At 38.3% G+C, this 72,089-nt stretch overlaps 1 protein-coding gene across 1 annotated transcript; it reads right to left on the reverse strand.

Moving 5' to 3' along the window:
• Positions 1-9,179: 9,179 nt before the first annotated feature.
• Positions 9,180-57,629, reverse strand: LOC131029734 (protein disulfide isomerase-like 5-2). The gene is made up of 5 exons (XM_057960364.2): positions 57,189-57,629; positions 55,667-55,770; positions 54,946-55,316; positions 54,446-54,753; positions 9,180-9,807 (listed from the first exon to the last, which is right to left on the reverse strand). Exons 1-5 carry the CDS (start codon positions 57,423-57,425, stop codon positions 9,460-9,462), a joined length of 1,368 nt encoding a protein of 455 aa, XP_057816347.2. The 5' UTR covers positions 57,426-57,629; the 3' UTR covers positions 9,180-9,459.
• Between the last annotated feature and the right edge of the window lie 14,460 nt (positions 57,630-72,089).

Here is a 72,089-nt window from a genome sequence, read left to right on the forward strand (position 1 = left end):
TAGTCCTCTTGACATGGGGTAGGAGTTTGGATATGCATGGGAGACTCTTGGAAGATTTCAATACTTTGGCCTGATGAGAAAGGATTTTGAATGGGACTCACTATAATAGGATTATACGGTGTGATTGGGTCTTGAATTTCAGAAGCATGGAAGGGACTAGCATCATGAATTGCATTAGCTTGGAAACTTATCGTGAATAGCCCTTGGGAGGTTGGGTTATTGGATAGAGATGGTGCAAACTGCTCTTGTGTGACTTTAGGGAATGAGGAAATGGTGGAAGATATGGAGGTTACTTGAGGTGCAAAGTCTTGAAGAGAAGAGCCATTGCTAGACATGGACAGATCACCTTGTTGCATGATAGGTGACACATTGACCATGTTCGATTGATGTCCAAAGGGTGATGTGTTTTTAAATACACTTGCATTCATTTGGGACACCCTTGGTGGTGTATTTGAAGACATAGGAGGATATTCACAGACATGTGATGTGACTGAAGGCCAAATTGATTGTGTAATTGTGTGTGATCTTGGTAGTGGTTGACTTGTTTGTGCAATTTGTGGTGTTGAGAGTTGTGTCATTTGTTGTATTGGTTGTTGGACTTGCATTGTTGGATGTGTTTGTTGTTGATATTGATTTGTAATGTTTATTTGTGTGAGAATAGCTGGCATGTTTGATTGCATAATAAGAGATCGCACATCAACTGGCTCTAAGTTTGTATTAGGACGTCCGAATTTTTGAAATAGTTTGAACATATGGGATCTACTCTCTTCACTTTATTTAACCTTTTGTTCCAAGATCTCTATTTCTCGAGTTACTTTCTCTTCAAGTGACAGAGAAATAGGTATGACACTTGTTTGTTCTTGATAAGTTTGATGCACGTTTTGGGACAAGTATATGTTGGATTGAGATGATTGAGTGTTTGGTTGCAATGACATTGTCCCACGAAATTTGGAAGTTTGATAAAGGTAATGTTGTTTCCTAGAAGTTTGAGAGCTTGTTTCAACCATTGCACTATATGCCATTTTTATTTTTTTTGAAGTTTAGGGATGAAATGCAATGCAACTAAAGGATGAAAGTGCAACCCTATTTTTTGGATTTTGAGAATTTTGAAAATGGACAAATGAAACTGAGGATGACAAATGCAACCTATGTTTTTGAAAAAATTTGACAAATTGGATTAAGGAACAACAAGATGAAACCCTAAAGAATGACAATGCAACCTATATTTTTTGTTGTTTTTGACAAATTTCATCAAGGAATGACAATATGAAATCCTAAAGAATGACAATGCAACTTTAGACTTGGACTAGGGAACAATCTAATTTTGAAGATAATGCAAAATGGAGAATGATTTGACCCTATGCCTAATGAGGATGAAGGCTATGCAAGGACTAAAACAAGGATTATGACAACTATGCAAGGAGTTATGTGAAGATTATGACAACTGTTCAAGGACTATATGCGAAGATTATGATGACTATGCAAGGAGTTATGTGAAGATTATCACGACTGTGCAAGGACTATATGCAAATATTATGAGGACAATAATGGGGACTATGTGCAAAGACTTATGTAAAGTAATGACGTAAATGAGGACTTACGCAAATGAGGACTATAATGAGGATGATAATGAGGACTATGTAAGGACGTAAATGAGGACTATAATGAGGATGATAATGAGAACTATAATGAGGATGATAATGAGGACTATGTAAGGACTTGTGCAAAGTAAGGACTATAATGAGGACTATAATGAGGACTATGCTGAGGACGATGCAAAATCTAAGGACTCTCGGAAAACCTATGGTCACAAGTATGTAAAATTTTGGACTTTGTTGGATTGTATAATGTTTCAAGATAGACTCTGTTTCAAGCATCTTTGTTTGTTGGACAAGTCTGTTTTTCAATTCTAAGAACATTGTCTGAAGAGAAGTATAGCTGGATGAACTGTGTTTTGATGAACTCTGAGAATTTAGAGCTACACAAGGTAGGGACTAAAATAGCTCAAATACTAACTCAATACTTGTTTAACACAACGGTACATACAAAAACATAGAAGACAGTCTTAGGCTGGATGGTGGAAATCGTTCAATGGGGCCCCTGCAACAAAATATCGAGACACGACGGATAGATAGAGTTTGGCAGCACTGGCTCCACTCCACGGCACACACTTCTCGGGCATGCCAGTCTCTCTTACCCCGAAGATCTGAAGATCTTATCACCCATGATTTTCTATCTCATCATGCAAGGTACATGGAGGGTACCTATGGGGTATGATCCGCACCCCCAGAAACAATGAACGTGGGATTTGGATTACTAAGTTGGTTCTTATTGTAGGTTTCGAGAGGTCCCGATCCAACAATGGATTCTCAGAGCAAGTCACTTAAGGCTTTAGTTAAGCTTATCAATGAGGGAAAGGCCCCCACATATGTCAAATTCACTCAACACTCTAGCCGCCTGACCAGTATATTTATATAGCGGCTCGAGAGTACGCTGAGAGAGATGATATCCCCAACACATCCCAATTTGAAGTACCTTTGTGGGGTGATGAAATCCCCAGTCAAAGATACCCCTCACTACTGAAAAGAAAAAGTGGGTGTCGTTATCACCTTTCCCTCTCTCCCAAGACCCTAAAGGCGAGTGGAAAGGTACTTAATGCAACAATAGGTCCACCCAAGACACAAAAAAAAAAAAAATCCTTATATATCGCAATGTGTGATTTATTCTATTCATAAGGCAGATTCATGTCAATTTTAAAGCCCAAACTGAGGTGTGAGATACGCATGTGCATGTCTATTTTAAACACCAAAATGAACTGTGAGATCATGCACGTCAATTTTAATCCAAGATTTATTTTAAGCACCAAGATGAAGTGTGAGAACATGCATGTCAATTTTAAACCCAAAATCCAAAAGTGAGTTAACCTGAAAGGATCTTGTAATCAAATTATCAGTAGTATCAAAATAGTCTGGCATTATCAAGTCTTCTTTGTACTTTCGTCACATGCTGCAAACAAACCATTAGTAGTAGAAATCAAAATGACAACATATATTAAAAAAAAAATCAACCCCAAAATAAAATTACAAAGAAGATACCCCTGATGAATTTATGAGAACTTTCCAAAAATATAAGAATTTTAGAAAAAAGACATTAATTTGCACCTTGGAGAGCAGATTTATGGAAAAACATGAATTTTTAAAGATCTAGCTTTACGTTAATTATTTGACATCAAAATCAAAAGTGTAAAGAAGATACCCCTGTGACATTTTAAGAGATTTCCAAAAATGTAAGAATTTTAGAAAAAAATTCTGATTTGTGCCCAGAATTTAGAATTTATTAAAAAAATTAAAATGATCATATCTCAGTCAAACCAGATGGTACAGATCCAATTTTTTTACTGTAGGCGTGTCTCGGGATCCTTAACCTGCTGTAAAAAAATCTCACGGAAATTTGTTTATTTGCTCCAAAAATCAAATATTTATGAAAATAATTGCAACTACCATATCTCACTCAAAAATGATAATCTAAGGCTGATGTTTTTACTGTAGAGTCATGAGATGGTCATTAACGTACAGTAAAAAAATCATGGAGAAATTCGCAATATTTTAGAAGATATTATAAAATCTTTGAATAGGCTGCAATCTTGCCTGGAACTTGATTTGCACAATGTTAGCCTTGAGATTTTTTAATAAAACACCAATTAATATCAGAAAACCTCTTAGAATATGAATTTAAAAGAGAGGTGTAGTTGCAAGATCCAATACCTATACCTCCAGGCATACACAAAATTTCAAATCAGAATGTTGTTGAATTCACGTCGGGTTCACCAAAATGTTATATGCTTAAAATCATCATTGCTTAACTAGAAATAATAAGGAAAATCACGAATCCCTATTCTAGCTAAAGAATTCAAACAACATCAATGGAATAACACAATCAAAGCAATAAGGATGTAAAATATCAATTAAGACTCCCTATCTCATGATCGCATATGGCTTCCATTGTTCTTCTCTTCTTCGTGGTATGATGGCTCTCAGATATTATTTTGGTAACCTACAGTTGACACAAAGATTCGAAGTTCGTGATTCGATTGAAAATGGAGAATTGATGCTGAATTTATAGATTTTTTGGTGAGATTGATTGAGAGGTGGAACAAAATGATTAAGAGGTGGAACTCAGGTGAGCTCACATATTAATTGATAGTTGATCTACTGATTTGGAGGTAGAACATCATAGATTGAATAGTTAATTGAGTTAACTGATTGAGAAAAAAGCTGATTGAAAGATGAAAAAGAATTATTGGAGGAGAATTAAAGAATGATGCAATAAATTAATTAATTGAAAAGATCGCCTATCAAAAATTTAATTGAAAAGATCAATTAAAATAGATGGAATAGTGAACTGGTTGATGACTGATTGAAAACTTTTTGGAAAAAAAAAAGTGGAAAATAGAAATAGAGATTGAAAAGATAATTGATTTAATTAATTAATTAATTGAATTATTTAATTTAGCATGTGCTTGAACTTTGACTTTGATTTTCAATTTAATCCTTGCATGAGATTTAATTCAAATATTGAACTTATTTTAAATTCAATTTGTTATTTGAATATATTTAGAACTTGACTTTGATTTTCAATTTGATTTTTAAAATCATGCACATGTATTTGAATTTGAAAGAAATTAGAAGAAATTAGTAGAACATGAATTTGACTTTCAAATTTGAGGAATTAATGAAATAAGATGAAATTAGAATTTGGTGATTTAGAATTGGAATTAGAAAAATTAATTAGTTAATTAAATAATTGAAAGAAATTATTTAATTATTTAGAAATTGAATTTAGTTAAATAATAAAGATTATTTAATTTAAAAGATTAAAATCACAATTAATTAAATAATTAATATTTAGAAAAGGGTTAATGATTAAATAGAAAAGGGTTAATGATTAAGTGATTAGGATAAAAGAGAAATTGAAATAGGATAATCAGTTATATGATGAAGAAATATGAATTTAGAAAAATAAGATTAATTATCTTAATTAAAAAATTAAAGAATTATTTAACTAATCAGAGGAATAATTAGTACATGATCAAAGAGACATTTTTAGGTGTCTACAAAGAACAATTTCAAGGCACGGGGAAAATTGGCTAAGTGAAAGGATTTCCTCTTTCGAAAACTTCGAACAAGATTAAATTTCTCAGATATGGAAAAATGGTCAGTTGATGGAAAAATCTCCTTCCGGGACGATATGCACGAGATCACAAAAATATTACTTCAAGACAAAAAATCTCTCCAGAAAAATTATCTCCTAGAATTCTACACATACAGGATTCCTTCAAAGATGGACAAAATTGATAAAATTCTTTCAAGGAAAATCTTTCGAAATATCTTTACACACCTAAAATGGAAAGATTCTCACAATAAATGAGTTGACAACATGCAAGAAGAATATTCCATATTTATGACACTCAACTCAAGAATTTATAGAAGTTTCCATTTTTTAACTCAAAAAGCAATGCCAAGTTGAAAGAAGTTTTTCTCCAAGTGTGAAGAGGACATCTCATTGCTAGAATTCAAACTAGAGATTGTGCCAAGTGTCTCCGTAGGAAAGTTGGAAGTCGTCATAGCCAGATTCGTTGCATTTGCCATTAATGAACGGGATAATGGTCATCAAATTTTGGACGAGAATCTATTAATTGCATAAGGGCATGATGGCGCATTTATTATTGGTGGACACTTTGATTGAGTGGTGGCTTATTCAATGCCTGACAACCGTCATATTTAAGAAGATAGTGGCTCATTAATGCATAATGAGCGATTTTGAATGTAGTGGTGCATTTATTGCATTATGGATGCCCTTTTTGGGAGTAAGGAACGATTAATAGGTAGTGGCGTGATTCTTCAATTAATGATTATTCCCACTACTTGGCACTATATTTGGGAGTCTTTGGTCAAACCCTAATTAGGGTTTTGCATTTTCAATCTCAATCATTGATTGATTTGTAATCTCGACCACCCGTTTTCCTCTTGATGACCTATAAAAAGGGTTCACCCCTTCATTTGTAAGAAAGGGAGAATTGTATGAGATTGTTGCTGTAAGTTTCTAAAGTGATAATAGTGAAACATTAGCTTTTGGTGTTCACTTGTGTTGTTTCAAAACTTGCAAGGTTTTATCTTCCTCACTTAGTTTAGATTTTTTTCAAGTATTTAGATAAATGAGATGGATTGCATTGCTTTGTGGTGAGATCTTATGCTCATACCTTTTGTTGGTAGATGATTTCTATCCGTAGTGCAAGGTTGGAGTGAGCTATTTAATGTGCGTTCTTAATTTAGATTGTTGGATGAACATTGTTCTTTGATGGTGTTCATTAATGGTTTAAAATCTTACAAACACAACCCCTAAAGATTGCACCTCCTTTATGTAGTTGTCTGATAGTGGCGAAGTAAAGTCTGGTCAATGTCGCTTGAGCTTTGTTATCTATTAAGTTCTTAGATTTAGTCTAGTCCTTCTAAACCCTTTCTCGTTTTACTTTCCATGTTATTCATCGAAAAGACCCAAAAAAGAGTTATCCATTGCCAAATCATCTGTAAGTCTCCTTGAATGTAATGTCCCCACTTCCTTGAATTGCCATCTAAATGCTAAGATTCACCTGTTAGCCATCTCCGCAAGTTAAGTTCAAAGGTTAGGAGATGTCGAAGGGCTTATACTCAGTCAAATTTGCAATTGGTGGAAGAAAAATCAAGAAAACTTTATATTAGAAGATTATAAGTTACTTTATTCTATAAATAGCAATTTTATTAAAAAGTAACTTTTAAAAGTTAAAACATAATATATACCCCATGGTTCGACTCCCTAGGCCAAGTTTATTTTAAAAAGTGGGGGCTTTTACCATGATGAGCTCACCCTCAAGTTTGGACGCCATATTGGAGGGAAAAAGATTCCTTGGAATCTTTAATTTATACCATGTTGAGGTTCGATATAGGGTTTAGAGGCATAAAGTGAAGGAGGCGATTTATTTTGGGGCATCTTGGATTCCTTTTTAACAATTATCTCTACTTTGCAAGGTCTGCAACAGTGTTTCCAGCTCTGGCAGCCATAGGAGGACGAAAACCATCCAATCTTTGAAGGTGTGGACGAAATCCCACACTTCCAGCAATACCACGGCAGCATTATATGTTTAGCATCTGGTCAATAAGGGCCGTAATCAACAGATATCCACCTTTCTCGGCTTTGGCAAGTCTGTTTCATCAATTCTGGGCGGTTTGCAAGCAATTTCCAGCAGGTAGAGCAATCTAGTTTGCAAATCGTACCTCCTCCAGGCAGGGCAGTACCATCATCTCATGCCTGGGGACCATTAAAAATAATTACAAGGGTTTTCGACCTGTTATTTAGCTCAGATTTCATTGTTGGTAAATAATAAAAGCAATCCACTAGTTTCTTCAGACAATTTGGCACGAGTGGGAGCAGTATGAACAATTCATTGGGGTAAAGGTGTCATTTTTGAAGAGTCTGTGACTGGATCCAGACAAGGATTGCATTTGAATCATTAATTCTTCTCCAGATTTGTGTGGTAATTTATTTCAAGCATAATAAAACTTGCTGGAGCTGTTAGTGCATTGTAGAAGCTCCTCTATCAGCATTCTTTCTATTTCAACCAAATAAAGGGGCTCAACAGGACAAGCCTTAGATGCCATTTCTGGCTTTGAATGTCACAAATTTTGATTTAAATTTGATTGCATTTGTTTTCCATTCTTTGTTATCAAAACTACAAGTACAAAACCTCAAAAAAGCATAAAACTCGAAACTTCTCCAAAAAGAAAAACCAAAACACCTATTCGTTGGTCAAAGAGTTAGATTGAAACAAACAAATCAGATTAGTGTCAATTCCTAATTGGCATCTTTCATTGAAATTTCAGAAATTTATTTATTTCTTCTTCAAGTGTGTGTAAGTCCCCTTAGATTACCAGCAACATCAACCAAACGAGTCTATATCCATCAAAAAGTCGCTAATACGCAGTTGGAACTTTGGAGTCAATGTATGATCTTCCTGCAATCTTAGCATACATATGATTTGGATCAAGAGAGGATAAAGTGACCGTTGGAACTTTATTCTGTGTTGGTGTGGTCATAAAACACCCGTCAACAGGTGGCACTAACGGTTTTAGTTGAGTTGGACATGGGTAGCATTTGACGGTCTTATGTTCTTGATATTATAAAAGGGATTGAAAGGGCCCAAACCCTTGCACAACAAAATAGCCAAAAGGCAAATGAAACATGGATCATGAGCAATGGGACAAACTAAACCACTTAACAAGAAAAAGAAGAGTGAGATGCAACTGTGGCCAAGCTGCCAAAAACAACAACAATCAAAAGATAAAGCTACGACCCTGGAGATCCAACTTAAACAATGCCAAACCGTACTCTAAATGGCCTCAACCCCCTCCCTCTAGTATGAATTTGGGAGAAATATTTAGGAAGACGTTTCTTCTTCCTCCTAACGACAGTCCAAGAGATACTGTCCTCCAAGTCCTCGGAACGGGGGGAAGCAAGGGAGTTCCCCCATTGAGAGCCCATCTATTGCTCCTATATAAGATTAGGGGTTTAAGTCAAGCAAATTTACAGTTTTATACACTTGTTTTTTCATGAATTCAATTCTCCCAAACAAGAATGCTGCTTGTTTCATAAAGAAGCAATCATCAGTGTAGAAAACAAGAGGAAAGCCAATTGAAATCTTATTTCATCCAGAATATGCAGGAGAATTTAAAAAGTCTAGAGGCAATATTCTACGTATGCAATGTTCCACATGCACGTTTGGATCAAAATATTCATATCAGGGCACACGTAAATGAAATTACGACTCCTGTTTAGGCATATCAATCAAACCACAAACAAACACACAGCAAAATTTTAATGATATGTTGACAGTCCTTCCATCAATGTAGCTTGTTTCCCTACTTATTTTATTTCATAGACACAGAATTTCATCAATTTGGGCTCAAGTCATAAATATTACCACCAATACACTACAATGTCTGTCTAATTGAGCAAGCATATAAGTGTTCCAGCTAATTGCGGTAAAAATAGAATTAAAATGATTCATACTGGTAAATATTATTACTCACTAACCACATCGTTGAAGTTGCTCCAAGTAATTCATTTCTCATCAAATAAGAGTAGACTGACAAATACAATTTCCTTAACAAAATTTTATTTTAAGGTGACACAGGTAGATGCATTAGTGTGTGCCTTCCTATATGAGTTCAAATATTCACAAATAATAAACAGCCCATATAAGATTTGCATCCTCTGCAATATAAATTACAATATTTCTATCACTTGTGAGGAATTCCTGTTCAAAAAATTTATGGACTTTAAGAATTCAAGTCATGGATAAAAGCATTCCCTATCATAAGTCTGCTTTCATTTTTGTACAATGCAGACACGACCAATTTAATACACTCAATCTTCTTTTAGTCTTCCTTTAGATTCACTATTTTCTGTGTTTTCTATGCTGCTCTCAGTAGCATCATTAAACTGCCTCCCTTCAGCCAACCTCTCCTGTCTTAAATTCTCCCTCTCCACTGTCTCCTCTTTCTCCGATATACTCATATTCCAGATAACCATGAGAATAACGATCACAAAAAGAAGAATATAAAGAGATCTAATGTTAAAAAATGACTTTAAGAAGTCAACAAAGGAAGGTTCCTTAATACTTTTTTTGACAGTTTTTCCTTGCCTGTAGCCTTCAAGAAAACTGTTTATCTCCAATCCCAAGTTTTCCACGTTTAAAGTTTCCAATCCAACAACCTTCACAATTTGAGCAAAACAGCAGTTAGGAAAATTCAAAACAAGGGAACATTCTACATGAATGCATAACTATATAGCACTTGCACTACTTAAGTAGCTTCTTCTACCATTAAATATCAATTCACAATAGACAAAAATCTATCAACGGGTGTATTGATCAACCCATACACTAATCAAACAAGTTAGAACTAATATTGTATAAAATTTAGCATCCTTCTGATCAATGTAGCTTACAGCTTCAAGTCACTATGAAATTACATATCTAACAAGTTGCAGCATTAAATTCAGGACTTCCTGACCCATTCAATCTTAAACAAGCAAAGTTGCATGGACACGGATACGGTATCCAATACGGATACGGCTATTTTTTAAGACCCCCAATATGGATACGGCTGGACACGTCATTCATAAAAACACACATACACATATATTTAACACAATTTTCTAAGTTATTCGAGGAGATTTTCATTACTTCAAAAGCAATATAGACACATAATTGCTACATAAATAATGATAAGTAGATTTAACATTTTACAATATGCAAAAATAGAAGAGTTGCAATGGAAGATAACCTAAAAAATGGGTCACTGAAATAGAAAAACATTTCATTTGTCTTTCTCATTTGTTGTAGGTTTTCTTAATACCATTTTTTTTTTTTAAAATGCGTTAATGAAGTTTTTTTAAATTAAATTTAGGAAGATTTACGTCAATTTTGTTTAAAAATCAAATCACATTAGTATTTAGCATGGTTGGAAATCAAGTATTTTTGGGCATGCGTGGGTACAATATTCGACGTGTATCTGGGCTGTATCGGATACGTATCCGTTTCAGAAACGGGAACGGATACGGGGAAACGTGTTCCCGGGGAGGGGCAAAGGAGTTTCTGGCAACTCTGTAAACAAGTGCTACACAAATGAAAGGAAACTTTCTTCACATAAACTGCTGTTACAAGTGACATCTGGTAGAAAGGAGTCCACACCAAAAAAGTAAAATAATTTATTGATCAAATGATGGAAAAGCTTGTTAACATTACAATATTAAGAGTGAATTGTCATAAGCCTACAGAAGTGCTCCAGTAAGATGGACCCCCGGCCCACTAAATTGGGAAGAACCCAATTTTGAAAGAGCCTCTAAGGGCAACTCTAGCAGAACTGGTGTAGTTGAGCTTCTTAAAAGTGAAGCTCACTCCTTTCCTAGGGCTTTCTCATCAAGAATCTCCCATGGTACAAACTACAAACTACAAACAACAAAAGTGAAACTACTAGTTTAGAAGAAAGATTGAAATTAGCAATCGACCTCAACATCCGTTGGCTAGTTGTTTTGAAACTCCTTGTTAATCATCACAGCTTTATGTGAAGACCCAACTCCAAGCTGAAAATTGAAATGCATTCTAGATGAAGCAACGCATCTTGCATCCAAACTCCCATTGGTTTCTTTTAGCACCATATAAGGGAAGTAAACAGGCTGGTGAACATGTGACCAATACAGGTTTGTCTCATTCCCATCTGCATTCAATGTATGGCCAATCGTTAAAGACATGGGTTGAATTGAGAGATTGATAAATCTTGATGTGGAGATTTCCTATGTCAGTTGTCCTTGTTTTATGCATATAAGAGACTATGATTCACTCCAAGATCATGGGTTTCTTTTGCCTCTTTTAATAGTTGATGTCTTTCTTTATTAGAGAACATGTATACATAACTCAGAAGCCCCTGCTCAATTTGTCTTCAAAAGTTTCATTATGCTATAAAATTTATATTAGCTTAAGGTGAACAGACATCTGATGTTCATGTCGATGCTGCTCATATTCTTATAGAAATACACGATGGAAAAGGAAAATCATGTTGTATGGTGAACCAACAGCTTCTGCAGCAGTAGCAGACTTAGACAATTAGTTCATGCAATGAGACAACAACATGGATGAATTTTACTGATGTAGATGATTTGTGAAACCTTTCATTTACCATGCCTGCAAACATGTTCCTGGATTTAAGGAAGGGAAAATGTCATCCAGATATGTTCAGGCTCTTCCTGTTTTACCTATAACCAAGGTAAAGCCAGACTAAGAAAACTTTTTCAGCACTCCAACACCTGCCAAATTGGGAGCCTTGGAACTTGGTCAGGGATCTTTCAGACATTAGCAAATGAAAAAAATTTATGTGTTGTAGTTGGTATTTTTTTCAAATTTATATGTAAATTGTACAGGCATTCAGAAGGCATGAGAATTGACATAACACTAAAATATTAAAATACTAAAGGTGGTCTTATGGGATGTGAATGTCTGCCAGTGTGCCTCAAATAGAATGGTTTCAGGGACTGCTTTCATTTCTAGGTAAGCACAAAGTAGGTCTGTTGATGTTTTCTAATTACACACTCAGCAACCTCATACCATGCACCACACTTTTCAAGCTATAGTTGTGAGATTTGTGAGTGCTATGTCAGATAGGCATGCAAGATGTGAATGTACGTGGAAGAATTACAAACTGTCTAGAAAAATAGCCTCATTATACATCGTCTCACGGACAGCAAAGGTTTAATATTTGCTCACTGGAGGTCTTCTGCAAAAGCCTTGGGGATTTTTAAGCAAATTCTATTGGTAGGTATTTAGACAATATCAGCAACCTTTGCTTTTTCTCCTAGTGTCTGCCAATGAGTGCTTTGGTAAAGGATACGGAGTTGTTCTAATAAACATAATTGAAAGAGGATTTTGTCAATTTTGTCAGAATTTATGACAGTAACTGCCCCGATATAAATGTGTATAAAATGTGGAAGCCTAAAGTAGGCACATGACATGTCTAACAATTTCCCTCAAGGCATGAGTCTCATGTATTTTGATAAATGTAGATTATGCTCAAAATCAAAATGGGCTTGTAGAATAAACCTTGGATATTTTTTAGCAGTTGCAACTGGCAAGTGTTAAACCAAATTTAACATCATTTTCCAGTGCAATCTAAATGTGTTAAATTGGTAGCTTCAGAAAAGGCTATGAAGCTCCATCAGAAATAATTAAAAGCAGACATTGTTATGGCTGCCTTGATAAACAGATATGCAAATTGTGGCTGCATGCAGTAAGTAGAATTTTTCTTAGAAATTGCCTCCACAAGCTGTTTTGCAGTCATCAATGCTATGGAGATTTTCAAGTATCATTTTTGCAGGTGTAATGCAACTCTGCCAGATGCTTTTCATATTTTGTTATGAAAGACACAAAATCAGTTTTTTCAACTATAGAGCTGTGTAAATTAGAAAAAAAAATAAATGTCATAAAAGTAGATGACATGAATTGAGAAAACTGGGTTGTGTAATTTTTAAACTGGGCCATGTAGCTGAAAAAACATGTGCAATGAGTAACTCATACTTCGAATGATCTCACAAACACACATACCTCGGGTCTGGCCGAGGTGCTGAAACATGCACCAGCCTCATCCAACCCCCCCTACACACACCCACACCCACCCACATGCACAGACAGCCATTAACATACTGCCTCATAATAGACAGTGAAAAAGTGTTGGAGACTCTTTGAATGCACATTCCATGGAAAACACAACGAAAATTATTTTGAATTTTTATGTAACTTGGAGATCAGAACAAAGGGCATATGCCTCTACAACATTCCTTCCAACATCATCAGCTACTTGGCATCCACCAATGCAACAGATCTTCAAGGCTAGATCAATATTGATGAGAATCACCCTTTCCCCAGGTCTTTCCTCTGATTTTGTATCCTATGCTTCATATGCATCAGTCTTTCCAATTGTCATTGGACCTACCTAAGCACCTCTGAAATCAGTCTCCAATCCACAGTTAACAGTCATTGAAAGTGGTTGACTGGAAGATAATGTAAATTAAGAACCTAGCAGATCCTTGCTCTTCTCTTATGGAGCACTTCATATCCAAGCCCAGAGAGTGATTTGTGTCATCCTAGAAAAGCATGTCTTCCGTCTCTACCACCTCTTCTAACACTATCTACTCATCATTGAAGAGTGGAAATTCTTGAAAGAGAAGCTCTACTAAGAGTTAAAATCTATCTAGCAACAGGAAGAAGTATTTTGTTATCGTAAGCACACTGAACAGTCTACTGAGAATGTCGGAATTTCAAATATTTTTGTTTATAATTAGAAATTCGAAATAGCTCTGCTCCAATGTGAAAATATGCAAATATTCAACAAAACAGTTTTCCGGCAACAAGGGCCTGCAACGTTTTCTCCAGCAACAGAAAGCTGGCAAATTGTTCGCTCTAGGAAAAACCGAAGACTGCAAAAGAATCGGGTAAATTCCCGGCTCTCTGCCCCAGGCATCCCAAGGGTAAGGCAAACGAGGCCCCAGAACAATAGAAGTAATCTGACACAGTATAAACCAAGATCGCTTCAAAGAAAATTTAGGGCAAGCAATCCATCACAAAAATCTAAGCAATGTCCGGCGACGGGGGCTAACAGTGTTCCATTAGGAAAGATAAGGCATTTCACCCCTGCCCAGCGATGTCAAGCGCCTGTTTCACAGCCTATCAGAATGCAGCAGGAAAATAAGTACTCTCTCAAGATAGTGGAAGATCTCATTCAACCCATCTGGGATCAATACACTAGACTGGGATTACTGGTGGTGTGGAGCGGCCAAAACCAGCCGATTCAAAGCATTATTGAATGGTGGAAAGATAAATTTCCCAACCAGGTAAGTATTTCTACCCTAGACAATAATTTCCTATTCTTAATCTGTAAAAATGAAGAAGTTAAGCAAGAAATCTTATATGGCAATATTAAATTCTTTAAAGGATATTGTTTCCATTTTATAGAATGGATACCGAACTTCAATCCTATAACATTTAGACCAAAACAGTTTCCAAAATGGATTAATTTGGGTTTCCTACCAGTAGAATATCAGTTCCCTGAAATTTTAGAAGCTATTGGCAATAAAATGGGTACATTTCTTGGATGCGAAGGCTTAACTAGGAAGCAATATTCAAAATCTGTTAAAATTCTCTTAAACCTAGACCCCCGGATTAAACAATTAGAACATATGGAAATAGCAAAAGAGAAAGGAAATCGGCTCATTAAACCTTCCTTTTATGATGGGTTTATAGACGAAAAGGATATCATCCTTAAAACTAGGCTTAAAAACCTAATACCAATATTGAGAAAAATAATCTCCCCACTCCAAGCCAGGATGTGATCATCAAATTCAATATGGAGATAGGAGGGTTTATGATAGAATCTCTGGGAGAGGAACAACAGAGGACATCAACAGAAAATTCCCCCTCGGATCAGATCCCAGAAAGGTCTGGATCAGATGTAAATTCCCTTCTTATAGCAAAGAATCCCTTAAGCAACTCTTGCAAGATGCAGAAGACATTAGGGCAGAGGTTGTAGAACAAATTGCTATTCTGGAACAATCAGAGGAAACTCCAAACCAAGATCATATGGAAAATGGCTCAAAGGAAACAGCTGTAAACATCTCTAAAGAAGAGATTAATGGTACAGATGAGCCTGAGGCAACTGGCGACCATGAGGTTCCCCCGGAATTGGAAGTAGTCTATAATCAAGAGGAGGTCGAAGATCAAGGGGATGTAGCTGCAGAAAAACAACAACTGATCCAAAAGATAATAGAGATTATGGATAATGAGGGTTTGGATATTGAGGAAGAAGATGAAAATAGGGATATGACAGCAGATGAAGTAAGAAATCCTGAGGGTGGTGCAATAACCTCGGTTCAATCCAATAGAAAGGAGTCTTTAAAATTAGGCATTGTGCAAGACTGCCAAAGTAAAGAGTGCCCTGATTGTGCAAAGAAGTCAAAAGGAGGGGCAGGAAATCATTAAATGAATTGAGAATGATAGATAGGCTGGCATAAGATCAAGTAAAACTGACCTCCTTTTTCAATGCAAGGAAGGGGAAGTTCCTTCCCAATGAGCAATGAAAGTAATCACTTGGTATGTTAGGGGCATGACAAACAACTTTTAATAAAGCGCAGTATAATCTCCTAGAAGTCGGAAGTAATATTACTTCAAGAGACTAAACTCAACACAGAAGAAGTGGAGCTATTCAAGAGAAAATTGGGATCTTGGAAGACGGAATCTGTAAGGGCGGAAGGAGCCTCAAGTGGCCTAGGTGTAATCTCGGATCTTGTTGTGACCTTTTTCACACATCGACCCATTGCAAATGGGGACCCTCTCCTTTCCTGCTTTCTAGGGTTTTTGTTAGTGCCCGTGGCCTTCCACTTCAGTTTTGCCAAGCCTTGCTCAGTTTTGAACGGTTCGAGTCCTAGAGATTGAAAGTTAGTTTCTGTAAGCCAAGTGGTAATAGAGTCCGCATGCCGTCGAAGTGCCTAGAAAGGCCAAAGGACGAAGATCGCAATTGATTTGGACGAATTTGAACAACTTTTTATTTTTAGAAAGTTTGCTTTTTTGCTTTTTCCTATTTTTTAGAAAGTTTTGTTTTTGGCATTTTTAGCCCAATCCCCGGTATTGGCTATTTTTAGAAAGTTTTCCCTATTTTTTAGGGATGCATTCTTTTTGCTTTTTCGGAGTGGGGACTTAGGGTTTGCACTGATACCACTAACCTGCTTCGATCACAATCGAAAATTTTCAAGTTTTGACCTAAAATGCTAAGTTCCTACATTTTAGGGGTCATGATGCTTCAGATGGTTTGCCTGAGTATGGATTTCAAATTTCAAGTTAATCTGGTTAAAATTGAAGAAATTGTGGAATTTTGAAAATTTTCCAAATATTTTTCTAAGTCTGGCTAACGAATGATGTTGAGTGTTATGGCGGGTGATAAAAACTCCACCCAAGGTGCTAATGATGGAGGTGTCTTCAAACCCCACCCTATGCAAGAGGTGGTCATCTGAAAGTCCACCCTCCTTATGTCTTCAAAGTCTGCCATGCTTGGTGGTGCTTCAAAAGTCCGCCTTGGTGAAGTCCTCAAAACTCTAGCATGATGGTAGAGGCACCTTCAAACTCCGCCCTACTTGGTGATCTCCCAAAGTCCGCCATGGTGATAGCTTAAAAAGTGAACATGATAAAGTCCGCCCTAGGGGTAGTCATAAAAGTCTGCTATAAAGTTGGAAGCCTACAAAGAAGTCTGCCCTCCATGAAGTGGCCAAGCCTTCAAAACTCCGCCCTACTTGGAGAAGCCTAAAACTCCGCCCAAGCATGATGAGGAGGTAATTCAAAACTCCACCCATGAAGATGTCCTCAAAAGTCCGCCTTAGGGTGAGGAGATAGCAAGTTTGATGATGAAGCCCTCCATGATGCCAAGTGGTGGTCTTCCAAAACTCCGCCCTAGTCTTGGAGGTAGAAGAAAAGTCCGCCATCCTTGGTAAAGCAAAAGTCCGCCCAAGCAACAAAGAAGATGCTACAAAAGTCCACCTAAGTCAAAGGTGAAGCCAATACTTGCTAAAGAATTGAGAATAAGGAATATTCTTTGGTGATGTCACCCAAATCTTCATGGAATTTGAATTGAATCCCAAATTAGAAAGTTTCTAGGAGGATATTTGAAAGATCAAGTTCGAATATATAGACTAAAATCCTACGTAACCCGGGGACGCGTCCCGGGGTTAAAATCCCCCATCCCCGTACCAGGGACGTTTCGGGGACTTGGGGACGGCTAGGGGACGTCCCCCCGCTGTCCCCAAAATTGCAAAATTTGTGGGAAATGTCCCGAAAACTTGGGGACGGCAGTGACTCTCAAAGGGGACGTCCCCCCGTCCCCTAACCGTCCCGGGGACGGCCAGCCGTCCCCCTTTTCCCAGCACATTTAAAAAACAAAAAAAGACTCAATGCTCAAAAAAACAATTTTTTATTTTATTATAGGTCTATAAAATTGGATTTTAATTAATATGATGGGTAAACATGTCTGAATCACTTCCAAAAGCACTTAGAAATAATGAGCAGCAGCCTGGTAATAAATTTCACAACAACTTAGAACGCGGTAGTGCGTAAAAAAGTGGTTGTAGGTCTGCAATATTGGACTTTTCACAATTATGAAAGGTAAACAGGTCTGAATCATAGCCAAAAGCACTCAGAAATATGAATAACAGCTTGGTATAGAATTTCACAAACATCCAAAACTTTGTAGTGCATAAAGAAGCAGTTGTAGGTCATAATAGAAATGGAAGACTATCAAAATATCCTTCAACCAGAAATAAACAATGAACTACATGCAAACAAGTGTTGGCATATTGACAATGTATTTTCAATTATGAATGCATATTGAGTATTGACAATGAATTCTGAACATAAATGTGGTATGTTAAGGTTCTATAATGTACATATACTTGCTTTATCCATGTTTTCATATGAATATAATGTATATGTACATGCTTTATCTATTTTTCATATGAACATTTAAAATTTCACTATATATTTTAAATTTTCCCTATATTTTATACAGCCGTCCCCTTTGCCGTCCCCAAAATTGGCAAAAAAAATTTGTTGTCCCGGAAACTCGTCCCGCCATTCCCTGCCGTCCCCGTCCCGGAAACTCGGGGTAACATAGCTAAAATCAAATTAGAAACTTGCGCAAGAAAAAGATCTTCGAACTTAAGGAGATGACAAGCCAACTGAAGTAAAATGGAAACTTTCTTTGTGGATACAATGGACTGAGAATGAATTAGAAACATGAATTGGAAAAGATCTGCGTGTTTCTAATTGCAGATTTGAACTTCATTACAAATACATTCTTCACTTCTTCATTCTCACACAAGAAGTTCGAACTTTCTGAGCAAGCTAAGGAAAACACTGAGAATTATTTCGCAGAGTGAAGGTCATTTGGAAGAAAATTTTGTAGATTGGAAGTATTGCAAGATTATCTCTTGCAGGTTGGGCGAACTTCTTGAGGAATTTTGATTTATCAACTTCATTCTTGTCAATGTATCTGCAGATTGTTGGAGTTGAACTAGCTGGTAGAAGGCAGATTCATCAATTTTTCTAAGTTTCTTAAGATTCCTTCTATCTTCTAGCTTTATTCTCATTCATTCGAAGGTGAAGTTGGTTTTAAAATGCAGTTCTATTGCATTTTCTGATTTTTCCAGATTCATTGGAAGTGATTTTTGTTAATGTATCCAAATTTTCAGTAAGAAGGATCATTTTTAGATTAAATGGGATGAGGGTTTTCAAAGTTATAAAACCTAGCTTTTTGGATTGCAATCATAAATGTCCTAAGGGTGGAGAGTTTACATGTGAAAATTCCATTTTCATGGCTAAGTATGAAAATGAAATAAAAGCTCCAAGCACTTAGCCATTCGCAACCTCGATTTTCTTTAATTTAAGATCTGATTTCTAACTTAAGCTTCATGTTTATTTGCAGATTTTAGGCACGATGAAGTTCCAAGTAGACAAAGATGCTCCTCCTGAATCGAGAATGACCTCAAAATGGAAGAATATCAGCGATACTAACCTCGGGCATATCAATCTGAGGGAGTTCAAGAAGCGGATGTTCGGTTTAGATAACCTTGTGCCTACCGTGACCGCACGAAAGATGATGAAGAGTGGTATCGTGCATGCTGCCTGTTTTCTCCCTACCATGCAGTTTACAGAGTTGGTAGTTGAGTGCGCTAGGCACTACAACCCTGTCAGTAGGGATATTGTCGCACCAGATGGAAGAGTGTTGACAAACATCAACGATGAGGCCATCAGGGAAGCCTTCAGAATTCCAGAATATCATAATGTTGTGTACGTAACCAAGGATGACGTTGATCGTATGTATCAGGATCATTTGGAGGAGTACGACACCATCGTCAATCATTCCTGGTTGGACAAGCCAAGGAAAGGTGCCTCCAAACTACAGAGGAAGAGCTTGGTGAGGGCATACTTCAAAGAGGATATTGGAGATATGATTGTCTTGTTAAACAGGATAATGGGTAATCCTCAAGGCGCTCCATTTGAGCCCTGGATGTATTATTTCATAAACAAAATAATAAACGGAGTCAAGATGATAGACTGGGCTTGAATGATAAGTGATAACTTGGACAACCAGTTGATGAATCTAGAAGCGAATAGGACCTTTTTCATGAGCTCATACTTGTTCTATTCCCTGGCTAAAACCTACAGATACAGAGGCCTCACCTGCAGAGGGGAAGTGGGAAACAAGGAAAATCAGTTTCCTGTCTATGATTGTTATTTCCAGCTTCACATGGAAGAAAAGTTCCATTTCAAGAGGGTGAATGATACATTTCTGATGCACATCACACGGACACTACAAGGTGGATTGCATCAGAGACTCTCTCAAGAGTCTATGGACTTCATAAGTAGATTCGGATATTGGTATATTCAATACCCGAAGTTCACCTACATCAGAATTCAGGGGTTTTCCGGATCTCCCTATAAGCTCCCAACTTACCCTACCAACCGAGTTGTGCTACTAGAGGTTGTGAGGCAATTAGAGGGCTATACGACAGTTCAAAGAGATAAGCAGAAGAAGGCAGGAACCTCCTCTCTCACGATTGGAAATGGACTAGAGACGTGCCCGTCATCACAAGCCGTTGCCACTACAGAGAAAGAGCTGGCTTGGTACCCTTTCTACCAGTACAAAGCAAGAAAGAACTTTGATCCATTCCATAAGATGAAAAGGGTCAAAGGGATGACATTTGAGCACAGAGCTGATTGGAAGATAATTGGGCTAACGCAGTCGATAGTTTCGAAATCGGGAGGAGATTTTGGTCAAGGATTCCCTTGAACATGGTAAGAGCAACGGAAGTATTCAGAGTTGTTGATCAAGTAGAAGATAGTCTTGAGCTTCAGCAGCCAGGCTTTGAGAAGATGAGGAATGAGCCACTAGCCTTGGTTGATTAGTCAGAAGGAGAGAAGTCAGATCTGGCAAACCTCATGAGGTCGGTGGTCGAATACTCCAAGTGGTGGACATCTAAGAGGACGAAACAATTGAAGTCTGAAGGTGTGGCCCTGACCTATGATTTACTGAGAGTAGATGACTCTCTGTCCTCCAACCCTTGTATCTCTACAGGGAATGCTCAGAATCCAGAGAGTGTTGGGTCCCGAAAAAGGAAGGAATTAGTTGGAAGCTTTGGAAAGGCCAGGGGAAAGAAAGCTGTCGAGAGAGACGTGAGTCCAACGAAGGTCATTCCATTTTGAGTGTCGCATCAGCTGTGTCTGACCAAAATGCAGTTGAAGAGCAAGAGATGGACACATATATGGTAAATAATGAAGTGAGAGTGCCTTCTCCTTCGATCGAGGAAATAATGAGAGAAGTTGTCCAAAGTCCGGACAGGGAACAAGTTTTAAATGCAGCCACGCAAGTTGAAGAGCCTGAGCCCCCAATAGTTTTCCTTGATGGTATACTTACTGGACCAAGAAGGACAGATGATGGATTTGATCAAAATACTGTGGAGCAGTCAACCATTCCTAATTGGTTGAGGGAAAGGATAAGGGCTAAGGTCCCTAAGGAAACCCATTCTGAAGAGAATACAACAACATTTCTAGCAAAGGTGAACGAACCAGTCATAGTTAAGCCACCTAAGCCAGCCAGAAAATTCTCTTTGATTCAAAGGGATAGTGCAGGGTTTAGGACAGTTCAGATAGCTGTGCCAAAGGAAGGAAAAACTCGAGACAATATTGCCCCGGAGGATTGTAAGATTACTACTATAGAGTTGGGTAAGCCTACTCAGGACCAAGAAGTCTAGTACTTTGACGACTCTTGCAACGCCCTCAAGGCAAGGCTAGCCCAAGAGAAGGAGAAAAGAAAGAAGGTCAAGGAAGAGAATCAACAGTGGAAGAAATATGTTCTCCATCTAACCAGGCCACTCAACCATGAGATACCAGTCACCCCTCCCCAACCTCTGCAGCAAGAGTCAATGAAAGATTACGAGGACATGAAGGGAACATTCACATAGGCTAAGGAATGGATTTCAGATGCTTCGGAACGTGCTGACATACTATTGTGACCATTTCACACATCGCCCCATTAAAGTGGGGACCCCCTCTTTTGTTTTTGGTTTTGCTTTCTCTTTGCTTGTTTTTCTCTCTACTTTTAGGATTTTGAGTGAGTGAGTGGTCTGTCTGAGCTAGCTGGATTAGGGCTAAACCTTGGAAGCTCATTTTTTTTGGATTTCATTCAAGCTAAGTCTAACCAAATTTTGGAAAAATTTTAGTCTGCCTGAAGGTTCAAGATTGTCAAAATGAAATATACCTTTTAGGAGAGTCAAATTGGTTAGGTCAAGGATAGGATAGGTCTCAGGTCAGGTCTAGATTGAAGGAAGGTTTTTCTGGGTAAGGTCCTGTTTGTTTCTGAGTCTGAGTCAGCTACACATGGTCAGTGAAGAAAGGGAGTCCAGTCGGCCAAGTTAAATAGAGAATGAGATGGATTAAGGGCCTAAAAACCTAAATTTCGCTCTTGACCCTTCCAGGGGGCCCAAAGCGAAAATCTTTAGTAGACTGGATTTCCTTCACAATTTTGGCTGAGTTTTGACGTGTTTGAGGATGGATTTATGTGTTCTTGCCTAAGGATGAATTTGACCGATTTTGGAGAGCTAGATGATGCCTAAAAGAGGAATTTCGCTGCTGACCCTTCCAAAGGGTCCAGAGCGAATTTCATTCTAAGAGCAATTTCTTGTTTTGAGTGGGCTTACAAACTGGTTCCTGGCCTTGAAAATGATCTAACCTTGCCCTGTGAAATGGTTTGAGAATTAAAAACTGAGCAATTTAGCCTGGAATGAGGGAATTCGCTCCTGACCCTTCCAGAGGGCCCAGGGCGAAAATTTTATTTGAGCTTATTTTTCGCTAATTTTGGCTAACTTTTTTGTGCAGGGTCTCTTGGAATGAAGATTGGACGTCACTTGATACATTTAAAGATTTGGAAGCATGCAGAATGATGAATTTTGGACCAGAAAGGCAAATTCGCTCCTAACCCTTCCAGAGGGTCCTGAGCGAATTTTTGAATATCTCTTATCTTGCAATAAAAAAGGTCAAGTTTTGGACATGAGTGAAACAAGGACAACTCCCTTTACCCTCCTGCGAAAGTTTCAACTTGAAAGGATGAAGGATTTCGCCTAAAACATAAATTTCGCTCCTGACCCTTCCAGAGGGCCCAAGGCGAAAATCTTAGTAGAGGACATTTCTTGCTCAGTTTGGGCGAATTCGAGTATCAAAGGTGTGATGAAAGGTGAAATGAACATGATGAAGCCCCTAGGCCTGTTTGGAGATGAAAGAATGAAGGAGTTTTGTCCAGGAAAGGCAAATTCGCTCCTGACCCTTCCAGAGGGTCCAGAGCGAAATTCCTTAAAAACACATTTTTTGGCCTTTCTTGGACCTGAAATCCTATTCTTAGCACAATGCAAGATGAAATCTTACTTAACAAAGAAGTTTCAAGGTGAAAAGTGAGAGATTTTGGTCAAAATTGCAAAATTCGTTCCTGACCCTCTGTTGACGTGTATTTTATACACAATCATACACAGAATAAAATACCCAAAGGCATCTTATCCTCTCTTGAATAAAGTCGCTAACTGCTGAAGATATCGCAAGAAGGATCAGTTAGGGTGACTCCAATGTTCTTTTTGGTAGGGTCTCTACGTGTAAAATGAAGTCCCTTGATCCCTCTTGGCCACTTGATACTTGATAAACCTTTGAAAATCTAAGCCTTTGTGAAGATTTCGCTCTGGTCCCTGGGAGAGGGACGGGAGCTATACTGAATTTCACCCTGGTCCTTGACTGAAGGACAGGAGCGAACTTGGGTTTTTAGTGCAAAAATCTTCATCATATTAACTTGCAATTGTCTTCAAAGTGCAAAACGATGTTCCTTACTCCCCTTCAAATATTCAAAATGTGGATAGCAATCCAAACTTGGCCTCATTTGAACACTTTCGCTCTGGTCCTTGCCTGAGGGACAGGAGGGAACTAGGATATTTGGTGCCATTCTTTCAATATTGGCGACCTTTGATACTTCGTTCTTCATTGAGATGCTTCAAAATGTCCTTGCCACCCTTCACCTTGACTTGGAGTGGTTTGAACTTGGAGGAAAGGCATCATAACTAACATATCGCCCTGGTCCCTGGCTGAGGGACAGGAGCGAATTTATACTTTCAAGCTCAACTACACTTTGCCAACTGCCAAATTTATCTTCAACGGTCTTGTAATGCATCCTTTCATTCATTCATGGCTTGGAATTCATTCAAACTTGGCAGGAAATTGACCTAAGGCAAAAATCGCTCTGGTCCCTGACTGAGGGACAGGAGCGCCTAGGTCAATTTGGAGTTCATTAGGTGTCTTGCAATCTTCAATATGTATTCAACGGGTTCATTTCACCTTCCTTTCTTGCCTCAAACCCAAAACTTGCTTGCCTTTTGCCCGAAACATGCCTCATGAGGAATTTCGCTCTGGTCCCTGGGAGAGGGACGGGAGCTACATTGAATTTCGCCCTGGTCCCTGACTGAGGGACAGGAGCGATTTTGGCATTTTGGTTCATTTTTCCTCTTGTTCGCGTTTCCAAATTATATTCAATTGATGAAATGTATCTCCTTTGACCTCTTCAAATCGTCAAGTTGTTCAAATCCTGCAAGGACAAGGTAATATTTGATTTTAAGCTTCGGTCCTTCACTGAGGGACAGGAGCGATTTTTACTCCTGGGGCATTTCTGTGCTCATGAAATTCTTCAAATTATATTCAACGGAAAGATCATGCCTCCCTTTACTACCTCCACTCGAAAAATCATCTTGATCCTGCAAAGACAGTAAGATCTTTGAAAACGAGCTCCGGTCCTTCACTGAGGGACAGGAGCGATTTTGCTCCTACAGGCCAAAATATCATGATTTCGGGATTTTAATCACTTCACAAAGCAAAAACAAGTCATTTCCAATGCCCAGGATCAAACATCAAAATTTTCAAAATTTGGTCAAAATCACTCAATTGGACAAAATTCGCAATTTCATCATTCACACTTAGACAAATTTAGACCCTTCATTCAAAAATCCAATTGAAAATAGACCAACTTACTTAGCCTCTGGCGAATTCACTTTATTCAAAATTGCATCCTGCGAAAGGAAGCTCAAAAAAAACTCTCAAGACTGACTGGACTCTGGCCTGAAAACGTCAAAACGGGAACCCTAAGGCTTGACCCTAAATCCAGACAACTGACAAACTACCAAAACCCCAAAAAGCAGAGCGAAAGGTGAGCAACAACGAGCAAAAAGAGGGGGTCCCCATTTAAATGGGGCGATGTGTGAAATGGTCACAACACCCTCCCAGGAGGTCCAGAGCGAAATTCTCAAAAACACCTTTTTCTTGCAAGATCAAAACGATTTTTGTGGTTGGAGTGGATGCGAGGAAGTATGTTTTGTCCTTTGAAGATAATTTGGATAGTCAAGAAGAAGCAACCAAGCCTAGAATGGGAAAATCTCTCCTGACCCTTCCAGAGGGTCCAGGGCGAAAATCAAAAAACCTATCTTTTCTTCCAAAGTTTGAGCGAAGCTAAGCCTAGGCATGGGTTTAGAACAATGTTTGGATTGCCTTGAAGTGAGGAGAGATTGTTGAAAGTGAAAGTTTTGAAGCCAAGAAAGAAATTCGCTCCTGACCCTTCCAGAGGGTCCAGAGCGAAATTTCCGAGTCCTCCCCTTTTTTTGCAAATTCAAGACAAAATCTTGCTATTCATGACTTAGATGGGAGAAGGACATGATGTTTTATGCCTTAGAAGTGATTTGAAGTTAAAAGAATGAAGGAATGTGCCTAAAAACTCAAAATTCGCTCCTGACCCTCCCAGAGGGCCCAGGGCGAAAATCATAAAATCAACCTATTCCTTTTGAGTTTTTGCTAAGGCAAGGATGCACTAAGGTAGAAATAACCTTTAAGACCATGATGAGTAATTGTTGGCTTCAAAAAACTTGATGATTCTAGGCCAAGGAAGAAAAATCGCTCCTGACCCTTCCAGAGGGTCCAGGGCGAAAAATTTGAAAAATCCCTATTTTACCTTGTAGAAACAAGACAAACTTGGGTGGAATGAATAAGGAAGAATATTGCCTAGCGATGAGTGAAGGATTCAACGAAAGATGATGAAGGAATTAGCCTAAGGAGGAAAAATCGCTCCTGACCCTTCCAAAGGGTCCAGGGCGAAATCATTAGGAAGTTTCATTAAGCATTGATCAAACCTTGATTTTCCCTAATTTCCACTAAATTACCTAAATCCAAGACATTTGGGAGGTTGAATTAAATTCGCATTAATTAAGGCATTGGCAATTTAATAAATTAATTTTTAGGCCTTAAAAAAAAAAAAATTCACCTTGGAGGCATTAAAATTAATTTTTTTAAATTAAAAAATACAAATGAGCGCTCAAAAATCATTATTATGCCTTTATAGGCAAGTCGGCCACCTTTTCAAGGAATTTTTATTTATTTTTACCCCTTATTTGCCAAGTCGGCCTTGAAGGGATTAGGGTGAGCGCCCTATATAAAGGGGGAGTGTTGTTTCAAATTTCGAATCATTCATTCATTCCTTCTAAGTGCGATTTTGAGGAGCAAATTGAGGAGCGAAATCCAGCAGATTGGAGGTTAAATTTCCAAAATTTGCTGAGTGTTGAAGGATAATTTCCAGATTTTGAAAAGCTAGTGGAGGGTGAAGCTCTTTTGAAGGTTAATTAAGACATAATTCATCCAACGAAGCCAGCAATTCAATCCTTATCCAGCAAAGTCTGATCTTCTTTCTTCATTTTTCCAAGGTTTTATAGTTAAGCACTCAGGGGAAGGTATGGGGAATCATTTTGATGTTCTTATTCAAGGCTTGTTTTAATTTCATAGCAATTGTTTAAAAAAGGGTCTAAGTCTTAAAAGTTTGATTCCATTCATAATTAATTGAGAAATGAGGAATTCTACATTTATCATTAATATCTTGAATCTTCCCTTTGAAGAGTCTTAATTTCTACACTTTAAGATATGATGCTTAAAGACTAATTTTGAAATTTTTGTGTAGGCATCAAATGGCGACCCCCAAAGCCGGAGGAGCTACTAGTTGGCAGGCTCTCATCAAGGAAGATCAGAGGAGCGACGAATTGGAGACCAGGATCGTGTCCAAGTGGAGTAATATCGGAGACACCAACTTAGGAAACTTCAATGTGAAGAAGTTTCGAGAGGTCCCCTACATTGGCAAGCCATCACCTGTTGCGAGGAGGATAATTGAAAGTGGCATCATCAAGGCTGCAAGTTTCCCTCCCGCCGTCAAGTGTCATAAGCTGATGATCGAGTGTGCCCGCCACTATGACTCACAATCAAGGACGATCGTAACCAAAGACGGGAACATCTTAGCTTACCTTTTAGAGGAAGCTATAAGCAAAGCTCTTCATCTTCCAGACCATAAAGATATGATTTACAAAAGCTTAGAAGGAGCGAGGTCGATCTATGAAGATGATCCTGAGACTTGTCTGAATCTCATCAATAAGAATTGGTTACTCAAGAGTCGGCCTCGCCTGAACAAGATTCCCAATACACCACATAGGATCGACTTCCAGGAGGAATACAGAGACTTGATAACTTTGCTCAATCAAGTTATAGGTGCTTCTCAAGCCTTCTTCTTCGAAAAGTGGATGTTCTTCTTCATACAAGTGATAGTTCAAGGAAAAGGAATGCTTCATTGGGCCAGAATCATTAGCAATTGTTTGGACGTGCAGTTGAGAAGGCTAAGACCCACCAAATCATTCCACATGAGCTCATATGTTATGTATGCCTTAATCAGGAGTTTCGAGTATGCAGGGCTACCTCACAGAGGAGTGATCGGAAGAGGACCCGGAGAAATAAGGGTTTGTGATTCTTATGTTCATCTGCATCATCCGCCTAGAAGTGACTACAAGTTAGTCAATGACACCTTCACGATGAGCATTACCAGGATATTGCAAGGTGGGGTTCACAATTGACTATCTCTGGATGCGCAAGAGCTTGTGAAGAAGTATGGTGCATGGTTCATCCAGTTTCAAAAATTCACATACATCAGAGTTCATGGGTGTCCTTCACCTCCCTACATGTTGCCAAGGTATCCAACAAACAAAATAATACTACTTGAGGTGACCAGACAGTTGGCAGCTTATGCGAAGGCATCCAGACACAAGCATGGAAATGGAATTCCCGTGCCCATCATATTAGGGAATTCAGTTGAGGTGTGTCCTAACACTCAAGCCTCGGAGGATGCAGAAAAGGAATTATCTTTATACTCGTTCTCATTCTTTGCCTCGCGGGAGAATTTTGATCCTCATGGTTATATGGAGGAGACAGTCGACAGGAAGTACAAGCATGAGTTTCAGGTGGAGGATTTTTGGATGAATCTCCCAGGTGATTTAGAGGTTAAAAGAAAGATGCATTCTAGGCTACCCTTAGATCTCATCAGGAAATGCAAAGTTTATAGAATAGCCGATCAAGCCCAAGATAATGGTAGATACCTCCAGTCATCTTATGAGAAAGAGGACAAGGAAGTGAAAATAGATTGGAATGAGCCCGAGGTTTTAGACTTGAGAGCCTTGATGGCCCCCGTTTTATCCTGCACTCGCAGATGGGTGGATGTACAGCATCAAAAGTTGAAAGAGCAGAATGTATCAATGACATTCACTTTGGAGGCAAGACCAGAGGAAGGAGAAGCAAGTGTGAGTAAAAATACTTCTCATTCCAAAGGCTCAAAGAGGAAAGAAAGACCTGAAAAAAAGGAACCTTCCAAGAAGAAGCAGAAAACCAATCCTGATCACCCACCAAGCACATCTTCTTGACATGAAAAGAAGGCAAATCAAGGAGAAGATCAGGGGAAGATGGTATATGAAATTGATGAATCTATGGAATCCATGGTACAAAATGACAAGCAAGAAAGGGGACAGACACCTCAGCAGTTGTCGAGTCAATCTCCCCAAGTTGATGCTAATGAGCTACAAGAAGAGAAGAATGATGATGAAGCGACATCTCCTTTCCGAGAGGATAGACCACTGCTTAAAGAAATACAAGTAAGGGAAACAAGATCCGCCAATCCGGATTGGTTAAAAGAGAGACTAACAAGGGTAGTTGTTGTTGAAGAGGAAGATGTATTTGATTTGGAAAGCCTTATAGGAAACTCTCAAGAGGTAATGGAAAAGAAGAAGGCCACAAAGATGTCCAAGGTAATTAGAGATGAGACAGGATCCAGGAAATTGCAAGTAGCTACACCAGTAGTGGACAAATATGAGGGTGAGATTCTTGCAGATGAGTATGACTTAGAAGCATTTGAGTTTGGTCCACTTACCTCCGAACAAGCAATGGAAGAAGCAATCGATTCATTTGAAGCACTTAAAGACAAACTTAAAGAAGAAATGGAAAAAAATAAGAAGCTTGAGAGAGAGGTCAGTGCTTGGAGAAGCTATTTTAGTCATCTCAATCAGTCCTTGAGACATCAGGATCCAGCAGTATCCCCTTTACAAGCACTCCCTCTTGAATCAGTGGGTGAGGCAGAAAGAGTCAAGAGCTTGGTTCAGCTTATGAGCTCTTGGATTGATAAATCCCACACGGTAGTCGTTGAATTTGCAACAAGAATGATGAAGACAGTTCATCGAGCTATCCAGGTCCTTGAGATTATCCATAATCTAATGATAACTGTAGCTGCATTCACTCGCACTAGAGATGTTATCATTCCTGTCTTACAAGTGATAAGACAAACACCAAGACGGATTCTGGCACAAGAAAAGATAATGGATGGAGGAACCCATAATCTCCTACAGTGGTCAGCTCTGCTCCAGATGAAAGAGGTCCTTTTTGAAGACATCAACACCAGATGCAGTCAAGTTGAAGGTATCATTCATCCAATTCAAGATAAGGTGTTTGAGGTGTTATGTACCATTATTGGCAGGCGGATCGAGATTGAGACAGATGTGGACATCCAAGAGTTGGAGGAGAGAGTCAAGGTTATCTTTTGCAAAAAAGAACTTGAACCTGGATGGGAGACGGCTCTTCTCACTGCTTTTGATCAAGTCCTTCACTTGGAAGAGCAAATGAAGAATCTTCCTGAGATTCCCATTGCTGAGCTCGAGAGAGCTGTGTCCAGATTCATTGAATATGCTAAGAAAGAGCATAGGAAAGGGAACAAAATTCTAGATGAAAAGTTGTTATAGGATGATGTGGCAGCTTAATTCCTATTGGTCTATGGTTCCTCGATATTTGTGCCAATTAATTATTGGCTATGCATTTAATGATGTTTATCTAAATGGGGACCTTTTTGTAACAAACCCTAATTAGGGTTTAGGTGTCAAAATCTCAGCCGTTGATCTTCTTTCGATCTGGGCCATTCATTGTATTTGAGGATGCTATATATACCCTCACTCATTTTCATTTTGATATATAGAAGTTAGAAAAAAGGAGAGAGAGCTTAGAGAGAAAAAAGTAATTGTGTAGCAAGCTTGAGTAGTGAAGAAAGAATTTTGAACAATTGTTGTCTATTTGGCTTTGAGATCAATAAAATATTGAAGTTATGGTGTTTTATTGCAATACTTGTGGCTATCTTCATGATTGTTTATTTTCTTGAATCACTCTCAGTTGAAGTAGTATCTAAGTTTAAGTTTGAAGGACTAAGTGTTGTGCTTGATCTTTGGTGAGATTCACGTTCCAAACCACTAGCTTCTTACTGATTGTAAGGACGCCTTGTGTGGTCAACTGGAAATATTGAGATTGCTTAAAATTCAATCATTTTTGGAAGTATTGATATGTATCTCTATGATAGTATCTATATCCTTGATGATTTGAAAGTTACTGAATCACCTTAGAAGATCGCATCAATTCCAGTAGAGTTGTAATTTCTTGGCGATACTGAAATTGGTAGAATCTTACCAAGTCTAGTCTTCATTTGAGTCATTCTTAGGATTAGTTTAAGTTTTCCTTCCTTGAAACCCTTATCTTTTGACATTTTTGAAAATCTATTAGTGTTAGGAAAATCTTGTTCCTACAGTTGAAAAGAGAGTAACACGGACAAGCTTTCTCTGAAAGTACGTAAGGCCCCTTGAAGAAACAGCATATACAACGACCACTGGTGCTTATCCACACGTAGAGATCCTACAACAAAGAACCTTGAAGTCATCCCGATTGATCCTTTTCGCGACATCTTCAGCATTCGGATGCTTTATTCAAGAGAGGATAAGGTACCTTTAGGTATTTTATTCTGTGTTTGGTCGTGTACAAAATACACATCAACACATACTTGCAGAAAATTTAGTATCAGCACAGGAGTTGGCCTCTTCATTGGTCAGTCGAATTCAGGACTTAGCTGCTGCAAATTGGGAAGATGTTGAAGAAATTCAAGATGAAATACTTCTGCAATTGAAGGTTATCTGAGGTCTGTCAAAACGAAGCTTGGTAGATGCAGGTGTCATACAGGCTGGGGATAGATATGACTTTAACACCTGGTATTATGCTTTGGTCACCAAGATTGAAGTCCTGAAGAAATCTGAGACTAAGTGCTTTGAGACAGAGGAAAGTGTCAGAGAAATTTTGAGTAAGGTGTTTCGTGTAGCATCAGAGATCTGGAAGAAAGAGAGTATATGAGAAAAACACTTGCAGGCAGAGAACCTAAGAGCCAGAATTCAGTCGAGCTTTTTCAAAGACTCGGGGGTGATTGATAAGGGCGATCTTTCAAGGATTGCAAGTTTTCTCTTCATTGACAAGAACTTTCTTGTCCAGGCAGTTGAGTGGGAAGGAATCCTCGCCACATGTACCGATGATGTGGACATCATCGACTTCCAGATTAGCAACTTGCCAAGTGTCACTATGGAAGAGGTTAGGCTCATCGTGTCCAAATTAATTGAATCTACAAAAGGGGAAACTGGACACTCACCTCAGTGACAATAGCAGTTGTGCCACTTGTCATGTTCTCATTCTTTCAAACTAATAAATTTTTGTGAAACCCTAATTAGGGTTTGTAACTTTCAATCTGGGCCCTTGATCACTGTTTGATCTCGGTCGTTCATTATTTTCCTGAAAAACTATATAAGGCTACCTCCTCTCATTTGGAGAGTGTGAGGTTTTTGATGTATTGTTGCGTAAAGGTCATTTTCAAATAATATATTGCATGTGCGCTTTCTCTAAGGCTTTGTAATCTCTGTTGTTTCAATAATTAGCATGGTTTCAATTTCCTCAACACTTTAGTTAAAGTTAATTTAGATTTGCTTTCATGTTGTTAGAATTCAATGAAGGATTTCATAAGTGTTAAGTGACGGTGTATCTCTGCTCTTACTTTTGGTGAATGAATGATTTCCATTTCACTGTGCAAAGTTAGTCTGAGCCTATCCTCTGTGCATGCCACTATTTCGATCATAAGCACAACCCGTTGAAGATTGCACCCGCTTTGTGTAGTTCTCCTCAATGTGGCGAAGCAAAGAGTGGTTTCCTAAGAACACCCATTTGTTACTGTCTCCAGAATTCGTAGGATTAGATCAGCTTTCTGAAACCCTATCCCTTTTTCCCTTTTTTGAAAGTCTAAATCCCGGAAAATCCAAAAAAAGAAAGAGCCTAAAATTGATAAATCTATCTAAAGTCCAGAAGCTTGAAAGACGCTTGAAAGAGGCTAATTTAGATAGATTTATCAATTTTGGTCGTGTACAAAAAACACGTCAACAGAATTGGCGCTAGAAGGAGGGCCTGATCGCGATGAATGCCTAAACAGCTAGACTTCAAATTCTATCAATTCATGTTTACAGGAGTAATCATAAAGACTTTTTTTTCACCCTCCTCCCACGCTCAACAGAATTGGCGCTAGAAGGAGGGCTGATCATTGTCAAGCCGCGATCAGTGGAACTTATCACATCATATTTAGAAAAGATATCCAGAGCTTTTTACCCTCCTCCGCGCTCAACAAAATTGGTGCTAGAAGGAGGGCATGATCGCGATAAACGCCTGAACAACTCAACAAAATTAGCAGTGCCTAACAGCGAATGCGAACTCTTGAATACAAGGAAGATCAGTGGAAAGCCGTCTTCAATGCTCAACGAAAGTGATACAGAGAAGGAAGGTGATCGCTGGGTCATCAGTTGAACTTGCGAAAAGAAGGAAGCAAGCTGGAACGAGTTGAGTGTTCAAGTTAAATCTGAGATATTCTAGATCTCTTTTATTCCAGAAAATCAAAAAAAAAAAAAAAAGGGAAAAACCAAAAAATCCAAACAAAGTGAAAAATAGAAAATCCCCAAAAAAAGTGAAAAAATAGAAAATTCCAAAAAAAAGTGAAAAAATAGAAAATCAAAAAAAAATCAAAAAAAATCAAAAAATCAAAAAAGATTTCTCAATGGAGCAGCAACAGTTTCACGAGGAGCAACAAGTTGATTTTCCTCAGCTTTGGTGGAGATTAGATACACAGTGTTATCCACGCAGATTGTCCGAGTTTGCAAGACCAGGGCAGTGTCAAGTCCATGAGACAGAAGAACATGATAAAAGGCATTGCTTGAAGTACTAATCAAGGATGGAATCGGCAGCACAGGGAAAAATCTTCTTTTGGGATGTCCCCAGGCCAGAAACAGAAGAAGGCAGCTTCAGTGTCCCAGAGAGCAAGGATCCTTTTCTAAGCTTCTTGTGGATGATTGAGAGTCAGCTCATTTTGAATGGTGAAATGCGTTTAGAGAACACATTACTACCATTGTGGTGTAGAATTCACAACTTACCTCACTCTGAATTTACTTGCTCAGTATGTGAAATGGCCATCAATCAAGTCAGAAACCAATTTGGGATGCCAACTTTGTTCGAGGAAGAATGTATTGTGAACAGATCTTGGGGTGCACATCTCGCAACTGAATTCAGGAGAACCTATGAAAAGGACATTGCTCCAGCACTTGATTGTGAGAAGGATCAGTTGTGCGTTGGCGATACAAATGCACCCGAGGAACAATGTATTACAGTGGATAGCTCGCCATGCCTTACACCTGAAAAGGAATACCATGAAACAAAAGTTGAAGAATCAGTTGAGAATACTCAAACAGTGATAAAGGAAGATCCAAGAGTTGAACAAGCAATCGAAGGAGAAGATGACTCATTCCTTGAAGAATTCTCATTTATACTACAAAACGAGATCCTTGAGAGTGAAATACAAGAGGTTTCAAGTAGCATCCTTCAAGAGGACAATCAAGTTGACATATTGAACAAAGAGCTACAAATCATCATAAGTGAGCTCAAATATGAAGGACAATTTGAGGAGGCACTCAAGGACGTCCTCATTCTCATGATGTTTGAAGGGGTGTTGAAAGATCTTGTAGAGGAAACACAAGTGGAATCACTGCCCAAATTTTTCCAAGATAGGCAAGTTACTATGAGTGATATGATCCATCATCAGCTCCGACCTCCTGAGACTATGCTTGAAGAAGAAATGCCACCAGAAATTATATTTGATCAACTAGAGGAGATCTTTGAAAATCAATCCCTCAAGGAGACTCTCATTTTTGAGGATATGCTCACAAAATTTCATGAAGATGCTTGGTTTATGCAAGATGTCTCAGTGAAAGCAAAGAATGTTGAGCTATTCGAAGGGGCGCTGAGCTTGTTTCAAGAGAAACTTCCTAATCAAGATCAACATGTTGTGGATGCTCGTGGAATAGTTCATCATCAATGGCGACCTCCTGAAGCAGCTGGTGACCTCGCTTCCGACAATACAGTTCCGTCTGAGCCAAAAATGTGTCAAGTTGTCTCTTTCCTTAATCCTAGCCTTGAAAGTTATTATGATTTTGATTATGGGGATTTTGGGAAAACAACTTGCATCTAGATTGATCATGGTCCTAACGAATTACCCCAGTTGATCATTTTGAGTGAAAATTTGCCCGAGTATGAGAGATGCATGGTGAGAGCTTGCTTTTCTGTGTTTAAGGATGAATTTGCCCGACTGAGAACCATCACGTTTGCCATGCTCCTGTTGCACAACCTGAGAAATCATGTGAAGTCATGTATATATTTTGCTTCTTTGAGTCGTGTTGAGTCTAGGAGTCTTGTATATAGGTTTAGAGTAGGTTTTCCTTTCGTGTGTTTTAGATTAGAGGTCTTTTGAGCCTTGTTCTTAATTTGCCTTGGGTCATTTGACTCATGATTCTTGAGTGGCTAAGGATTAGTTGTTTGCTTTCTTTTGTTGGCTTTTGGTTTGCTTTCATTTAGTTTGCTTTGAGTCGGTTTGTCGATCGGTTTGCTTTAGTTTAGGTGTCTTGAGTGGAACCTCCATCTTGTGAGAAAGGCATATGTGTTGTTGATAACACGCTAGCAATATCCCGGATCTTATGTTAGACTCATTTCTTAGATATCTATTCATGAAGTGCTCGGAATTCGAGGTTGTTCCTCTCCAGCTTTATCATCTGATCAGGACCTGTATTTGACTTGGAAGGGAATCATTTTCTATATCTTGATGTCGACATCTGTTGATTACTATATCTTCACACATTAATAGACTCCGAGTCATTATGGTTTTCAGGCAAAGCTGTGATTGGTGAAAAATCTAAAATCTGACTTCAGCGCCACCGCTATCCTCAAACCCTAGTAAGCTTCACTACTTACGAGCCAAAGGAATTGACGGAATGAAAAAGCAATATAAAAAGAAAAAAAATGAGAAAATGAAAGAGAAAAATCAAGAAAAAATGAAACGAAATACCAAAATTGGCTAACGGGAATATACGGATAACTCCATCGGGGCTATGGACGCCCGGCTAGCAATGGAGCAATGTTCGTGAGCTTGTGGCGATAACCTCGTCGGGACTATGGACGTCTGACTGGCAGCAAGGCTCTATCCAGGATGCTTTTGAGGTTCAGATATACTACGTAGCCGATCACAGGGGAACCTGAAGGTCATAATTGTCTTGTCGAGAGGAATGAATACACTTGCACACACCTTGGTAATCAAAGACTAAGTGTCTAGATCTGGTTAAAGATTTTCCTTCTACTTTGAGTGCATTTTCTAGTCTCTTGATAAGTTGGGTTGAATTTTCCGGAGGCTCTAAGTGTAAATTGAGTCTTTATCTCTGAAATGTTCCGGAACATTTATTCAAGGTGGCGCTAGATGTTGTGACGTATTCACACATCGCCCCATTGCAAATGGGGACCCCCACTTTTTTGCTTTCTGGGGTTTGCTTTCTAGGTGTTTAGGGTTTGTCTGTTAGCCTTTGCATTTTGAGTGTCGCCAAGGGATCAATAGGATGGTAGGTTTTGCTTGAGCTAGGGGAGTCAGCAGGTGCTCCAGGTTAGGGTTTCTTTGAGAGTCTTCCTTAGGGCCTGGTTTTGCCCTTGTTGCTAATTGTGTCTTGCTTGGTGAGTGGGTATCATTCTTGAAGGTCCGAGCTAGGTCAAGTTGGTGAGTGATGAAGTCTGGAATGTCATCCTGACCTTCAAATGCCCTGAAATTTGTCTAAGTCTGGAATGTCCTGATCCTGAAATTTGGCTAAGTCTGGAATGTCCTGATCTTGGAATTTGACTAAGTCTAGAAAACTGAAGAATCCTCCAAAAACTAGATTTTGCAATATAACTCCTAGAGGTCCGAAATCACTCTCAAACATCCTGGAAGTATATATGGAATATAACTTAAATTATAAGTGACATGAAATGTCACTTATACTTAAATGTTATATTCCATAAAATGCTCCTGACGGAGAGACCAAAATGTCAAATTTCGCTCTTGACCCTTCCAAAGGGTCCAAAGCGAATTTCGCTCCTGACCCTTCCAAAGGGTCCAGAGCAAAGTTCTCCATAAGACATTCTACTTTGACCAAAACCTAGAACTAACGCATTCCCAGGCTTGAATGAAGGTAAAAACGCTTGTTTGAATGAAGAAATGTGAAAATGAAGTCAGGATCTTGGCCAAGAATAGGGATTTCGCTCCTGACCCTTCCAAAGGGTCCAGAGCGAAAATCCTTGAAGACCTCAAATTCTCACTTATCAAGGCCAAATTTCTAGTTCCTAGGGCATGTTTGAAGGTATTTTTGAATGTTCTAGCCTTGTCAAGATTGAAAGATGAAGGATTTTAGCCCAAAAGATGAATTTCGCTCCTGACCCTTCCAGAGGGTCCAGAGCGAAATTCTTGAAAACACTCTTTTTTCCTTTAGCAAGAGTCAAGACCAAGGTGGAGATGCATGAGGAAGGATCTATGTTTGCCTCCCAAAGAGGATGAAAATAGGAAAAGTCAAGGATCCAACCCAAAACATGATTTTCGTTCCTGACCCTTCCAAAGGGTCCAGAGCGAAAATCTTGGTAGCTCTCATTTCCTTCCCAATTTTGGCTAAGTGTTGGTTTCTAGGGCATGTTGGGGGATGAATTGGTATGTTCTTGCCTTGAGATGGAGTTGATTGATTTTGAAGAGCAAGATTTTAGCCTAAAAGAGAATTTCGCTCCTGACCCTTCCAAAGGGTCCAGAGTGAAATTCATCATAAACTTCATTTGCTACCCTGTTTGAGTTTGAAACCTTGTCCCTTAGGTGGAAAATGATCTAAGTTTGATTCTTGAGATGGTTTGAAGTTTGAAAAGTGAGTAATCTAGCCTAGAATGAGATTTTCGCTCCTGACCCTTCCAAAGGGTCCAGAGCGAAAATCTTCCTAAAGCTCATTTCCTCCCTAGTTTGACCAAATTTTGATTTGCAGACCATCTTGAAAGGAAGGATGGACGTGTTTAGACTTTGGAAATGTGTGAGAGCTTTGAAAAAATGGAGGAGATAGCTCAAACCAAGGATTTCGCTCCTGACCCTTCCAAAGGGTCCAGAGCAAAATTCCTAGAAACACCTTTTTTTCCATTGGAGGAGGTCAGGTCCTTGATTTTTTATGGCGTGGATGGAAGTGGGATAGCATGTCTTTGCCTCTTGAGGTGATTTTGAGTTGGAGAAATGAAGAATCAAGCCCAAACCCTTCCAAAGGGTCCAGAGCGAAAATCCTCCTAGACCTCATTTCCTTCCCTATTTGACCAAATTGTGATGTCCAAAGCATGTTGAAAGGGGAAATGGACATGATCTTGCCTTTGAGAGTGTTTGATAGCATTGAGGAATGAGGGTTTTAGCCAAGAAAGGAAATTTCGCTCCTGACCCTTCCAAAGGGTCCAGGGCGAAATTCCTTACAAGCCTACTTTTTGACCTTTCTTAGGCTTAAAACCTTGTTCCTAGGGCGAAGAGAGATGAGATTTTACCTTGCAATGAAGTTTCAAGTTGAAAGAATGATAATTTTTGGTCAAGAATGACATTTTCCCTCCTAACCCTTCCAAAGGGTCCAGAGCGAATTTTCTCAAAACCTATCTTTTCCCTCAAATTTATGCCAAGTCTAGTGTGGGTCAAGATTAGAGGTGTCTTTAGGCATGTCCTTGAATGGTCAATAATTATTAAGTTTGAAGGAATTGAGCTAAATGATGAAAATCGCTCCTGACCCTTCCAAAGGGTCCAGGGCGAAAATTCTTCAACCACCTATTTCCCCTTGCAAAATCATGTCAAACTTGGGTTGGATGTGAGAGGAGAAGTGTTTTCTAGCCTTTTGAGGTGAATTCAACTTGAAATGATGGAGGAATAAGCCTAAATTAAGAAATTCGCTCCTGACCCTTCCAAAGGGTCCAGAGCGAATTTTCTCTAAATCACTTTTTTTTTCCCAAATTTTGTGCCAAGCCAAGTGCTGACTAGGGCGAGTTTTGATGGGAGAGGTCCTCAAGAATGACTTTGACTTAGCAATGATTATCAAACTTGAAGGAATTGAGCCAAAAAGTGATTTTCGCTCCTGACCCTTCCAAAGGGTCCAGAGCGAAAATCTTAAAACCACCTATTTTCCTTGCAAGTCTAGTCAAACGTTAGGTTTTCATGGCTTGGATGGGTGCGAGGAGACATGTTCTTTCCTTTTGAAGTTAATTGGTGTTGAAAAATGATGGAAATTAGCCCAAACCAAGGATTTCGCTCCTGACCCTTCCAAAGGGTCCAGAGCGAAAATCCTAGGATCACCTACTTTCTTTGCAAGACAAGTCAAGTTTTTGGTTTTTATGGCCTGGATAGGAGTGAGGCGATGTGTCCTTGATCTTGGAGGTGGATTGGAGTTGAAAAGATGAGGAAATAAGCCTAAAATAAGATTTTCGCTCCTGACCCTTCCAAAGGGTCTAGAGCGAAAATCCTAAAAACCATCTTATCCTCCAAATTTTGTGCTAAGTCAGGCCTAGACTAGGGTGAGAGAAGCTATTTGGAATGCCTTGGAAAGATGTTTGACCTTTAAAAGTGTGAATTTTGAGCTAAAAGGTGAATTTCGCTCCTGACCCTTCCAAAGGGTTCAGAGCGAAATTCTTCATCTACCTATTTCCTCCTTGTGTCAAGTCAAGACTAGGAGTCCTAAGGCGTAGTTGAGGTTGAAATGATGTTACTTTGCCCTGCAAGATGAATTGAAGTGAAGAAAATGAAGAGTTGTGACCTAAAAGGTGAATTTCGCTCCTGACCCTTCCAGAGGGTCGAGAGAGAAATTCCCAATTTCACTCAAATTGCTCATGATAGAGGTCAAGGCGTGGATCCCTGGGCTCTGGAGGAAGGAAAACTAGTGTGTGCTCGCCTTGGAAGGTATTTTGGAGAGGAAACATGATAGATTTTGTCCTAAAAAGTGAATTTTGCTCCTGACACTTCCAACGGGTCTAGAGCGAAATTCTTAAAACCTCCATTTTTGCCTCAAATTTACATCAAGCTTGGTGTTGGTTCTGAATGAGGACATCCTTGGGCATGTATCTAGCAAGTACGGTTGCAAAGTGAGAACAATTTGAGCCAAGAATGCAAAATTCGCTCCTGACCCTTCCAAAGGGTCCAGGGCGAAATTCCTATAGGGCCTATCCCTAGAAAGACTCTTGAACAACTTAATTTGATGTCTTCTTGTTGATGATTTAAGGTATAAAATGCTATGTTGAAATGAATTTATTGTGTGTCCTTAATCATCTTTTTGTTTGTCTTGCAGTTAAAAGGGGACCAGGGCAAGACAAGGACAACCTTCTCCAGTCTGGCATCAACAAGGACGACCTTCTCCAGCCCAGCATCATCAAGGACGGCCTTCTCCGGTCCAGCATCATCAGGGACGACCTCTTCCAGTCCAGCATTTGAAGGAAAGGTACGCCATCCATCCTGCACATCGAAGACAAAGGAAGTTAAAGCAAGGGTTCGTTGAAGAAGCAGACAGTTTCAGAAGAGTTAATTAAAGCTAGCTTCTCAGCAACATCAAATTGAATATCTACCAAGTTACAAGTGTCAGACAAGGTGGCATCCCAGTCATCACTCCTCCAGTTGGATTGGTCCACCTCAGCGTGTCCAGATTCAATGTACCCGGCTCATCAAAATGGCACAAACTTCGATGTACCTACCCTGGTTATCCATTGGTCAATTATTCTAAAGAAGACATGTGTCCAAATAATGCAATTATTTCATTGGTCAGAATTGAGTTTGTTATAACAAACCCTACTTAGGGTTTTCATTGTAAAATTTCGGCCATTGATCTCAAATTGATCTGAGCCATTGAATTGTATTGAGGGCGCTATATAAGCCCTGGCTCCTCATTTGTAAAGGCTAATAGTTAGCGAATGGTTAGCTAATAGACAATAATTGGTCAATAGTTGATAGTCGGTGAATAGGTAGTAGAATAGCAGATAGAATAGCAATTAGAGTAGACTAGGAAGAAAAGACAAGACATTGTTGCTTTAATTGTAAAGGCTTCTTTTTCATTGAAGATATGGTGAAATATGTCGTTTTGTTGCAATATACATGGTCTCTTGTTGAATCTTCATTTTAGATGACAGATAATTAAATCGAATGAAAGAAGTCGTTGAATGCACCTGTGTGGAATCCGTCTAATCCATACCACTAGCCTCTTACTGATTGTAAGTGCGCCCTGCATGGTCAACTGGCATAAAATGAGCTTAATCTCAAGTCGTTACACGTCTATTGCTCATGCATTAACTTGAATGATGATCAGTATCTGATGGTGTCCGATTTGAATATATTTGAAGCATCCCCCAGAAGATCGCACTGAGTTTGTGTTGAATTGTTCAACTTGATGGTGAGACCCAGCCCAGTAGGACTCCACCTAATCGTTCATCCATCTTCTCGCATTCTAGGTAGTAGAGTAGACTTCTTGAACCCTGCATCTTTTACCATTTGTTTGTCTTCCAGTTAGTTAATAGGACCTGTGATTCCAGCAAATCAGAAGTTTAGGTCATCAAGTGTAAGTCCCCTTGTGATTCCAACAAAATCACATCATACCACCAAGAGCTTATCCACGAGTAGAGAACCTACATACAAGAACCTTGGAGTTGCCTCGACTGATCCTTCGGCGAGATCTTCAGCAGTCGGGAAACTTTGCTCAAGAGAGGATAAGGTACCTTTAGGTATTTTATTTTGTGTTTGGTCGTGTACAAAAAACACGTCAACACATAGGTATACCATTTTGGCGCCCAATCACTCCCTTGGGCATAATTTTCACTGTGGAGGATTCATGAAATTTTTCCATCTATCCTTGCCTTCCTCAGTTTGGTGCCCAACTGCATCCTTGGGCGTTGTTTTCACTCTGCCATGGATTCATGGAATTTGTCCATCCATCCTTGCCTGACCCATTTTGGTGCCCAACTACATCCTTGGGCGTCGTTTTCACTCTGCCATGGATTCATGGAATTTGTCCATCCATCCTTGCCTAACCCATTTTGGCGCCCAACTGCATCCTTGGGCACTGTTTTCACTTTGCCATGGATTCATGGAATTTTTTCCGCTTTCCAATTTTGGAATGACTTCCTGAACCTTGGTGAATTTCTGAGCTTCCCATTTTAGGCATAGGCTTCCAGCACTTGATCAATTTCTGGCTTTCTCTGTCTGCTATCTGACTTTCCGGAACTAGAAATGTCTGCGAACATCTAATCCTTGTCGCCTTGTCTGACTAACCATGCCAGTACTAACCTTCCAAAAATAGAAACCTTCAAAGTGTCAGTGTTAGACCCCTAGACAGGGTGCAGGAATAACTTACTATAAATAGAAATTTACTACAAATAGAAATTACAAAAAATAGTAAGTTTGATTTTTGGCAAAATGATGACATTTCGGGACTCGGGAAAATCCCTAAAAAATAGGGACTTTCTAAAAATAGAAAGTCGCTCCGTTTGGGCTCAAATTTTACTGGGAGGTTCCTTGAAGGGTCCTGATTCCAGTTGTATGTTCAGTTTTCCCAAAACCCTAACAGAAACCCCCTAAAATCTAGGACAGAAGGCGGAAACCCTAAAAAGGGACAAAACAGGCCCTAGACTTCATAGAACTCGCTCGACAGAGAAGCAGACCAACTCTAACTGACCCTTGAACATCCGCAAAGCGAAGAGATTGACGAGACAGCTACCAAAACACACAAAAAACCATGACCAAATGATCGAAAGGGCCTAAAAGCTAGGGGGTCCCTATCTAGGATGGGGTAACGTGTGATTAGGTCACAACAGTAATGAAATGGTGGAATCCCTAGAAGCTGCCAAAAATTCGGGTAGACTCTTAAAGGAAATCAACAATACCTTTATAACCTTAATCCCTAAGAAAGAGTAGGCAGAGAACTTTGATGATTATAGGCCAATCTCACTCTACAACACTATCTACAAAATACTCACTAAAGCATTAGCTAATAGGCTTAAAACTATTTTACCACATATTATAGTTGATGAATAGACAGGCTTTGTACCAGGGCGATCCATCTTTGATGGAGTTATCATTGCTCATGAAGTAATACATTCCATTTAACAAAATTTAAATCCCAGAATGTTAATAAAATTGGATATCAAGAAAGCTTACGATAAAGTTGATTGGAGTTTTCTATATAAGTATCTAGAAGCTTTTGGTTTTTCAAAACAATGGATCAATCTAATCTATGAATGCATCTCCAGCCCATGAATTTCAATACTTGTCAATGGAACACCAGAAGGTTTCTTTGATATATCTAGGGGCATCAAACAAGGAGACCCTATATCTCCCTTGCTATTTATTATCATGGTAGAAGCCCTAGGGAGGTCTATCTACAAGGCCCATTACAATAATCAAATTAAAGGTATCAAAGTCACTAATGGCATCGAACCTATTACTCATCAACAATTTGCTGATGATACTATGCTCATGGGAGTAGCTAGTAAACAAGAAGCTTGAATGATCAAAGCAATACTATCAAATTATTCTAAAGCTTTAGGTCAATCAATTAACCAAAATAAATCAGAAATCTTCTTCTTTAATTCAAATCCCAGGATAGAATTAGAAATTTGCAATATCTTGGGGTATAGGAAAGGGAATCTTCCTAGTAAATACCTAGGATTACCCATAGATAAGGGATAGAAGAACAAAAATCTTTGGGATCATATTTTAACTAAGATTGACAAAAAACTTGAATCTTGGAAGAATAAGTGGCTCTCCTCATCAAGGAAAATAACACTGTTGAGAACAGTTCTTTCTGTTGTGCCTATTTATGAAATGTCTTGTCTTCCCCTACCAAAAGGAATCAATGACAAGCTTAACAAGAAACTGAGAAATTTCTATTGGAATGGAACCCAATCTAAAATGGGTAAGAATTTTGAAACAAAAATATTTAATTAGCAACGACTTGACAAGTATTTTCAGGACTGCATCTCCCCCTAAAGGTTCAACGGTCTGGAATTTCCTTCTAGAATGCAGAGACATTATTCTGGATAAGTTAACCTAGGACATAGCTAAAGGTGACGAAGCCTTATTCTGGGAGGACTCTTGAGGAGGCTATCCAGCTTTAGATGGCTTAATGGACTATAATCTAATTAAGGAAAGATTAACTGCTCAATTGGGGAAACATGTCAAAACATAGCTAAAGGTGACGAAGCCTTATTCTGGGAGGACTCTTGAGAAGGCTATCCAACTTTAGACGGCTTAATGGACTATAATCTAATTAAGGAAAGATTAACTGCTCAATTGGGGAAACATGTCAAGGATTATGTGGAATTCCCAAAGGGTGACCCCACCCTGGGTTGGAAGTGGAAGCCTCTGGATAACCTTAACCTCCCTAGTCATGACATAGAGTTGCTCAGTAAACTATTAGAGGATAGGAAGTTCTCATTCAGGAAAGGAAACGACAGACTTGTTTGGGCAAGGTTTAAATCCGGATCTTATAGTGTCAATGAAGGGTACAACTTATTAAATAAGGAATTACAACACCCTGTAACGAATTTACCGATTAAACTCTGTTGGAGTAACAAATGTCTGCCCAAAGCAGGTACATTCACCTGGGCAGCACTCCAAAAGAGGATCCTAACAGCAGACTGGTTCACCAAACTAGGTTTTGAGGGCCCCACAAGGTGCCCTTTAGGCGAAAATGAGGAATCAATAAACCACTTGCAACAAACTAGGATGGTCAACAGCCATCCATAATGATCTTTTGAGCTAGTTTCAAAGCTGGCCAACTCCAAACAACAAAGGTATATACAGTATGCTATAGACAATAGCACTATCCATCTTAATATGGGAAATTTGGAAGGAGAGGGACGGGAGAATCTTCAAAGAGAAATATATCAATGAGCAACAATTAATTAATAAATTAGAGGCAGCCATAGTGGAAGTAACAAATAGTAGATTGCTTTCCCAGCAAAAGAAGAAAGTAGTTCTGACAAGATGGGATGAAAAAATTAGGAATAAATGGTAGGGTTTAAAAATCCCACCTTTTATTGAAAATGGTAATATGAAAATCCCTAATAAGAGGGATCAAGTCAAATGGTCAAACCCTAGGAATAGATGGTATAAGCTAAACTTTGATGGAACCTCGAGGGGAAATCTAGGTGTGGCAAGTATAGGATGTATAATTCACAATTGGAGTGGAGATGAAATAGCTAGTTTAAATAAGCCCATAGGGGTTGACACAAACAATATGGCAGAAAATTCAGGCCCTTGCAAAAGGCTTAATATTAACCAAGAAATTAAATATAAGGAAATTAGAAATAGAAGGAGACTTGGCCATTATAATAAATGCTCTAAGAACGGGAGCTACCCCTAATTGGAAACTGAATGGACAACTAGAAAGAAGACTAGATTTACTCAAATCTTTTGAAGAATACATAGTAAATCACATTTATAGAGAAGGTAATGTAAAAGCAGACAGGTTGGCAAATCAAGGAGCGGATGGTGTATTGGCCGAAAAAGTACCAATAATTTTTTAGGGGAATGCAAAACAATCAAATTAGAATTTTAGGCAAGAAGCTATGTCTTTTTATAAGGCTATATGATCTTAGGAATTTAAACCTTGGCAAGCACTTGGTCATTTGAGTAGGCTCCACCAAGCTCAGTAGAGGATGTGGTAAGCTCTCAATGAGCTAGCACTCATCCCGGCCTACACGAATCTCCTAAGGGAAGATGAATCATTAGCATCAAATGGGCCAATTGGTAGTTAATAAAGACTAGTTATGTGCAGGCTCCTTACTCCCAATGATAGCCCTTCCACACATGCCGAAGTACTTGAGGATGATCGAGAAGGGAGTAGGTTTATTCGCAATCATTCCAAGATATCGATTGCTATTAATAAAAGAATAATGTAGAAACTTAACCATCCTTCTTTTTCGTTTTTCGGGGCTGCTTGTGAATAGGCTTTGCTAGAGTAGTGTAATGGAGTCGTATATTTGTCTACTCCCAGATCAGGATAATAGGATGATGGCCTTCAGGGGAAGGGTTAAGCATGAAAGTGAAGGAACACAATAGGTCACTGAGAGGGGGGGTGAATCGTTGAATCTTTTAAAACTTTTAATCTAAGTGTGCAAATACTAAAGATGCAAATCAAGTAAGAACACACACACAAAGTCAAATCAAAAGACACAAGATTTACGATGAAAACCCAATGTGGGAAAAACCTTGGTGACAAGAGTTGCTGGAGTCTACTACTCCAATCCAGCCTCACAATAAAATAACTGATTACAATATGTTTAGGGCACCAACCCCTAATGATTTTGAGGACCAACTCAAGGAGCACCAACCCCCTAACAATTTAGAGCATCTACTCGAGGAGCACCTAGCCCTGCTGTGAGCACCAACTCAGAGATTTACAATGAATGAAAAGATTACAAAGTATATTGCCTTGTTACAAATGTAATTTTGTAACTCACAGTTTGTTTGCCTTCTCTGTATTACTCAAACCTTTGCACCCTACTCTTCTTCTCTTCAACTCTATCTTCTATATCCTCTGGTCTCTATCTTTTCTCTGTTCTCGGCGCACTACTCTACTGCTGTTCTCTCTCTCAACTGCTTACATCTATTTTTTTCTCTTTCATCTCTATTCACTCAACAACATTGCAACAACAGCCATACAAAAAAAATATTCCCTTCTCTGCTTGTAATCACTAACAATTTGTCCACCTCTACCAACTTAGCTACCACATCTCCTATTGTTGAACCTCATAAACCTACACTTCATTCAGTCATTTCTGCAGGCATAAGAGTTTGCCTCCAAGAATGAATTTTAAATATTTTAATTTGTTTGTCACATTGGAGATTTTCTCTGCAGAAGATTTTATTCTCTATCCTCAAAAAGGTTCTAAGATTGGCTGCCTGAATTAAATGCATCCTTTCTGTCTTCAAATCATTCTCTATACTTAAATTACTAATTTTAGTAATCTTCATCTGCCCAATGAGATCAAGTATTCTTCCTCGAGCCACACAAACAGTCTGCAATGCAGTTGCCATTAATGCATTCTCCATCCTCTTGCACTGATTGGGTCGACAACTACCTCATTTGAATGCAAAAACACCACCAACACCGACTTCAGCATTTCAGCATTCATATTCGACCACCTGGAATCCACATGTCATCATAATCATCGTCCACTCGGTCAAGTTTGGTCAACCGCCACGAGGACCACTGAGTCTATAAGCTTTTAAACATGGCTGCAAAATAGGTCAAAATCTTTAAATCTATCAGCAAAATAACAGTTCATCTTTTCAACAAGTGGCCTCTGATTCGCTTCATACATGCCACGCCGTTGGGTCAAACTCGGTCAACACCCATGTGGACTATCGAGCTGCTCAGAACCGTTGAACTCTGCACTGCGACTAACCTTCGTGTTATACACATCACCAAACATCATCCAACATCGTTTATCTTTCTGGCCTTTTTACCTGTGCGAGCTGGCGGGATACATCATTCTTCACCTTGACTTTTGAGCGCCTGCTGGATCACTTTTCCTACATCCTTGCAAGCTACGGAATGGCGGGGTGCCTCCATTTACTTACACCGCGCGCCCACTGGATTACCTTTTGTCCAACCTTGCAAGCTGCGAAACAACGGCCAATTACTATCTTTACCCCGCATGCCCGCAATGACACTTCTTTTTCATCCAATCCTTCTGCGGAATAGCGGGCAATGTAATGTCTTTTCCGCGCGCCCACAAGGTCACCCATTCTTCACTCAATCCTATTGCAGAATAGCGGGGGCACCTTTATAACCTTATCCCGCACGCCAGCACGATTACTTTTGCTTCACTTGTTCCTGTCGTGGGATGGTGGGGGCCCGAGCGCCCGTAGGCACCTCTATACTCTTATCCCACACGCCCGCAGGATTACTTGTTCTTCACCTGTTCAAGCCGCAGAATGGTGGGGGGGCCACATGACCATCGTGTTATTGACTTCTTATCGCAGTTTGCAATTGTGTAGATAGCGATAACCTGCGTGTTATGCACGCCTATCACCAATTGCGGTGGCCTTTTCTGATTCAGTTCAGCTCGCTACAATCACCACACTTTGACTTGTGTCTTCTTTGTCCAAATACACATACTTCATGCTTTCCTTTTGTATCCCCTTGTGTGACTAACACGACGTGTTATACACAACTGCACTTGCTTTCTATGTTGCTCTCTGTGGCACTCGTCATCTCTGCATCTTTTTCCTCTGAATGTTGACATCAATGACAATCTAATGCCAATAGAAAGATGGTGTAGAATTTTGAATGAATTGGGTGACTTGGCTTTATGTGCTGTGAAAGAGATTATGGGGGAAGAAACAATCAATTACAACTATAGGTTTAGGGTAAACTGTGACATCCCTGCAACCTTTGTTTCTATCCTTCTGGTAATGAAGCTCCCGAAGAGGGAGGCAATCCAGCTTTGTCAAGAAGTCTTTAAAGATGAATTGTTGAAGGGCTTAGAAACGACGGTTGAGAATGTAGACGAAAACCTAATGATTCCTATCCAGAAGACTATGAGATTATCAATCATGTGGAGGTTGGCGCTCTAGAGAAGGTGGTTGTCAAGCGCCCAATTCTAGTGATAAAGGAGATGGCCTTTGAAGAAAGAAAGCCTGGTATTGCCCAAAACATTGATTTTCTTCAAAAATGGTTGAGCCTGAAGATAGCCTCGGGCACTAAATGGTGGAAGTACTACATGGAAGCGGAAGATTTTGAACCTCCCCAGAAATTTCTGGGCATTGAGATGGAAAGGTTCCAAGTTTTACCACCTGTGATAATTAGCGCTTCCCATCTCCTCCGAGGGACCGAGAGAACCGAAAAAGCCTCAAAGAGAATGCCGGCAGCAACCATGGATAGAGCAAAAACATCCAATGCAGCTGCTAGAAGGAACCCTCCTCATGGTGATTGCGTATACCTAGACCGGAGCCTGATGAAATAGATTAGCCCTATATTAGTATGATTATGTCTTAGGTCCTATTTTGTATAGTTCGATAGGGAAATATGTTGTTTAATCTAGATGTTAGTCGCCCTCCTGTGGAATTTTCAGTATATCCACAGTACACAGCAAGGGCTTATATGTTTTACAAGTTAGCTTCTCAAATGGACTAAGCTCGTTCGGATAAAGGCATAGTAGCCCTGCTAATGTATGGAACAGGTAACTTCTATTTTGGCTTAGGCCCTTTATCAATCAATAAAAAAAATAAAAATAAAACAATCTACTGAGAATGTCATGTCCGAAAATCCAAGAAGGCAAAAATCCTTTTAGCTTAGTAGAAGCCACAACCTGAAGGGATTAGAAAATTTAAATATCCAATCTCATCACTTCAAATCCTCAGCTCAATTCTTTTTTTTTTGCGCCAGTGGTATCCTCGCGACCCAACCCAGCGCCCAACCCACCTTACCTTGGACTTACATATTGCCAAGTTGTGGTTCAGGGAGGGGTGAGCTAAGGTGAGACTAGTCCACTGGGGATGTACCAAGTCGCTCGCAAGCCAGGTGCATTGGGTGAATCCTCAGCTCATTCTTATTATCAATGACTCAACTAGCAACAGGAGAGCTCTTTTCCCTCATGATTGTCAAGTCAAAGACATGCATGGATCATATCCCTATTAATGGTAGCAATAAGACAGTAGCATTACACTCAAAAAAACCTGCAATTAACCCCAAGTAATCATTTTTCGTATCGGGCTAGGGTATTTTATACTTCATTTAAGTTATATTTTGAATAGTTCTCTATTAGAAGTTCAATTTAAGCTGCAATGAGGCTTATTCTTTTAAATTAAACAATTATGTGGATTTAAGTAAAAAAGACAGGGCTGCCCCTAAAATAGCAGGTCCTGTTTTTGTAACAGAACGGCCTTACTATTTTAGGGTGATCTGTATGACTTTTTAGAAACCCTCTTAGGTGAAACTAAAATAAATAAATAAAAAATTATATGGAATTTCTTAGAGCCAGCATTTTTATAATGAATAATGTTTATTGTTATCTATATGAACTTTATTTGACATGAACTAACAATATTATTTTTTTCGTCTATTTTTACAATTAGTACATTGTTATTCAGTTCCCATTTTTTTGTCTTTTTTGTCCCGTATTACACTCGGGTAATTGAATTCCATTTATACTTTTACAATATCATGTCAATAGACTCAATACCCTAGAAATGAAATTTACTATGGCAATAAGCAATTTATCTCTTAGAAGATGGTGAGCCTTTAGTGGCCAACTACAACACCATCATACTCATGCCACATATGATTAGGTCAAGGAGAGAGAAACATTCATGCCTTGCAAGCATTTGGTCACATTTGGCATTGAACCATTCTAGGACAGTTGATTGTGACATCACTCCAATTAACTATTGTATGCAAATACTTAGAGCATGTAATCAATACATGTATTTTGTCACCCCTTTGCTCTTTGAAAAATAAAGAAATTATATTGATGTCCACAAATGATCAAAAGTAGGTCATGGGACTCAAGCACAGCAATTTAGAATAGAAAGGTCTAGGAAGAGAAACCTGGAAAGGTCCCACAACGGGGAAGAACAAAAGTAAAGAAATACGAAACAAGGGACCACCCACATAAGCAGTTGACAAACTAGTACATATAGGCTTATAGCTGAGAAGCGGGAACAAGAACCCAAAGAGCAAACACTAAGGAAAACAAGAGATTGCTGTGAAGGGAACACAATACAAGATTCGATAATGCTCATTGGGGAGTGTCAAGGATCAAGCAAGGCACTCCCTCTAGGATCACATCTAACATCCAAGGCCGGAGAAACCCTTGTATTCGTGAAAAATCTTGTAATGTACATCTGCCCCTATGGTTGGGGGGCTGGTCAATGAGGAGTACATCTATGCCAATGATAAGAAACTGAGCCATGCCATCAGGAAGATACAAAACCACAATGTTGAAGATAGAAAATGTCAAGGCAAAAGTTGTCTGAAATGTAGCCTCACAAGTCTATTTGCATCTATAAGAGAAGTAATGATATCCAACGGCTGTTTATGGTTGCTAGTCTCCTAGATGTGCTGGAATAAGAAGGTGATCAAACTAGAGCCTATAGAATCCTAAAAGACCATGTAAGGATATGCACCAAAGGGTGATAGCTTCCCAAAGATAAAGGGCCAAACATCATTGGTTTGGATGTCTATAGAAAGTAGAGAGATTGCTACCTAATTTCCAAAATCTCATAGTAAATGGGGCATCTAAAGATGAAATGCTCCTTGATCTCTACCTAATGGAGGGGGCAAACATGGTAGATTAGATCATCACAAGGAATATAGTGGTTTGTCTCGACCAAGGGGAAACCTCAAGCCATGTGACTAATGACACTAGAGATGGCCTTGACAACATAAAATACCATCCCCCACATGCTAGGAGACAAAATATTGCAACCCCTACCTTTAATAGTGGGTCAATTAATGCCAGCTTTCGGATCCAAATCCAGTGAACAAAATTCCTTTTCCCAACTCCACTCCTCCCATATTGGCTTTTTTGGGATTCTCAACCAAATAGTGAGAGCTTACCTTAAAAGCTATGAGAACAATAGTTAAAAAGGTCAACTTGCATAATTTCTTTGACTCTTTGTATCATTGGAGAAGCTAAGACAAATAATGTCGCCAAGCTTCCCCACTCAAAACAATCAGACCTGCTGCTGATGCATAGTTTAATGGTTTTGAGGAGCCAAAAACCCGTACTCCACAAGGCTCATTTAAAATTCTCTCAAGCTTATGCTAGGTTCTCTCAAATGCTCAATCGGTCATCTAATCACACTAAATAAATTAGAGTGTTACGCTAGAGCGCCAAATCAAGCAAATGTTTGTGGGGGGGAAGATACATCTTAACACCTCTACTTGTGAATCTCTTGCACTAGCAATTTCAAAGGAGCAAATATGTGTGGTGTTTAGTCAGACTCAATAAAATCAGTTTGAAGAACCAAAACTAATTTCCCATGATCCACAATCTTTTGGACCAGCTTTAATTCAACGTGAATTTTGTTATCACCTAATTTACATGGAGCCTCACAATGTCTAGAAGGCAGCATTTAATACCGTAGGCTCTACAAGTTGTTGATCACGCCTTTTGGCAGCACCAATGCACTTCCCACATTCATGTGCAACATCAATGTTGTTTTCGGGCCTCACCTTGGAAGATTTGCTGTCATCTAAGACAGTAACACCTTGATTTATACAGCAATAATTGTGACAACCTGCTTCCTAGCACATGTGCTGACATTTTTGGATCTTCTTTGTCAATCTTGATCCCAAGGAAAGAGCAAGAAATCCTTGGGGAATATCACTATCAAATACTTAGGCATTCTCATTCGGAGCACTAATTACATGTAGATGCATTTGGAGATGACAAAGTGCATCAAGGAAGCTCATTCATCCTCCTCTGCTGGCATTTTGGCATACAACCAACCTCTTGCATCATCTTCAATGCCAATTTTGTTATCCTTTTGTGTAAGTATGCTGACTGTTACATTCATCAGTGCTCTCTTCAACCATTCTAGCCCTTCCAACTAGAAGCCTGGATTAAAGCAGCATTACCAATACCTTCTCAACCATAGGAATCCATTTCCATGCACTTCGTTAGTGGTCTACCCAACACTCAGCAACAACATAACATTTGTTTTGGCATGTCAGTTTTCAAAAATGGCAATCATTATACCATGCACAAAGAAGATAGTTCATGTGTGTTGATTGTAATTAGGGAATGGTGGATTCCAATTGCCTTGGGCAACATTGGAATCCGCCCAAAGGGCTGGCCCCTTTCTCCAATGTGTAGGGCTGGGCCCCAAACCCCACACTACATGCATAATAACGTGCTTGCTCAAATAGGGCCGACCCTATCCATTCAAGGTATTTCGGATTAAAGAGATTCAAATTAAATTAAAAGTAATTTAATTTATATTAGGCCGACATAAAAAGGATTTTGCATCACATATATATAAGACATATCCACCTCATTCAAAAAGAAATCAACACACATCCTTCAAGCGAAATACATATCTGCTAATGATGCGAAGTTCACACATGCCTAAGGATGCGAAGTATACATCTGAGTTCACACATGCCTAATGATGCGAAGGATACAATCTGATTAATGCGAAGGTTGGTGAAGGAACTTATGCGAATCATCCCTGCCAATTGAAGAAGCAAACATCAAGTTCTTGCTGAGCTGTTCCAGAATTAAAGTGCCAGGGTTACTGAATCAGTGCAGACCTAAGACACATCAAGAGTGCAGATCTAGGGCTTGAGTCTGAGTGCTGATTGGTGTGATTAAGGAGCAGACCTGATATACATGAAATTGCAGACCTGTGGTTGATTCCATCAGCCCTAAGAGCAAACACTTCAGACATCTTCAAGGATCTAAGATAAGTGTTGTAACTGTTATATGAATATAATCCATAATCAGATCTGAGGATCCTTTCTGGCTGGGTTTTTCCTCCTAGGAGGTTTTCCCAGGGCAATCGTGTCTTGTTCTTATTTTGTTCACTTCTATGTGATGCCTAAACCTAGAAAACTCTAAATCTTACATCTAATCAATTTAGTTAGAAACTAAAATCTGTTTTCTGAGTTTATATTAATCTGAAAGTGCTAAAAGTTAACAATGTGCTGTAGACTAATTTTTCGAGCGTGTTTTTAGTAATATTGAGCTAACATTTACCATCATTTTGTACCATCAATTCACTCTTCTTGAGTCACATTTGAGGAGCTGTATGCAAGCTTCTTGGTTATCAGTCTTGCTTCTCTAGTACATTTCATCTGTAAGCTCAGCCAAACTCAAGCTGCAAATCAAGCCTTAGTCCATGCCCTTTACATTTATCATCAGCATAGGAAGCAATGGACAACTGCTTGCCGCTATACCAATACAGAACACAAAGTACTAGACCAGAATATGAATAGCATACCATTGATTGCAGAAAACATAAAATTGCATAGCCAACAACAATTGCAACTTTTTTAAACATGCAGTATTATAGTGAAAATCCAACAATCTGGTATAGTAGAAATATGGTAATGTATGAGAGTTTGATTCCCTAAACAATATCTTCCTACACATAGCATGGACAACCACCAAGTGCACCAAGTGTGCTGGTTAGACCACAACTGTCTCAATACCTAATCATATTAACCAAGCCATGATTAAGTATGCTACTTTTTTGGCATGTGTATTAACACAAAATCATTGTGGACTCTTCACATAGCATAGCAAATTATTACAAAAATACTAACTATGGTATAAAAATTGTCAAGCACTCACAAGCTGAAAGAAGGGCTGAGAAAAATCAAACTATTACAAGCAAATCAGATTCTCATCCAAGGTTTCACGTATTACCAAATAGTATTGCAAAAACATATGTCCCTATTTATACTTCACAATATATCGTTTCTGAGATGCGGAGACTTAGGGGAAACGTCCCCCTGCTGCACCACCACCTTCGCCTCCTTTTTTATGGTTTTGCGGCTTGCCTATAAGAAACCATGCTAAACTGAATATGTTTCATGTTTTAATAAGGGGTGTGAATCACTTATGATTGTGCCAGCTGAGAAGCATGTGGCAGAATACTTGCATGGTCATACCAACAAAAATGTGCACTTACGTTTCACCCCACCCCCAGCGCCGCCGCTGTCCCCAAATTTAGGCCCTTGGTCCCCCTGTCCCCAAAACCCAACCCCATGCCCCCCCATCAAGAAACTCCATGAAACTATATATATAATATTAAAGATATATATTGTATCAAACTATTACAGGCACATCAGATTCTCATCCAAGGTTTCATGTCAACTTACAAATACATGCAGGGTTGAATCAGGGAGGTAAGGTATGTACACCTAGATTGAACAGTATTTAATATAAACAGAAAAAACAATCCTTTTGTGGGCTTCTACAATGGGGTTCTCATACACCAATCTGGTGTCTTGGTAGGCAGTGACCTTAAATAATACCTTTACTTTTTCATAATATACAGAAAAATATAGAACAAAATAAGTATTGCAAGTTTGTTAGTTGCCTCAGGCCCTCCAGAGATAAAGAACTAACAAAGAAAAAATATTAAAAATACTGAAGGTAACTTACAGAGTGATATTCTGAGTCTCCATTCCACACAATGATTATTGGTAATTTTGTACCTTCCCCAACATTGAAGGTGTCCACAAATTCTTCCCACTGTGCAAGTCCTACAAATGCAAATATCAAATCCCGATTACCAGATGCAGCAGCTTTTAACATCTTGATTATCTGCAATGACTCATCTTCTCTCTCATCTTTCATAATTGTCAAGGCTATCGGCCTTGCATCTTCCTGTATCAACTTCAGCGTATCATATCTTATAGGGACACACAAAGGCAGCAAGCTTTGCTGAATAAACTCGTTCAAAAACCCTCCTGATTAGTGATTACAATTCAAATCATGTTAATATAATCATAAATGGTAAAGGAACAATTAATCATACATTAATAAGTTCTTGATATCATAAACTCAATTCAAGAAAACATAATATACCATTGAAATTTTATGAAGAAGACAGTTTTATAAAAATAAAAATAAAATAAAAGATCTTATGTGCAAGGGTTAACCTTCAAAGGGGCCATAAAATGTATCTTGTTCTCTGTACTCAGGACGAAGGGCCAACAAAGCTGGCTTTTTGTCAAAATCATATTCCATCATAACTTCATCTGTGAAGTCCTCTGCTACTGCAAACCAAGCTCTTTTCTTGTATTGCTTAGCAAGACCTGCTAGTAGTGATTCATTGATGTCGAAGCCAATAAACATGGGAAAGATTTTATTGGATCCTTCGATAAATTCCTGAATTTCACGATTCGATTTAAGGATTGAAACATCAGGTGCAGCCATTTTCTTCAAATAAGGAATAAGCAATTCTGCTTTTCGTGGACCTGTATAGTCTGTAGGGAAGCCTTTGATGAAAAACTTCAGCGTTGGATATGCACTGAACCACAGAATAAAATTCAAGCACATTAGCTAAAAATATTTGATCAAAAACTGTGATGTTAACACTAAGAAAATGAGAAATCCAATCCTGTTCATGCCTATTTACCCCAAAATTTTACATAAGTTTTAATTAGACAAGAATATTCCTAAAGTTATTTGGACTAGAATGCACATATACCATGTGGCATAAGCATAGTTAACCATACATTCAAGATCTCGCTTGAAAGCAGTAACAAAAATATTATGATCTCTTAGCTGAAGCAATCCATATTTCAGCATAATGAACCCTAAATTCTCTCTACAGACTTCACATCTATACAGAACAGAAAGGAGCCAAATACAACGTACCTCACTTCATATTTCGATGCAATCCCAGTGAACTTATCTGCATTGATTTTTGCAAGCACAATCGGTTTATCACCGTCAGCAAGCACTGAAGCAGCAGAATCTAACTGCAGAAAACTACAAAAGTTCAAACAACTGACATAAAATTCCAGACAATTTATATATTCAAGAGTTGTTTCTATTCACACCTCTCAACTTCAGTAAATTTATGTTCCAAATGGAATAAATATAAAAAATTTGCAATTATCAATCATGTACAACTTATACAAGATTGCGTATGTACTTATCTCCACCCTTGATTATTTTGGTCTATTGTAATTCTGTAATTATTCTCAAACTCAGCAGCCGGATTTATTATGGCATTGTGGAGTGACTTGCTTCTATCCAACTGTTCTCAATTCCAAAACATTTTTCTCATCCTTTTACGGCTTCATATCGCTGACGCATTCTTGACCTTCGACAGAATTCCTTTGTCTTTTGCTCGGTATTTGCAGTCCTATTAGATTTAATTATTCCTACAATCCATATTCTTTGCTTTGGCACAATTGAACTTCAATAATTCGTGTCTTCATTATTTCCACATGGACTTAGTAGCCTCTCATGCTCATTCAAACTTATCCAAATAATTGACTGCCACTACGCCACAAATCTCAATCAAATTGTACATCAAGCGATTTTGAAATGTCTAAAATCCATAATTACCACATTTGGTCAATTATATTGTACAGATTCAAAATTCCACAATTATAAATAGATTTGTTGAATTTTATTGTTCATTGAAAATTAATAACATCTCTTGAAATTCATCATAAAATTCTGAAATCAATTTAAAATTCACTATTTCTATACATGTTTTTAATTCAGACATTTTTCTTTGTTAAGGATAAGCGGAGACATCACCAAGCCTAGACCAGTTCTAGAAATGAATAGGCCTTGGTCGTGGACATTATTACATGCATGTCCGCCAATTTGTGTGTAACCTTATTGCAATGTAGACAATGGTTATTTATCTTGATATTCATTGGTACATTGATCTCCCCCTTGGCCTACGGTAACCACATCATTATAGAGTTGTTCGTTGTCGCTCAACCCTAAAGACCCTCTCTGAATTTAATCATTCTATTAATAATGAAAAACATGCTATTTTATCCTGTGTATTCTTTATACAATCTTGAATACAAATTTTGGAGAAGGTTCATAAAGATTAAAAATAACGCTCATCTTCAAAGATCAGAGGCAAATTTATCTGCTACAGAGGAGACGACGCGACAATAAAGGTTTTTGATGTGCCTTCTCCCTGTGTCTTAAAGTTCAGTCTATTGTGTAGCAGATCTAGTTATAGAGTTATGAGCCCTTGTCAGCTTAAACACTCATTTGGGTCTGATAGAGGATAAACATAGTGATCAAATGGTGAATGAAGTCCATTCAACATACGGCTACGAATTTCTTATGGCCCAGTTGTATCTTACAAAGACAGTTAGTAATGGATCTAGTCTCCGACTATACAGCATAGTTGATTACGGACCTGAGGCGAGAGACGTTGGCAATGACCGCACCATGGGGCATAGAAATCGACCAGAATATAATCAAAGGTGGAAATGGCGGAATCGAAATTGGAGTCGTCCAGCTCGATCACTCTTCCCTTCTCTCCAAACCGCTCTTCGTTACCCCCGACGTCCTGGAAGCTTGTCATCACCATCCATGCCACCAGAAGCGCCACTCTTCCGCGTCTTCGCAAGGCCAGAACCCCCCTCTCCATCATGTTTGACTAGAACTTAGAAAATAATCTCTTGCAAGCTTTATAAGAATCGATACGCAGACTAAAAGGCCACCCAACCGGAACTTGTAACCGGATTAGAAATAAGTTCACAATCACTATTTTATTGTTCCAAAACACATCAAGCGAAGAGCACGAAGAATTCTTTGACCTTTAATTGGAGGAGCTGTACAATTTTATTGGTATCTATTCGGGAAATGTATTACTAGGCGAAATGTATTAGGGGAAGAGCATCACTAGCCGTCAAAGCTAACTTCGCACACTCACAGATCTTAAATGGTACATTGGATTTTGATTTTATTTTTTTAGTTGTCTTCGTATGCAACTTAACTGTTTATAGCTATTGATCTGGCTTTTGGGTAGTAACGATGCATGTTGTGGAATCAGTTATGCGCACAAAGGTCAAAAAGTACACATTTGAAAGTGTCGCCTGATACCTAACTACAAATGTTCCAGTAACCGTCGACTCAAAATCGCTAGTACTTATTGACAAATGCCCCAATAGTGGTGCACATATGTTCCAATAGTGGTACACAAATGGGACAAATGTTCCAATAGTTGTGCACAAATGGGCTAATTAATTACAAAAAATGATCGGCTATTGGTACAAAACAAATTTATTAATGGTGTTTTCACTATGACGGCTATTAGGGGTCAACATGACAATAAGGTGACGGTTATTGGAACTATGTTATCTATTAGTGCTCTTCCCATAGTAGGCGTCGCACACCCACAGATTCTAAATGGTACATTAGATATTGAGGATTTTTTTGGTTGTCTCTACATGCGACTTAATTGCTTATAGCTAGTGTTTTGCCTTTTGTGTAGTAACAATGCACATTGTGGGATCTGTTATACGACACACCCACATATTCTAAATGGTACGTTAGATATTGAGGATTTTTTTGGTTGTCTCTGCATGCGACTTAATTGCTTAGAGCTATTGTTTTGGCTTTTGTGTAGTAACAATGCACGTTGTGGGATCTGTTATATGTGCAAGTGTCATAAAGTACACATTTCAAAGTGTCGTTCGATACCTTCTTAAAGATGCCTCAATAATCATGCACTTAAAATTGTCAATACTTATGCACAAATGCCCTAATAGTTGTGCGCTATGGGTACCAATAAAGGTGCATAAATAGGTCAGTTATTGTCCAAAAATGCTAAAAAACGAGCATCTTTGATACATGTGAAATTTACTAATGGACTTTTAGTTATTTGTTTTTTGGTTTTTTTTAAGTTAATAATTGGGGGGTTGGGTGTGCAAGGAGCAAACAATTATTGGAACATGAACGGTAATTGGTGCTCTTCCCCTAGCACATGGGACATTTGTGCATAAGTATTTTTGAGGTGGTTGTAGGACACAATTATTGGGGCATGTTTAAGTAGGTATTAGGTGACACTTTGAAATGACCATTTTTTTAACCTTACGCGTTGAACGGATCCCACAATGTGCGTTGTTACTACCCAGATTCCAAAACAATAACTATAAGCCATTAAGTTGCATAAGAAGACAACCAAAAAAATATCATTGAAAATCTGATATACCCCTTAGAATATTTGGGTACACAAAGATAGATATAACAACTATCGATACACTTCCCCTATAGAGATACATGAGGTAGCAAAGTGAAAGTGAAGTAACAATAGATAGAGAGAATGTAACGAAGAACAAATGAGAAAAGGTAAGTAATCTTCAGCCCTCTATTCCAAGTTAAATAGCAAGTAGGGCCTCTCACGACCTCTTAAGTTGGTGTGTGGAATTTTAGAAGTTATCCAAGGTCCTTAAGGTTATTAGTAGAGAATGGACCCTCGATTAGGGCACATCATTGATGGAAGAGACATAATATGTCTCCTGGAAATTCATGAGCACCATGGGTGCAAGACATCTATTTTTGAAAGATATCTGAAATTTACAATTTTGAATAACACAACTAGAAATTGCAAAGGTTATGATGGCATAATGGTCTTTACTAAGGGGTAGAAATGTTCAATTGAAAAAGAAAAAAAGACTCAAATAAACAACGCATTTAATTTAAAATTGATAAAAATGAGAAGCACATAAGAATTTCAATGTGCTATGTTGCCTCTCTAATGAAATAACTCTTATTCCGGACAAACAACTAAGAGGGGGGGTGAATCAATTGTCTCACAAACTCACACAAATTAAACTTATTCTCAGATCTAGTTATTGAACATGAAAGTATGAATCAACAACACAACAAGAACATAAATAACACTAGAATTTTTGAAGTAGAAAACCCGGTCAAGGGAAAAACCATGATGGGAACCTACCCACAATATGATGATACTTTGTTAGAATTATATGATATATTAATATGGGAATGCACATGCATTTAGGCACACTGCCTAAAGCTCACTGCTCAAAAACAACAAAGGTCTACAACCCAGGGAAGGCTCACTGGACATCTTACACACACATTCGGATTACATCTGGAAGATCATGAACTGAAGAAATAGCATCTCTTGATGCTTGGTTACAGTTCTGGTTAAGCACATAAACAACTTCTCTTCACTCTTCTCTTCTACCTTTGAAATATGTATACATTATTCGCTCATACACTTTCGATTCTCATCCATACACACACACAATTACAAAGATATTACACTTATTTATACATAACATCAACCTCATCAAGGTCGGCTCAACACACTTACCTAATTACAAAAATATAATCATAGACGATACAAAATCATATGTGGACCAAGCAATGTTGACTAAGACATAGCACGAACCAATATCACATGCCTTAAATATGAAACACCTCCAAGAAAAACATATGCAACACGCTACAAGCATCTGGACGGCCAAAACAATGAAGAACACCAACACATCGAAGAAAATCATTGATTATGTGCACAACGATCAATACGAACCACCAACACAAAAGGCACACAATCCAAAAACATCCACAAGCATCATGAATTACCACCGCAACATCTGCAACAACTCCAATTACTAGAATCATAACACCATTATGTCAAACTTCAAGAACACTAACTACAATGACTGACAACTTGGAAAAATCACTTGTGGAGCTCTAAACTATGAACCATCTAAATTGAAGACACACATCAACATCCCAAACATTCCTCCAAATCTGCAAATCAAGATATTACAATGTGGAGAAATGCAAATCAAAATACTGAAAATCTGACATCACTAAACAACAGAAAAATCGGCTAGAACACCGATAACCATAACTCACTCAAAGTTTCATGCGGACCTCTGAAAAATTGCATTGAAACATCTAAACACAATCCTCTACAAACCCTTTAATCCACAATCATTGATCATCAACATGTTGAACAAACCAACTAACTGACCACCACTGCAACACTGCACAGACAGACAAATATGTTGACATCAATGACAACACATCTCTCAGATATCATTAAAGCATATATTTGCAGGAATCATCTCAAACATTCAACAATCTCCCCCTCTGGCATTGATGGCAACATATGATGTGAAAAACAATCAATGACAAATAAATCAACAACTCTCTCAAATCACCCTTTCTCTCTTACATATATTCTCTCCCCCTGAAATCATTGCATAATTTTTCACATGAATCTCTTCCCCTTTGACATCAATGATAAAGACACATATTTGCACCACAAAACTAAAAAACTAACTCACTAACTACTCCCCCTGAGTAGAAGCCTCCACTCATCAATCTGGATCACAACATATGACTGTGAAATGCACCGGACTGATGCATACCAATGCACCTTAGTTCTAATCAGGAGGGGCAATCACCCCTAGCTTCCCTCTAAGATACTCAAAAGTATCCTTAAGCAAAGGCTTCGTAAAAATGTTTGCAATTTGTTCCTTTGTAGGCACGTACTCCAATCTGACTTCCTTCTCATTTACCTTGTCTCTAAAAAAGTGAAACTTGATAGATATATTCTTAGTCTTGGAATGCAATACCGGATTCTTATAAATGTTAATTGCACTTGAATTGTCACAATAAATAGCAATAGGCTCATCATATACAACTTTGATATCCTTCAACATCTGCTTCATCCATATTACCTTAGTACAATTGTTAGCAGTAGCAATATACTCCGCCTCTACAATAGATAAAGAAAATGAATTCTACTTTTTACTCAACCAAGAAACCAACCTTTTCCCAAGAAAAATGCACCACCACTAGTACTCTTTTGGTCATCAACATCTCCTGCCCAATCAACATCAGTAAAAGCACTCAAAGTAAAATAATCATCTTTAGGGTACCATAAACCAAAATTAACAATTCCTTTCAAATATCTAAAGTTTCTTTTAACAGCAACAACATGAGATTCCTTAGAATCAGCTTGAAATCTAGCAACAAGATAACAACATTCATGATATCCAGTCTAGTCAGAGTCAAATATAACAATCCACCAATCATAGATCTGTATTTGGTCTAATTTGCTTTAGGGGAATCATCATCCTTAGTCAACTTACATCCGGTCACCATAGGGGTACCAACTAGCTTTGTATCCTCTAAAACAAACTTCTTCAACAATTTCTTCACATGCTTTGACTATGATATAAAAATCCCTTTTTCCGACTGTGTAATTTGCAATCCCAAAAATAATTTCATCTCTCCAATCATAGACATCTCAAACTCATTTTCCATCTCATTAGCAAATTTTTTGCACAAAATATCATTTCCTCCAAAAATAATATCATCAACAAAAACTTCCATAATCAGAATATTATCATGATCAATCTTGAAATACAGATTACTATCAGCAATACCTTTGTTAAATCCAAGCTTCAGTAGATACTTATCGAATCTGGCATGCCAAGCTCTTAGCGCTTGCTTCAATCCATACAATGCTTTCTTCAACTGGCACACCATGTACTTCTAATTAATCAATAGAAATCCATCATGTTGCTCGATGTACACCTCTTCTTCCAATTTGCCATTAAGAAATGCTGACTTGACATCCATCTGATAGATTTTGAAATCTTTGTAATCAGCATAAGCAAGAAATAATCTAACAGCTTCAATCCTTGCCACTGAAGAAAAAGTCTCCTCAAAATCAGTTCCTTCCATTTGAGAATATTCTTTACAAACAAGTCTATCTTTCTTTCTTACAACTTCACCTTGCGATTAGTTCCACTTAGATTTTTGTCCTTGGGTCTGGGAACCTATGTATTGTTCTTTTCAATCTGATTCAATTCTTCTTCCATTTTTTTCACCCAATGTTCATCTTTACATGCTTCATTCACATCCTTAGGCTCAATATTAGAAATCAAACAATATCCAACCCGACTTTCTGCAATTCTTTTTCTAGTCTGCACACCTTTATTTCTATCTCCTATAATCTGATTTTTTGAATGATTCAATCTTACATAGGATTTTCTTGATTTTCGAACTCTTGAGCTCTCTCTTCTGCACTTGCACTAGTTCCTTCACCTTGATTCTTTGGATTCACTAGAACAATCTGAACTTGATTATGGGTCAATGGTTGCTTTCCTTTATTTGCATCGTCACTCTGATCATTTGAATCATATTCGTAAGATTTGATTTGCTTCTCATCGCTTTCATCAACTCTGACATTAGCACTCTCAACTATCTTTCTTATCCTCTTGTTATAACACTGGTAGGCCTTTCTTTTGTTAGAATAACCAAGAAATATTTCTTCATCACATCTAGCATCAAACTTCCCTAAATTTTCATCTCTTCTAATATAACATTTGCTTCCAAAAATTCTGAAATATTTAACAGTAGGAGCATGACCAAACCATAATTCATAAGGAGTCTTGTTGGTATCACCTTTAATATGCACCTAGTTAAGATTGTACACAACAATACTCGCGACTTCTCTCCAATAGGCATGTAGAACATTTCCTTGCAACATCATTGTCCTAGCAACTTCCTAAATGGTTCAGTTCTTCCTTTCCACTACTCCATTTTGCTAAGGGGTTCTTGGAGCAAACAACTATCTTCTTATCCCATGCTCTTCACAGAATGCATTAAACTCATCGGAAATGAATTCTCCACCTCTGTCAGATCTTAGACACTTCATCTTCAAACTTGTCTTAGTTTCAACCATAACTTTGAAAATCTTGAACTTGTCTAACACTTCAGATTTCTCCCTTAAGAAAGTAACCCGCATCATCCTTGAATAATCATCAATCAACAACATGAAATATCTATCTCCTTGCAAGCTTCTAACTCTAGAAGGTCCACATGAATCAATATGCAAAAAATCTAATAATCCGTTAGAAAAATGCTTCTTACTCTTGAAAGATATTCTGGTTTATTTCCCTAACTGACATTCCCTGCACATAGGGTTAGTAGGTTTCATCAACTTAGGAAGATCTCTCACGACCTGAGCAGAACTTATCTTAGCAATGTTATCAAAATTTACATCACACATCCTTCTATGCCACAACCAACTTTCATCAACCTGAGCAATCAAACATCTTTTACTGGAGCTATTCAAGTGAAATATATTACCTTTAGTCTTTGTACTTGATGTAATCTCTATTCTGGAGCTACCCAAGATTCTACATTTTCCATTCTTGAACTAAACATCATAACCCTTGTCAACCATCTGTCCAACACTCAAAATATTATTCTTTGGGCCTTCTACATACAAGACATCATTAGCATTGTGCTTACTATCAAGAGAAATAGAACATCTACCATGAATTATACCAGCTTTAAATCATCTCCAAACTTCACAAGTCCACCTTCATACTTCTCCAAGCTCACAAACTTACTCTTATCACTCGTGATATGATGAGAGCATCCGCTGTCTATTGAACCCATTCATCTTTCTCTTCAACCTGTGCAACCAAAGCTCTTTCCACATTCATGTAGCTAGTAGAATCAGTAGGCATTGGATCATCTTCCTTGATAGCAATAAACACCCATTCATTATCACTTGTATTTCCCTTATCCAATTCATCATCTAAAACACCTTCATCAGTAGCATAATAACATCTCTTCTAAAATTTAGGCTTGTAAGTCTTCCCGGGAACTCTTTCCGGACATCTTGAGGCAAAATGTCCAATCTTATTACATGAAAAACATTTAAGAGGCAACTTTCCTTCATACTTATCGGCTCCTTTAGGCAATCTCCTAGAAATCAATGCTTCAAGCTCCTCAAGCTCTCGCTCTTCCTCTTCCATCTCCTTCATCTCTTTCTCCTATCTAGATGTCCTTCTTGAAGAACTCTCACCCAAGTCATATATTTGCTTATACTTTTCAAAAACAACGGTTTTGAATGTAGATTCTACCTTAGCAAGGGAGTCACCAAACTCACTCAATTTAAAGATTGATAACTTACCAATCAACATGTCTCTAGTCACATCTATCATGATCTGGATCTCCTCAATCGCAACAACTTTGTGTTTGTAGGATGCGGGTAAGGATCTGAGCACTTTAGCAACAATCTCTGATTCTTCCAACTTATCACCGACACATCTGATATTGCACACAAGTTCATTCACCTTCTGCATAAAAGAAGTAATGTTCTCATCTTCGCCCATCCTCAACATCTCATATTTTCCTTTCAAGCTCTGCAACTTAGCAATTTTCACATAACTGTCACCTTCATATAGGGTCTCCAACTTCTTCCAGATCTCATGAGCAGTCTACAATTCCATAACATTTGTCATTTTAGAATATATCAAGGCACTCAACAATGCTTCCTTGGCTCTAATATTGCATTCAGCTTCCTTAATCTCATCTGGAGTTGAAGGTCCGTTAGAAGGAACAATATACTTATTCTTTGTAATAGTTCAGTAAGTTTTGCCAATGCATATGAGATGACATCCCATTCGGCTCTTCTAAAGAGATTAGTTAGTACCATCAAATCTCGGATTGTCCTTCTTGTATGATGCCATCCCGGATCACCTCAAGCAATTAAGCTTCTACAGAGGAACCCACTATAATACCAATTGATGAAATAACTCTAATTTTGGGTAGACAACTGAGGGGGGGGGGGGTGAATCAGTTGTCTCACAAACTCACACAAACCAAACTTATTCTCAGATCTGATTATTAAACATGAAAGCATGAATCAACAACACATCAAATACACACATAACACCAAGATTTTTGACGTGGAAAACCTGGTCAAGGGAAAAACCACGATGGGAACCTACCCACAATATGATGATACTTTGTTATAAGTATATGATATATTACAATGGGGAATTCACATGCATTCAGGCACACTTCCTAGAGCTCACTACTAAAAAACAACAAAGGGCTACAACCCAAGGAAGACTCACTGTCTTACAAACACATTCAGATTACATCCTGAAGATCGTGAACTGAAGAAATAACATCTCCTAATGCCTGGTTACAGTTCCGGTTAAGCACATAAACAACTTCTCTTCACTCTTCTCTTCTTCCTCTAAAATATGTATACATTATTCGCTCATACACTTCTCATTCTCATCCATACACATAATTACAAAGATATTACACTTATTTATACATAACATCAACCTCATTAAGGTCATCTCAACACACTTCACCTAATTACAAAAATATAATCACACACGCTACAAAATCACAAGTGGACCAAGCAATGTCGGGTAAGACATAGCATGGACCAATATCACATGCCTCGAATACGAAAGACCTCCAAGAAAAATATCTGCAACACGCTACAAGCATCTGGTTGGCCAAAACAATGAAGAACACCAACACATTGGAGAAAAACATCAATTACGCGCACAATGATCAATGTGAACCACCAACACAAAAGGCACACGATCTAGAAACATCCACAAGCATCATGAATTACCACCACAACATTTGCAACAACTCCAATTACTAGAATCATATCACCATTATATCGAACTTCAAGAACACTAACTGCAACGAGTGAAAACCTGTAAAAATCACTTGTAGAGCTCTAAACCATGGACCATCTAAATTGAAGACACACATCAACATCCCAAACATTCCTTCAAATCCACAAATCAAAATATTACAATGCGGAGCAATGCAGATCAAAATATTGACAATCTAACATCACTGAACAACAGAAAAACCTGCTACGACACCGATAACCATAACTCACTCAAATCTTCATGCGAACCTCTAAAAATTGCACTGAAACATCTAAACACAATCCTCTACAAACCCTTTAATCCACAATCACTAATCATCAACATGTCAAACAAACCAACTAACTGACCACCACTGCAACACTGCCATAGAATATGTTGACATCAATGACAACACATCTCTCAGATATCATTCAAGCACATATTTGCAACAATCACCTCAAACATCCAGCATCTCAAGTGTCAAAAATCAACCAAAAAACGGATTAGATTTTATGGACCCTTTTGCAACACTTTAAAAAGATATTTCATTCTTCTCTGAACTAGAGAAAGCTCTTCCCTTAAGTGGCTTCAATGTGAGGACAACAAATGAACAAACTAGAATCCTATGCAAAAAGGAGGATTACAATCTTCTATTTCTTTATTGAAGAGTAAAATCACCGATGGTCAAGTTTTGTGAGGAAATAATAGGGATATTAACCATTTTGGTGAAGAACTGCTAGTTGTATATGGCACTTTTGACTTCATTTGCAATGGCATGGGAAGATAGAAGAATTCCAAAATAATTAAATTCAAAACATACAACAAAGGAAGTTTTGTTGATTATGCCTAAAAAGCTATTAGCTAACAACCATAATTCAGAGAGGCACTTTAGAGTTGTAAAAGGACATAAAGCAAAAAGAAGAAAATAAAACATTTTTATGGCAAGTGTGTGGTTTATTAAGGATTGCAAAGCTACAAGGGAAGTTCTTGAAGAGATAGGTAAAGAGAAGGAGAACACAAAGTTGTACAAAGATATTGTAAAATAAAAAGGTGATTATAAACACAAGGAGAGAAGCACTAATATATTTAGATAAAAATAACACAAAACCCTTTTGAAGGGAACTTCAATTAAGAAAAGAACAAATGGAGAATATTGTAATAGCCACTCAATGGTTTGAATATGCAAAACAATATATGAGTAAGATTCAAGGGTTGAGGATTGACCAAAGTCAACATGACAATAAAATTATTCACTTTACAAGAGGTCAGGGAAGCTATTAAGAAATGTTGGAATCAATGAACACTAAGAGGGGGGGTGAATTAGTGTTCTGCAGTTCACAAATTTATTAAGCTATTTCTTTAACCACCAGATGCAAATAACTTAAAGCAAAGTGCAGAAATATAAACCAATTAAACATGCAACCATAACACCAAGATTTTTTACTTGGAAACCCAAAAGGGAAAAACCACGGTGGGATTTGAACCCATAATAATAGTATACTATGGCCACTAGTAGAACAATATTACAAAAGTGGAATGCACTTGCATTCAAGCACACTGCCTAGAGCTCACTGCTCAAATACACAGCAGGGCTACAACCCCGGAGGACTTATTGTCCTACAAATGTGATATAGAAGATAATATAATGTCTGAACTAGAGTATATCATGTACAAATGCTAGGAATCAGTTCTGATTAGGATCAAGAATGATCTATTGCCACTGCTCAGAAAAAATACTCTGTTATACTCTGCTACCATGTACCGGATCAACAAAACTCAATATGCACATGTGAAATTGTGCTCAATCGCACCAAAAATAGTTTCGCACACATATATTCACACCAAAATGATCACCCAAGTTCATCTTATATATCTGCATCACCAAAATAGATATCTAACTAGCCAACAACTCAAAACAACAAAATGTGAAACGTATAGGCTCATGTCAACTCAATCCTTCTAAAAATCCTTATCCCAAACCTAAAACTGATGGTATGATGAAAGAATAAGGATTTGGTCAACTACTAAGAGGGGGGGGGGGTGAATCAGTAGATAGAAAAATTGATAATAAACTTTCACCAATCTCAAAGTCAACCTCTCAAAGTAAACTTAGAACTGACAAGTTAAACCACTAAACTGTAAATGAAATATCACTGTCAGAATAAACCAGTTGATTGTTACAACAGATTAACAGTAAAAAAATTGAAACTCATAAACATCCAAATACTTTTACTGACATAAGTAAAACTTTATTTCATATTGTTGTCGATTATCATGACTTATCAAAGTGGATTAAGTAGTTAAGCAAATCAACCATAGAAAACATAACCACAAAAACATTCACCACTTGACACAATATTTTGATGTGGAAACCCAAATGGGAAAAACCACGGTGAGATGAGACTCACAAGATAACTATCTGAACTCTTATGAAGTTCGTCCTGTTAGGAGCCAAGCCTGTTAAAGCTTTACAAAAGTCATGTTAAGAACACATCATGTTAGGGACCACCCGATTAAGGGATTGACTATAATGCCTCATTAGAAGCAATACCCTGTGAGAAGTAACCTTGATAGAGGATTTGAAATTCAAGCTAATGGACCACCTGGTTAAAGGATTTAAATAACCCCAAGCTTGTTAGAGCTTACCCGGTTAGGATATTTCAAAAACTGTTGTAATTTTTAGAAAATAATAGGAGTTTGCTGATATGTTTGAATAGCACTACACTTGCTTGTTCAGATCCTTTTCATGCTCCTATCTACCTTTACACAAACTGCAGATACATCATTCGGTTCGACAACCACACACTCAACTGAAACTTTGCCAACTCTGAAACAAAACAACTCATCGACCTTATAAACAAATCAATAGGTTGGTAACACAATAAAAACCTAATTCTCTCATAGAGATTACAAACAAGTCGGTTCAAGTATGACCGTTGGATTACATAACAATATTTGCACATCATTCAAGAAAGCCTTGACCGCTCCTTGATCACCGCTTCATCAAACTCAGTAACTCATCACACATTTTACATTACATGCAATATACTTGCTCATTACCTAGACAAAAACCGTTATCTCAATGTGCCAAAAACACTTTGAAACTCTCTTCATACAATATGCATACATGTCATAATCATTACCGCTCATCATCAGATCATAAACCAATACAATCAATTCACCAAACTTAATCGGTTAGGATTTATCAAATCAATAGGTAGGGTTTACCGGTTCAACTCTCCAATACTTAGCATTATCGGTTCACTCCACAAACTTACCTACCGATTACAGTTTCCTTCACTAGCTCTTCCTACCAGTTACAAAAAAACATTATAACAATATCATTACCGGATAATTGACATCAATGACAACATAATTTTTCATTAATGCAATCTTCATGCAAATACCAACAATCTCCCCCTTTGGCATTGATGTCAATACAATTATCAATACCATTGATTGTTGTGATTGTGAATAGGAATCTTGGTTTACATTTTACCATGTACTTCCCTTGTCATCAACTTGTCTTTAGCTACAAGCCGACTGTAGATCTTCTCTCTGTCAATCATACAATTCTTCTTCCACATAACCGCATAGTTCTTCTCCCCCTTTGACAACAATGCCAAATTGAAAGTAAAACATGCAATGTAAAACTTCATTGTTCAGCATCAACAACCTGCAACTTGATGCTCCCTCTGTGGAATAACTCCACTCCATATCAATCCTGCTGTAAAATTCTGCAAGTAGCTCTAGGACTGATGTACTCTACATCATGCTCAATTCACCTCATGAAGGGGTACAACCCATAGCTGACTTATAAGATACTCAAAAGTAGTCTTGGGAAAAGGTTTAGTAAAGATATCTGCAAGCTGCTCCTTGGTAGAGACACATGCTCCAAGATCACGTCTTTACTCTGCACTTTTTCCCTCGAGAAATGATACTACAATTCAATATACTTGGTTCGTGCGTGCAAAACAAGGTTCTTGGAAATATTTATGGCACTAGTATTGCCACATAAGATCTTTACAGGTTTTGTAAACTTCATCTTGAAACCTTCCAAAATGTGCCTCATCCAGAGAGCCTGGGTACAATTCATATAAGTTGCAACATACTCATCTTCAGTAGTAGACTGTGATATACAACTTTGCTTCTTGTTACTCTATGAAACAAGTCTTCCTCCAAGAAAGAATGCTCCATCAGTTGTGCTTTTCCTATCATCAACATTACCTACCCAATCTGCATCTGTGTACACCTTCAATTCAAAGTTTTCTTCATATAGATACCATAATCCATAGTCAACAGTACCTTTCAAATATTTGAATATCCTCTTGGTTGCTATCAAATGTGTTTCCTTTGGATTCTTTTGAAATCTAACAACTAGACTAACTGCATGAGCTATATCCGGTCTGCTATGAACAACATAGTGCAATTTTCCAATCATTGACCTGTACTCCTTTTCATCATCAGATGTGGCCTCATCTTTCTTAGACAACTTACAACCTGTAACCATTGGTGTCCCAACTGGTTTACAGTCACTCATACCAAATATCTTTAATACCTCTTTCGCATACTTAGACTGTGTGATGAAATACCACTCTTCATTTGCTGTATTTGCAAACCTATGAAAAAAATTATCTCTCCCACTAGAGACATTTCAAACTCACTTTTCATTTCATTTGCAAAGTCATTGCTCATGTCATCATTACCTCCAAATATGATATCATCTACAAACACTTCACTAACCAGTATCTTATCTCCTTCAGATTTGAGATATATGTTGCTATCTTCATTGGTTCTCTGAAAACCTATCTTCATCAGGTATAAATGAAGCCTTTCATACCATGCTCTCAGTGCTTGCTTTAATCCATATAGTGCTTTGTGCAACTTACATACCATGTTTTTTTCATTAGTCAAAATATAACCATCTGGCTGCTCAATGTATACTTCCTCTTCCAGTATTTCATTTAAAAATGTTGACTTCATATCCATCTGATATACTTTGAATCCCTTATGTGCTGCAAATGCAAGTAAAGTTCGGACACCTTCTAGTCTAGCCACTGGTGCAAAAGTCTCACCATAATCTTCTCCTTCTTCTTGTGCATAACCTTTGCAAACCAATCTAGCTTTGTTGTGAACTACTACACCATCTTCATTCAGCTTGTTCCTGAATACCCACTTAGTACCTATCACATTTTTATTCATCGGTCGGGGTACTAGGGTCCATGTATTGTTCTTCTTAATTTGATAAAGCTCCTCCTCCATAGCTTTGACCCAATGATCATCTCCAAATGCTTCCTTAGCAGTTTTAGGCTGAATAGTGGAGATCATGCAAGAATTCTCTCTAATTATTCTTCTAGTTAGCACTCCAGCATCCTTATCTCCAATAATCTGGTCAGGATTGTGACTAAGTCTCACGTACCTCGGAATAACATGATCATTATCTTTAGGTTCATCTTCTTCTTTGTCATCTTCTATATCTACCTGTTCTAGTTGAACTGGTACAACAACATTCTCTTTACCGGTTTCAAGTTTCACAGGTTCTGGTTCCAAAAACAAAATGCAAGGATCTTCATCCTTTTTCTCCATATTGGTTTCCCCTAAGATTTTAGGATACTCATCCACTCGAACATCAACACTCTCAATGATTCTCTGTGTCTGGTTGTTATAACATTTGTAGGCCTTACTCTTGGTGGAATATCCAAGAAATATACCTTCATCACTTTTAGCCTCAAACTTGCTAACATAGTCACCTCTCTTAATAAAACATTTGCTGCCAAATATCTTGAAATAACTAACATTAGGTGATCTACCATACCAGTATTCATAAGGAGTCT

The sequence above is a fragment of the Cryptomeria japonica genome, chromosome 9 (assembly GCF_030272615.1).
Source record: "Cryptomeria japonica chromosome 9, Sugi_1.0, whole genome shotgun sequence".
NCBI lineage: Eukaryota > Viridiplantae > Streptophyta > Pinopsida > Cupressales > Cupressaceae > Cryptomeria > Cryptomeria japonica.

Excerpts from the sequence above, each read along its gene's own strand:
- LOC131029734 (XM_057960364.2), bottom strand. The coding sequence starts at position 57,425 with ATGATGGAGAGGGGGGTTCTGGCCTTGCGAAGACGCGGAAGAGTGGCG. Across the intron at positions 55,771-57,188 it reads GCCAACGTCTCTCGCCTCAG|TTAGATTCTGCTGCTTCAGT; the intron begins GTCCGTAATCAA and ends AGTTTTCTGCAG. Across the intron at positions 54,754-54,945 it reads ATTTTATGGCCCCTTTGAAG|GAGGGTTTTTGAACGAGTTT; the intron begins GTTAACCCTTGC and ends ATCACTAATCAG.